Source organism: Abrus precatorius, unplaced genomic scaffold (assembly GCF_003935025.1).
Source record: "Abrus precatorius isolate BTA unplaced genomic scaffold, Abrus_2018 Scaffold10, whole genome shotgun sequence".
Classification (NCBI taxonomy): Eukaryota; Viridiplantae; Streptophyta; class Magnoliopsida; order Fabales; family Fabaceae; genus Abrus; species Abrus precatorius.
The window spans coordinates 6,360,798-6,422,949 of record NW_020874292.1 but is presented as its reverse complement, the minus strand read 5'-3'; the positions used below and the strand labels follow the sequence as shown (position 1 = coordinate 6,422,949).

The 62,152-nt window shown below is 31.0% G+C and overlaps 4 protein-coding genes across 12 annotated transcripts; 1 reads left to right on the top strand and 3 right to left on the bottom strand.

The window, feature by feature from the left end:
- Nucleotides 1-1,736: 1,736 nt before the first annotated feature.
- LOC113846151 (protein ACTIVITY OF BC1 COMPLEX KINASE 8, chloroplastic) lies at nucleotides 1,737-19,935 on the bottom strand. 9 transcript variants are annotated; one of them, XM_027474104.1, is made up of 21 exons: nucleotides 19,319-19,935; nucleotides 19,105-19,240; nucleotides 17,118-17,284; nucleotides 15,753-15,873; nucleotides 15,506-15,606; nucleotides 15,094-15,192; nucleotides 14,163-14,273; nucleotides 13,969-14,048; nucleotides 13,519-13,588; nucleotides 12,162-12,235; nucleotides 11,979-12,048; nucleotides 11,772-11,860; nucleotides 10,317-10,441; nucleotides 5,057-5,137; nucleotides 4,914-4,974; nucleotides 4,755-4,809; nucleotides 4,573-4,671; nucleotides 4,367-4,456; nucleotides 3,436-3,495; nucleotides 3,199-3,326; nucleotides 1,737-2,216 (listed from the first exon to the last, which is right to left on the bottom strand). In XM_027474104.1, the coding sequence occupies exons 1-20, from the start codon at nucleotides 19,787-19,789 to the stop codon at nucleotides 3,210-3,212; spliced, it is 2,277 nt and encodes a 758-aa protein (XP_027329905.1). In that variant the 5' UTR covers nucleotides 19,790-19,935; the 3' UTR covers nucleotides 1,737-2,216; nucleotides 3,199-3,209. The 9 variants fall into 9 exon arrangements, 5 of the variants coding, with proteins under 5 accessions (XP_027329905.1, XP_027329930.1, XP_027329914.1 ...); XR_003501644.1 differs by having other exon boundaries at nucleotides 1,814-2,216; nucleotides 3,436-4,049; nucleotides 19,319-19,903; XM_027474129.1 differs by having other exon boundaries at nucleotides 1,814-2,216; nucleotides 3,203-3,326; nucleotides 19,319-19,906.
- Nucleotides 19,936-32,199: 12,264 nt separating this feature from the next.
- On the bottom strand, nucleotides 32,200-32,694 carry LOC113850581 (uncharacterized mitochondrial protein AtMg00810-like). Its single transcript, XM_027481166.1, has one exon. It carries the CDS (start codon nucleotides 32,692-32,694, stop codon nucleotides 32,200-32,202), a length of 495 nt encoding a protein of 164 aa, XP_027336967.1.
- A 6,021-nt stretch (nucleotides 32,695-38,715) lies between these two features.
- Nucleotides 38,716-41,776, top strand: LOC113852573 (protein CPR-5). The gene is made up of 5 exons (XM_027482884.1): nucleotides 38,716-39,149; nucleotides 39,305-39,361; nucleotides 39,663-39,698; nucleotides 39,844-40,575; nucleotides 41,134-41,776. The coding sequence occupies exons 1-5, from the start codon at nucleotides 38,958-38,960 to the stop codon at nucleotides 41,668-41,670; spliced, it is 1,554 nt and encodes a 517-aa protein (XP_027338685.1). The 5' UTR covers nucleotides 38,716-38,957; the 3' UTR covers nucleotides 41,671-41,776.
- A 1,571-nt stretch (nucleotides 41,777-43,347) lies between these two features.
- Nucleotides 43,348-49,192, bottom strand: LOC113852728 (protein HEAT INTOLERANT 4-like). The gene is made up of 14 exons (XM_027483082.1): nucleotides 49,004-49,192; nucleotides 48,750-48,788; nucleotides 48,605-48,658; nucleotides 48,445-48,508; nucleotides 48,259-48,317; nucleotides 47,780-47,904; nucleotides 47,626-47,685; nucleotides 46,340-46,398; nucleotides 45,742-45,821; nucleotides 45,527-45,565; nucleotides 45,016-45,078; nucleotides 44,883-44,930; nucleotides 44,683-44,811; nucleotides 43,348-43,768 (listed from the first exon to the last, which is right to left on the bottom strand). Exons 1-14 carry the CDS (start codon nucleotides 49,124-49,126, stop codon nucleotides 43,721-43,723), a joined length of 990 nt encoding a protein of 329 aa, XP_027338883.1. The 5' UTR covers nucleotides 49,127-49,192; the 3' UTR covers nucleotides 43,348-43,720.
- Between the last annotated feature and the right edge of the window lie 12,960 nt (nucleotides 49,193-62,152).

The window sequence follows — 62,152 nt, the reverse complement described above, 5'->3', positions numbered from 1 at the left end:
AATGTTAAAACACAGAAGAGTGGCAAGAGGACAAATCTGTCGTTAATACTCAACGTTCTATCATGTTTTCTGATGTTCTATGCAAATTTTCCCCACGGAAGAAAATCCTGAAATTCGCCTTGGCCGTGCGGCTAAGAATTGCAATCTATATATTTTTAGAGTTTCAAACCATTAAAATTTATTATTCTGTGTAATATTATATATATATATATATATATATATTTTTTTTTTATTTCTCATATACTTTATATTGTTTTATAGACATGCATCTCAAAAATATATTTCAAATTTAAAAGAGAGAATTTTAGGTATTTATCTTTCATGGTACATAAAATACTTTTCTATTTTTTATTGGACAATCATTTCCATAACCAGAGAGGAATGGAAATAATTCCTATTGATTGTGTTCATATATTTTAAAGTTACAAAATTGTTTTTTCATATCGTATGACAAATATTTTAATTACATTTGAAAGACAAAATTAATTATATTTAATTTTAAGTTAAAAGAATGCTTGTAACACTTTTTTTAGCACATTTTTTATTATTGACTAAAATTTATTAAAAACGATAAAAATTATATACATCTCACTCTTAATTTACAATTTTTTCTTATATGTTAAATAATAATAAAGAATATATTAAAAAAATTATTAAAGAGTGTGTGAGAGTTTTTTAAAATTAAAGGGATAGAATTTAAGTTTCACGAATCCCAAATGAGTTATTCAAGAAACTCGCAAAGGTGGGAAATGACATAAGCAGATAAGGGCTTATCTTATCACATGCACAAGATTATTGACCAGATGATCGCTGCAAGGATTGTATTCCAGCTATTACAGAGTCCTGCGCAAATTTTATCCCCATACGAATATCTTTTATTTGCTGTTATATTTTTCCTTGGTTTCTTTTTTTTCCTCTGTTGGTCATCTTTAAAGTAATGAAATTTTCCCTTTGACTGCTTATTCTTGTCTTCTCGATCTATAGAAAGTACTCTACATTTTCAATGAATATGACAAGGATTTTTTTTTTTATCTTAATCAGTTACCGACGTACTTCATGAAGTTGAGATTTATTTTATTTATAATAATACAAAATGTGCCTCAACCTTCTCACCTGGGTTCTACTTACAGAAGCAAAACCACTGTCTTTGGAGAATCTTAATTTGAAAATGGTATTTGAGAATAATAGAACACCACCTTTAATACAACCCCTAGTTCCAGAGACCAAAGTCAAATGAGTTACTGCGACATAGAAGATTCCCATTTATAGAGACACATGGAGATAACACGACATGCCCATGTGGAAGGCCATAGTAAATTGCCGTCCTTCATGAAGATTGCGAGCCATCTACCATATGGGATTCCATTTACATATTCTGCTCCATCCTTATCACTTCTATAGCTATCGCTATTCTTGGCGTATTAGGTCCTCACATCATATGCAATGTTAACGAAGTATGCATTAACATATTGACATTATGGAGTATCGCGCAGATGAAAAGTACGAGTACAAACAAAGGAAAAAATTATTTTTTCATGAACAAGAGGGAGCGTGACAAAACAGCCAACAGCAGAAATTAAAGACAGACAGAGATATTGGAGGCGGTGAAACAGACAAGTGGATTCTATGGGACTCTCTGTGCCCACAATGATGAGCATGCAGTAAGGTGTTACAGGAAATGAAACTCGTAAATTACTTGTACAACCTAGAAAAACCTGTCGTTCGATACGAATTTAAATCCAACACACGCATCGATGGCACATACGGACATTTTATTTGAACAAATATATAAACAACGCTTCCTCTCCATGTGGTAAGTACAACTCATGATAAATAGAAAAAACTAGATAGATTTTTTACAGAATTTAGTTAAATACAAGCGTGGGACGTAATTGTGAATATATATACAAACCGTGCATCATCCTGTATAAGTTACTATGCCGCAATGACTTATAATTTTTAATTATTTTTGGGGCGGGGGTAATGACAAAAATGTGGCTAAGCCTATTGGCTACTGCAGAGCTCAATCTTTTTACCAACAAACAGGTGAATAGAAAAAACCTCCACCATTTGCTAATTGAAAGTTTTTGTACTTGAAGGTCTTCCCAAATGTTGGGTGTTACTTTTTATCAGCTCTTGAAGTCATAATTCTACTCATGTTCTGGAAGGTGATTCGTAATCATGACCTTAACATGTGCAATACATCAACCTTAAATCTGCAATAACCCAAGCAAAACCAATAAAAAAAGGACATGTGAAGGATCAACAGGTACAACTAAGTATTATTTTTAAATACCAAACCATCTACAGCATAGGTTTTTCAAATTGTAGGGTATATTAGGCAAATTATGTTTGGAAAATGTTAAACAGTGCCTTTAGGGCATTTAATTAAAATATCAAAAGTAGTTTTTCTTTAATCGAAAAAAATAACAATGCATTCACCCCAGTAATTTCCAATATATCTCAGCATGATTTTAATAAAAAAATTACTAGTTATTAATTCCTTAACCAGTGCCCTTAGCAAGACCCATTATGTTTATATATCATTCCAAACACAAGGTTTCTTAAACTAGCCTATGTTTGAGATGACCAGTATCTTACATAATACGTACCAACATACCAAAAGGCTACTAGTATACCATAATACGGACACAGAAATAGATGGAACCACATTAATACACATTGAAAAGAAATGAACAGTGATATATACATTAGAATTTTTATGTCAAAGACATTGATTTAATTATATCCAATATTGACTTAAATAAATAACATTTCATTTCCCTCCAGGGTGGCATAGAGAACCTCTATTCCATTACAACAATTATGCCAAGGGTTCTCATGGCACTATTATATATTGAGAGAGCGCGGGGCAATGGGTAAAAGAGAGTTATTACTCGATACTTTTTTTTCTTTGTTCTTTTCTTATTTGGATAAATACCAGAAGATTACCCACAAGAAATTTGACCACACTAACGAAAGACCCTACAGTACACTTATTCTCCGGTGATGCCATCATGTAACATTTTCTCAGCTCTAAGAGGTTACAACATGCATGCTTACTCTCAAAAGCCACATGGCAATTCATGGCAAAAGGAACCTTCATCACAGAACACTGATAAGATTCTTGCATGACATCACAACTTGAACATAGTAAGTATAAAATAATTTTATAAAACAAAATAAAGTAATATTCACCTACTAGCTGCTTATGCAGTTCCTGTTATCAATCGTTCCCGTTCATCTAGCTTCTTAACCTTTATAATGCCCAAGAGCACTTGAAAACCAAAAAATGCACAGAAGATGTATGCCACAATAGCAGGCATCTGGAAAAAGATAACATGTGACTTAGCAAGGAGATCATCACAGATAATCAATTAATTGACTTTATTATCACCGCCAGCATAAAAGGGACGCAGGATGGGAACAGCTTACACGAAGTGAATTGAGATAAAAAACTGTTGCTAGATTTATTAGGCTCCCCGCAGCTACTGCCTGTTAATTGACAAAAAGGTAAATGAATTTGTATCATCCCAGCAGGTTTTCCATGTCTCTCCTATAATAATTTATTCATTAACTGAACAAAGATTAAAAAAATTTGTGTTCGAATATCTCATGATATGAAAATATTAAATCTTAGAATACTGGCTATCTCAGAAATTATTACTCGAAATTAGATATTCTATGATTTGTTTCCTTATTCTATGTATTGTTTTAGGTTTTACCATTACAATACATATTATTGTAATACCTCACACTACAGGAATAACAACTATTATTTGAAGTCTTTTTTCTCTCTAATCACTCCCTCTTTACCTAAAACTCAATAATTCCAAGTTTCAACAATGTCGCTTATAATGGATGTGTGCATAAAAGCATGGAAATGTGTCCAGAGTTGACAACTATGCATACACATCCATCAGTCATTTAAAAGTTGTAGAAGAAATTAAAAAGAAAATGCGATTGTGATTATAAGTATGTTAAAAGGTGGGCCTCCAATGGTTAAACCATTGCAATATATGAACATATACACCTGGATGCATGGGCACCTAGAAATGCAAAAGGTGAAAAAAAAAGTTAGACAAAGAAAAGCTGATAAATGAAATAGTATACAAATTTATTTACTATAGTACTGTCCTGACCGTAAATGAAAAGAGCAAGACATCCATTTTCATGTCCATAATCAAAAGGGGAGTGACCATAATTTAGACAAGAACTACTTTCAGCAGATAATAAAGTTGAAGGCCAAGCATACCCCCAAAAAACTACAAACACGTGTTTTACTGGAAGTAGAACAAACTTGAACTAAATTTGAAGAAAGAAGCTAACTTTATAACTCAAAAAGTCAAATGTCAGCTTGACTTACATTCCCTATTGTCTTCTGGACTGCAGCAACACGTTGGAATGCCCTCTCAGATTCCAAAGTTCGAACTCGGAGCTTTAGATCACCTTGCTCCTGTGGAAGAAGTAAGTGCAATAATCAGTGATCTAGAATAGCAAAAATCCAGAACAAACAAAAGGTACAAATAAAATAAAGAACACAGATTATCTCTGTGGAAATCAGGGAGATACCAATCTTTGGATGATTTCAGCAAGCTTGTCAACCCTATCAGCCTGTCTGAATAAGTTGTAAAATGCTTTTGATTGCCTATCCCATCTCACCCTGAAGTCCTGTACATGATACGAAAGATATGAGAAGAAGAAATCATATAACTTATTGCATTCAAGAACCATTGAACATGTTTTGTAACTACCTTTAGGATAACTTCAACTCCTGCTTCACGAAATCTTAGCAACTCCAAGGCATAACTACAAGGCCAGGAAGGCTAGTTGTGTTAGATATGCAAAGTATATAATAGGCGTGAATAATTAAAAATAATTGAAAAGTAAAAAAATATTAAGACAATACTTACGGTTTGGCAATCTCAGTAATGTCAAAACGAGGGTCAAGGCCCTTTCCAATGCCATCCAACACTGCAGGACAAAATTGACTTGTTGCCTTAGAACAGCATGCATAGGATATGCAAACTGGTGCATGAAACTTATTTACATTTACCTGAGAAGGCTCTAACAACAAATGTAAATGTAGCAGGAAATCGGAAGGGCTGATCTGCTGCAATAGATAATAAATCTTCACCTGTTTAAAGCACAATAACTATGAGTATCATGTTAGGAGAGTTAATTGTATCCTATGATTCTTGTTAATTGTATCCCATGATTCTTTCAGTAAGTATGGTAACGGTCATATTCGAATAGCTTGATTGTAGGAATAGATTACTATGTTATAAGAACAAAATCATCAAATTAGAGATATGTGTTTGTGTATTACCTCTATATTTCTGAATGAAATCACAACCCAATTATCTCCATCTTCTCTTTTATTCTTTACATGGTGTCAAAGCGGTAACGATCTGTTCTCTCTATTTTTCTTTTTTTTACACTCTACACTCCTTTTTTTTTTTTTTCCAAACCATTATGAGTAACAATGGAAACAAACCAGATTCCAACAACACTAGCTCCTACTCTCTTTACCATTCCTATCATCCTAGAATGATTCTTGTTTCTAAACCTCTCGATGGCGACAATTATTCGACTTGATGTCGAGCCACTACCATCTTGTTAAATGCAAAATCCAAATTTGGTTTTGCTGATGGAACCCTTGAGGCACCATCTTCCAAAATCAAACCAGATGACTATGTAGCATGGAAAAATGCAACAATATGGTTTTATTATGGATTCTTAATTCACTGACCCCTCATATTGCAAACAGTGTTGTTTTTTATGACACTGCTCATGAAGTTTGGGAAGATCTTCAAAATCGTTTCTTTCAAAGCAACGCACCACGCATCTTCCAAATTGAGAGAGAGACAGCTTGCCTTACTCAAGATCAAATGACAGTTGCTGCTTACTATACAATGTTAAAAAAATTGTGGAACGAGTTAGGATCCTACATTGATGCTGTTTGCACATGTGGAGCAAACACCAAAAGACGCAAGTTGATGCAATTCCTCATGGGGTTGAATGAATATTATAATGCTGTTCGAGGTCAACTCCTTTTGATGCAACCTTTACCTAATATTTCACAGATTTATTCTTCCATCATTCAAGAAGAAAAACAACGAGATTTGGGTGCAAGACGAGAGACTATAGAAGCCTCTGCCATGGTTGTCCAAAAGGAGGAACCAATAGGCAATAGCCCTTGCTGTCCGACACAAATCTGGTCCATCTTTTCATCCTAATTCCAATTACCGCAAGCAGCTGCATTGTTCCCACTGTAACAGAGATCATCATACAAGAGAGACATGCTGGAAGTTAAATGTTTATCCACCAGGACACTCTAAGCATGCCACAACCAAAAAGTCTCATTTCAAGCCCAACAACAATCAATCTTCAGCAAATAATGTCAGAGAGGTCCTAGCAACACATGTTCAACCCCTTGTGAATGGATTGACTGAATTACAACAAAAAATATTTTTGTCTATTATGTAGGGCAATGGGGCATCGCAACTAGCTGCTCCTAAGGCAAATAATGTCAATCTTTCTTCAGGTTTGTCTGCACCCAATTGATCATTGATAGTTGCGCAACAAATCACATGACTTCTTCTCCATCTTTGCTTATCAATGGTAAAGAGAACACTTCTTTACCACCGGTTGTTATGCCAAATGAAGATCAGGCTCCAATTATTTCTACGGCAAATTTACCTTTGAGCACTATAATTTATTTGAAGAATGTACTTGGGGTGCCATCTTGTAAGGTGGATTTGATGTCTGTGAGTTGGATAACGAGATTTAAATTGTTCAGTAACATTTTTTTCTCAATTGTGTATTTTACAGGATTTGATGACGGGGATGATGATTGGCTTGGGTGAACAACGAGATGGACTCTATTACTTGGTTGCAGTGAATAAGTCAGCAAAGATTAATACCACTAGAGTTATCGTTACTTCACACACCTCAAGTATCTTGTGGCATAGACGTCTAGGACACTTACCCTCTTCTAGATTAGACTTTCTGGCCAAAAACTTCCTACATTTCCCTTTCGAGCAAAATAATAATTGCGCTGTTTGTGCTCTTGCAAGACAAACTAGGCTCACTTTTTCTACAAGTTCAATTTCTTTTGTTAAACCTTTTGAATTAATCCATTGTAATATTTGGGGACCTTTCAAAGTCCCTTCTCTTTCTCGTGCAAAATATTTTTTAACTATTGTGGATGATTTTTCTTATTATACTTAGGTTTTTCTCATGCATCATAAAAATGAGACGAAAAATTTTCCGACTAATTTTTTCTTTTTTGTGAAAACCCAATTCAACACTACTATAGCCAGTATTTAGGTTGACAGGGCACTAATTACCAACATTTTTGCATTTATACACCTCAATAAAATGAGGTGGTTGAGCACAAACATAGACATATCCTTGAGTCAACTCAAGCTCTTCATTTTCAATCTCATCTCCCTTTACATTTTTGGGGCAGAATGTGTCACCACTGCTGTTCATATAATTAATAGGTTGTCCACACCTATACTTTCTCGCCAAACTCCATTTGAAAAACTTCATAAAAAAATTCCCTCTTATTCCCACCTTAGAGTTTTTGGATGTCTTGCTTATGCTACAAATGTTTATGTGTCCCATAAGTTTGCTCCTTGTGCTAGCAAATGTGTTTTTATTGGTTATCTAGTTAGTCAGAAAGCTTATAAATTATATGATATTGACTCTAATAAAGTCTTCACTAGCTGTGATGTTATTTTCCACGAGGATATTTTTTCCTATGAATTCATTTCTACCTCTACACCTAAAACAGATTCAGTCATACATTTTGCTATCTCAGATTCCTCACACATGCAGCAACCACATGCAGAATTCATCCCTACCAACTCTACTTCTCCGACAGCCCCCTTGCGTCGTTCTCAAAGACATCGTGTTTCCCCCGTAGCCTTGAGTGACTGTTTGTAATCAAGTAAGTTCTCCTACATCATTGTCATTCTCATCATCTTTTCCAAGTAAAGGTACACGATATCCTCTCCACAATTTTATCTCATACGATTGTTACTCACCACAACATAGATCCTTTATTGCTACTATTACTAATGATGTTGCACCTACATGCTATGAACAAGCTGCCTCCCAATCTCATTGGCAAATAGCAATGCAATCTGAGTTGGCTGCTTTAGAGGCTAATAAAAATTGGTCTCTTACACCTCTCCCTCCTAGAAAGCAAGCTATCAGTTGTCATTGGGTGTACAAAATCAAACGCAAATCAGATGGTTCTCTTGAACGCTATAAAGCACGATTAGTAGCAAAAAGTTACATATAACTTGAAGGTATTGATTACCATGACACATTTTCACCTACTACTAAAATGGTTACAATACGTTGTTTATTAGCTTTAGCAGCCGCTCAAAATTGGTCACTTCATCAACTCAGTGTCCACAATGCATTTCTTCACGGATATCTTTCTCAAGAAATTTATATCTCTCTTTCTGCTAGTTTTCAGCGACAGGGGGAGAATCTTGTGTGTCGCCTCAACAAATCTTTGTATAGATTAAAACAAGCCTCTTGTCAATGATTTGCCAAGTTCTTTACAGCTATTCAGGGTGCTAAATTTATTCAATCAAAAACAGATTACTCATTGTTTACATGTATGTAAGAAAGGCAAATCATTTATTGTCTTATTGATCTATGTTGATGACATCCTCATAACTGGTAATGATTTGAATGCCATAATTGTTCTTAAATAGTTTTTACATAATCAATTCTGGATTAAAGATTTGAGTGACTTGAAATATTTTTTGGGCATGGAGGTTTCTCGGTCAAAGAAAGGTATATTCATTTCGCAGAGGAAATATGCTTTGTAAATTCTAAAAGATGGAGGATGTTTGGGAGCTACACCTATGGATTTTCCTATGGAGCAAAATGTTAAACTGTCAAATGAAGGAGAATTGTTGAAAGACCCATCCTCATATAGGCGGCTTGTAGGACGCCTAATTTATTTGACTATTACTCTTCCGAATATCACCTACTTAGTGCACATATTAAGTAGATTCATGCACGCTCCTCGCAAACCTCATATGGAAGCTGCCATGCGAATACTCTGGTATCTAAAGAACAATCCAAGTCAATGTTTATTTGTCTTTGCGTGCCTTTTGTGATTCAGATTGAGGAGGTTGCCCAATATCCAAAAAATCAACTACAGGTTATTGTGTTTTGTTGGGATCCTCTTTAATTTCGTGGCAAAAAAGAGACAAAAGACAGTTTCTCTATAACCAGCTGAAGCTGAATACAGAGCTATGACAGGTACATGCTATGAGTTGTCTTGGCTACAATCACTATTGAAGGATTTGGAGATATTACACTCAAAGGAAGCATTGTTGTATTGTGACAACAAAGCAACTCTTCACATTGCATTTAATATGGTATTTCATGAAAGAACACGACACATAGAGATAGATTGTCATTTTATTCGTGACAAAATTCAAGACAGTTTAATTGCAACTAAGTATATTCCTTCAGCAGAACAAATTGCATACGCCTTTCTTACAATGAAGTGCAAGTTGGGAGTTCTTGATATTCACTCTCCAACTTGAGGGGGAGTGTTAGGAAAGTTAATTATATCCTATGATTCTTGTTAATTGTATCCCATGATTCTTTCCATAAGTATGGTAACGGTCATATTAGAATAGCTTGATTGTAGGAATAGATTACTGAGTTGTAAGAACAAAATCATCAAATTAGAGATATGTGAGTGTATATATTACCTCTATATTTCTGAATGAAATCCTCTATATTTCTGAATAAAATCACAACCCAATTATCTCCATCTTCTCTTTTATTCTTTACATATCAAACATCCACTTTTAAAAGTAAACAAGCAATAATGTGATCAAAATATTCAATTAGTTTAAGTACTGTATGTTTGGATGTAGGGCATAATCCTTGTTGAGGCAGGTCATGCCAAATAAAGATCGTATGCATACATGCATTTTAACCAATCAGGGCAAACCAACAAAAGTAAAAACAAATAAAGATCGTACGCATACATGCATGCATAAAATCATAGAATAGCCATTCTACATATGACTTTTTACCAACTCTTTTGCTACTAAAAACATTTTTTAGTAATTCACTAGTATTATTGAGCCAATGGCCCTAAAATTGTGTGACAGATAAAATTTGTAACTAGGTAGGAGATGAACTGCATATTATATATTCTTTCCAAACACTCACTTATCTTTATCTTCACAATTGGCAGAGAATCAACAATAATTCTTGCATGCATACATTTATAAATAGGCATTCAGTTACACTAGGTGCATTACCGATAGCAGCCAGACGTTGTTTCTTCTTCCTTATTTTTTCCTCCTTGCTTAATGGTTTTTTGAATCCAAGTTCAGCTGTTGCTTCCTCTTTTTCCCTCCTTTGTGCAGCCAGGCGTTCTTCAAAACTGTAGAAGATAAAAAATCATTCAAGGTAAGAGATTTCAGTAGGTCTCAAACATAATCAGTACCCTAAGTAGTTCTTGTACTAAAACATTGTTAGGAACCCAGAAATGAGTTGAGTTTTGAGGTAGAAAAACAGAGAGAAAGGAAAAAGGACACTTCGACAGTGTTTATTGAAATACCAATGAAGAACCTAACTAATTAATTGACATGCTTCTACACTAATCTTCACCTAATCCTAAATTGCATGCCTATGAACAAACATGTGCATTTTTCTATTTTTGACATAACCATGTGCTATTTTTGTGTCAAACATAGAGGAAAATATTTCTAAAGAATCCATTAAATATGGACTCCTCACTATGCCTAACTAATTACGTTGACAGTCCCTAGCTTACTTTCCCTTCCTCCCCATTCTAACAGAAGTATTAATGAGCAAGGAAAAAAATAACCTAAAAAAATATAAATAAAATGAAATGAAGAAATGTCTAATATCTAAAGCAATATATAGAATTTGCGGAACCTCCCTTTTTCAAGATGATTTATTTAGATTCTCTTATTTAGGACACTTTAAAGTGACTTCTGAATTGTAATGGGTATTGCCCTTGCACTGCTCCCTCTAAAGCATGGGTATGACACTTTCCATGAAATACCGATACCAAGTACAGGTACGTCATGGGTACGCTATGGGTACGTACCCAAAAAAATTTGCAAAAAAAAAAAGTTAGGTACGGGAAATGAAGGCTTTTTTCTTTTTTTTGCGGTCATTATTATGGTAATTGGGTGGGCTTGGCCATCTGATTTTGCCTTGTGGAAACGATGATATTTCCTTTTATCCTTTCTTTCTTTCCTGTTTGTTTATTTTTGGATTGAGGTTCCTTTTGTATTTGTCTTTCGCAAAGTCTCTCTGTATTAGTATATTATTTCTATATCAATGCGTATTTATTTCTTTCGGATGTTGTTTTGTTTTCTGTTAAAATAGAGTTTAATAGATGTTTGAGCTAACACAAAAGATAAAATAAAAATAATCCTGTGCAACGGTGATAAAAAAACAACCGAACTTACTCTCATCCGTTTTTTCAATCTCCATTTCCATTTTTATATTTATTTTGTACAATTATATATATATTTATTTATTTATTATTTTTTTAATTGAAGTACCCATACCCTGTTTTTTAGAAAATGCCATATCCCGTACCCGTATCCGTACCGGTATCCATGCAACATAGACTACTCCATATAATAAACAATATTGACTTGTAGAAATATCACTTTTTGAGCACTGGAGGTGTTTTCTATTGATGGTATATTCCCACTAAGTCGGTTCATAAATACCTGTTAAGGAAGAATTGCGCTGTTCGTCTAACAGCAGTCATATCTCCAGTAGGGACAAGAACACCCATTTGAATCATTGATTGAAGAACCTAATACCCAAACACAAGCTTCATTTGGTTAGTATTTACAAGTTAAGACTTAAGAGTGTTATATTGTGGTAGTGTACATATAAAATTAGAAGGATGCTATTCATGAAAAGGAAACTACCTTATCTGGATTTTTCTCATAAACTCCATAAAATGCTTCAAGCAATCCTTCTCGGATGTTTGGACTGATACTGTAACATTCAATACCGAACATAATTGAAAAGGCAAGCCATCTCACAAAGCTTAAAGTATGTGCTACTGGTGAATATATATTAGAAACATCCATAAAAGACAGACAACATACCTCCCCATCATTCCAAAATCGTAAAAGATCAATCTTCCACCATTGACATCATCGACAGCAATATTTCCAGGATGCTGTAGGAACAATGTAACCATATATTACTTACATAAAAAAGCATCAAGCATCAAACTCCCTAAATTATACTCATGAGATATGAAAACTTCTTATTTCTCAACAAACCTTAAGCTTGATCACTATAAATAGGAAAAAAGATACGGCAAGGAAAAATTACAATGAGTTCCTTGGACAATAGTTTTGAGTGTTTCCACACTCACTATTCCTCAAACTCAATTATTTCCCTTGGGAAGCATCAAGTTTCAAGAGGAAAATAGAACCTTCAATGAAAGTTAGCATAGACAAACAAGAGTTGCTTTCAGGAACCAAATGGAATTATTTTTCAAAACCTTCATCATGTTCAGGATGCTGAAGAGCATGCAAATGAAGTTACTGAGAGTTGTTAATGCTATTGTGATAAAATCTAGCGAATCTAAAGTCCCAGGCTCCAGAGACTTCTAGAAAAGTATTTTTAACAAAGAATCTAAGATACAGTAACCTATAGTGTATGATTTCATAAAACTTTATAGAAACATCATTAAAAAAACAATGTAACAGTAGAGCATTTTTATTGGATATATATTTAGAAATTTTATATTACTAGTTAATTAAAGAGTGAAATTCTATATCCTGTATCTTTCCAAGAAAAATTCAATTAAAGAGTGAATTGATACATCATAAGTTGATGTATCAAAACATCTTTAGATACTTCTGTCAGGATAGATGAAAAAGGAGACCTGTAAATCATTCAGAAATATTCTCTTTCTGGCTCTGCCCCTGGGTGGCCTTTCCCTAGTTAGATACCACTCTAACAGAATGGTTCACTAATTAACCTTGTGACCACAGTACCTACAAGCCCAGGACATTTAGGCAGTTTGTACAAGGCATTGGCTTCCCAATAGGTAGCATAAGAATTAAAAGGCTTCCAAACACCAAACAGATATTGTCTCACCCAAGAATGCAAAGCCATAGAGGAGCTTGATGGCAATACCCACCCATAAATCAAAGGCAAAAGTCAGTATTAGTGATTTAAGGGTGCCATATGGGGGAGGGGCATTGCTTGACATATAAGAGTTACTCTTAAGAAAACAAGATAGCCGAGATTTGAAAAAGGAGAACTATTGTAAACATAAGTACTATATGTTTTGTAGCTCAGACAATGGATACTATCGTTGCAGCATAATCAACAGCAGTTAAAATAAAATTTTGGCTTTAGTATGCAATTTACTAGATAGCCAAATATAATATAACATAATATAATATATAAAGAGATGTCTTATATCAATTCTAAATGCAAACTCACAGGGTCAGCATGGAAGAAACCATGTGATAGAATTTGTTCCAAATATGATTCAACAGCATATCTCCCTAGCCTGTAGAATACAACACAAATATTATAGTAACTTGAATCAAGTTCGATGCCATCCTCAAAGAGATGCCCAAAATTAAAGGGTAAAAATTTAAGGGGCGGTCTGGTTTTAGAAAACATTTTCTGTTTTCAACTTTAATTACAAAGTCATCACCTTGATTTCATTCCGCTTCCTGTTTACAAAAGATTTGTACAAGAAATACTGAAAACATTTTTTTCACTGTTTCCTGTACAAATCTTTGAAAACAGAAAAAAAAATAATGTGCTAGTTTTATAATTAAAACTAAAAACAGAAAATGAAAATAGAAAACAATTTCTAAACTAAACAGCCCCTAACATGTCCATAGTAATCTTCCCAAGCAAATAAATAAAGATTCTACTAACCTTTTGCGGTCAACACCCAGCTGATCTAAAGCTTGTATTTTGTTTATTTTAATCCCTGGAACATACTCCATTGTCAGAATCTGCATTGGAAACAGTTAAATTATAGATAAATAAGTTATCAGACATAAAACTTAAAATGGGAAATATGTACACTGCTACAATTGGCATATTTCTAAGAGCAATGAAGGTTAGACCTGTGGCGTGGTATAATCCCAGTAGATTGTAGGAACTTTCACATAATCCATGTTCTTAAAATTACTAGCAAACAATTCTGCATTAGAAGCTTCCTTGGTGTAATCAATCTCCTGAAAATTAATAATTCATGTACCAGTAACACGACTTGAGAAAATTATTTACAGAGAACATATGCACACATCACACCAAAACAAGAATAAGATTCACAAGTGGGAATTGAAACTTGAATGGCCTCTCTTAAGCATTATCTAAGTTTATGACTTGTATTATTTGGAATGTTTTTGTTAAGATATCCCTGGCTAGGAATAAAGGCAAAATACACCTTATAAGGACTTGGACTACTCTTACAAGCTACCTTTTATGAATAAGTTAGGCCCAAGTTTCTTAATAGCTTTCTTGCATCTAGGTTTTCTATCAGTAAACATTCTGTGACCCACAAAACTATGATATTGCTACTAGTAATGCATGCACGCATAAAAATATCAGAGACTCAGTTTTCCCAAATTAACTTTACTGTTCACTTTTTAAAAAACATCAAATAGAATATGCAATCCGGCACACCCAACAAGCATGCTTCTTTTTGAAGCACAAGAGCTGCACAATATATAATAAAAGCTCTTTTGTCAATTTACTCCATTACTTAGCCTGGTCATAAAGAAGTACCATTGCAAGCCACCTTATCCCTTCTCTCCAAACAACTAACTATAGTTATCCCCTTCGTGTTTGAATAATAGACCCTCTCAATCAGCCACAGAAATCTTTACTAGGATCTTTGTTATAAAAAAGTCTCCCATGAACCAGAGCAGTTATTCTCTACAATCTTATTATTGGAATTCACTTTAGCAGAATTGGACTAAAAAGATGGTGAACTAGATAAATGACTTACTTCAGTTACCTCAAGTAACAATGAAGAGACTTCCCAGAAATTACCTGATATAAGACAGAGGCACATTCATCATAAATAGCAACCCAATCCCTCTTTGCACCATCAGATTTTGGATCAATTTTTTGAAGATATTCAGCAATAACCTGGAGTTAAAGAAAGGGCATTAGCATCAATGTTTCATGCATTGTTACAGAATCTTCAGAGGATGGAAGTCCTGCTACAATAAATCCATCATAAAAACACAAATAAATGTGTAGGCGCCAATCCATGTGGACAAAAAGTCATGTATGCAAGGAAAAGGGAAGCAATTCAATAATGTACAAATTTTAATGGTTAATAAAAGTTATGAGATAAATTTGAGAGAAAATAAAAGAATTATCACAAAGTAATATCACATTTGCTCACATCGCCATAAGTGTTGGCATTATATGAAAAGCCTTAAGTTATAAGACTCACCCTCAAGTTTTTAAGATCAATATCAAAAAGATCCTTGAGACCGGGCCTTTGTACTTTAACAACAACCTCCTGTTCCTTTAATCTTGCCCGATGAACCTGACCTGGATAAGGGAAAATAAGAGAGTTCACTATTCCATTCTTCTCATCAAATCACCTAGAACCATGGACCACTTGATCTCAGTTCCTACAATGATTGAGTTGAGCATAATTTCTATTACAAAGATATGCAAAGTAAAACATCAATTACCAAGACTTGCAGCAGCTATGGGTTCATAGTCAAACTGATCAAAGATATCACCTAAAGGAGCTCCAAGCTCTTCTTCAACAATAGCTATAGCAGTTGCCGAAGGAAATGGAGGAACTTGATCCTGAACCCAAAGTAAGGGGTTACTTAGGCACTGAATAATGCAATCTAAATAAATTTTTCTCTCGGCTTTACGTTTCTTTTATATATAGTTCAATCAAGATGATCTTGTCATCAAGTTTCTGAATTCAAAGGGAAACGTTCTGAATAGCTTTTTGGTCACTTGTTGCCAAAGTAGACAAGCAAGATGGACATCTAAAAACTCAAGAATACAAGGATTACAGATAGCCCTATTCAACCTTATAACAGGAAAGTTTGTTTCTCATAATAAATTATATTACAATGTGCCTATATCATTTGTCATTATGTTTATGCACATAGGTCAAGCAGGCGCAAATTGAGAAAAAGGGAAATGAAAATGTATTCTTGCATAATAAAGTGTAAAGGTAGCTTTCATCTAGGCTGGGAGCCTTAGTCATGACTAGATTGATAAGATCATTCAGAGAATAATAATTAAAAACTTTATGGGGTAATTACTCTGACCATTCTTGAGTTTAGCACTAATCATACTTACTCTGATAGGAAATGTGGGCTTGGACCGTGAAGAAAGGCCCAAGTTTGAAGAGTGTACGTAAGGAGAAACCAGGGTAAGGGGAGTAAAGATGAGGTGGCAAGGGTTGTAACAGAATTGCCAAACAGTGAGAAATGAAGATTTAGTGTATATAGGGAATGATTAGGAGAGAGAGAAGGAAGCTGATTTTTGAGAAATTCTACAATGGGCAAAGGGAAATAACCTCTCTGAAGGAGTTGTGCACTGTGGCAGTGGGATTGTATTTCCTTGTGTATCATTTTTTTTTACAGCAAATAATACAATCACTCCCAATTCTCTCAGTCATTTCTATTGACTATTTTGTGGTTTCTAACATACTCCCTTTTTGGTTGAAAAACTACACCCTCCTCCTTACTTTATTTAAATATTAGTCTTACATTGACACATTTTTAAAAAAAGTTTCACACATATCTTCCCTATTTTTATTTGCAAACCATAACATAGTACCCTTACAACAACATAGCTAGGTACATGCAAGAGAGATAGGTGTAATTTTCAAATTATCCCAAACTGTATGTATAATCTATATGCAATAATATAATTAGACACATAATGGAAAACAAATCTACATGCAAGACTTTGTTCTTTTCTAAAAAAAGAAAATAGGGAGAGATATGACAAGCAACAAAAGCAAGTTCAAAACATCTCAATGCATGGAAATAATCTCATAAATGATGATCAAAACTCTAATTTTTTACCTGAAGCTCAGACAACTGGTCAACATATTCTTGAGGAAGAATGTCCACCCTGGTGGAGAATTGCTGGCCAATTTTGATGAATGTAGGACCTAATCTTAGAATGCTTTCCTTCAGCCACTTTGCAAGGGCCTTCTGCCTTAAGGTTTTCTTTTCGTCAGTCATTCCTCCTACAAATATATCTTCCAATCAAATAAAAACTAAAAACCAAATTGGCATCCAACAAATTCTTCAAAATTAAATAAACACTGCATATATTAGCAGAATTTTTTTTTGTAGTTAGAAATAAATTTTAAAAAAGATGATGGACATAAATATCATTAAAGAGCATTGTAAAAGACCATTCAGGAAAAAGATGATAATGTAAATTTAAAACACTTGTTGAAAGCCCACATCCACTACAAATATGGTCAAAGCTGAGCTTATAAAAGCTTAAGTAATCCTCACCTTATGCGTTAACTTTTAAAGTTGAAGTAAGCCAAATCCAAATTCAAAATAATATCAAAGTCTATCATAGATCCAATATTGATCACTCTTGACTGTGGAAAAAAACAACCTAGCTCTATGAATTTTTTCAGTGCAATTAATCTAGTCTCATAGATTTGCTAGTACAGCCTACTTGGCCTCACAACTTTCCCAATGCAATCCACATGACCAGAAGTTTTCCTAGTGCAATATAAAACAAAAATAGGCCTATCATCCTAATGTTCTAGATGTTCAATCCTGATTCTCGGGTGTGAGGGAGAAAGGAGTGTCCTCACCTTAATAGCTAATTTTTGAGATTGTGGTAAGTCCAAATTCAAACAAACCAATGAGATTAATTTTTGAACCTAAGGCCATTGGACCTTAAGAGTTGATACTTGATACTTGATAATATAGTAACAACATTGTTAACAACACACAATAGATTAAATTCATTTCGGTTTTGGTAAACAATAAATGAGACTCATTAAATATGGGGTGAGACTCACATCAATCAGTTGGAGTCATATGGATTTAACCTAATATAGAAAAAGAGTGAGCTAGTGAATGTATTACTAGCAGTTTTCATGTAATAATAATCAACTCCAGCTAACACAACTATCCTACCATCAAGTTCACACCAATTTCTAGACTTTAAGTTCATAGTTTTGCATAGAAGGAAAAAAGTAGTTTCAAAGGTGTATAGTACCATGCCAATATTCAAAAACTCAAGCAAATAAATCAAAGTAAGCACATTATGATCATTATATATTTGCACTAAATGGCATGAAGAAGGACAAGAACAAAATGTGTTACCTTCCATGACATTAGAGAGTGGAACATAGTAAATCACACAAAATATGTTACCTAAACCCTAAACAAGAACACCACAGTAGCACAAAATGTGCTACCTTCCATGACGTTAGACAGTGGAACATAGTAAATCACAAAATGTGTTGCCTAAACCCTAAACAAGAACACCACAGTAGCACTGAAATGTGTTACCTTCCATGACGTTAGACAGTGGAACATAGTAAATCACAGATACCTCCCATATTCCCTGCTTAAGTGATTGATTCTAGGTTCCACATCGGACTGAAAATCACCCAACTATGACATAAGATAAGCATCCCAACAGATTGGTTTATGATTACAATTACTCAAAAGCTAACTCAGTTAGCATAATATCAGAAATTCAAATAAGGAATTCCGCCCGGTTGTATCTGTCTTTTGAATTATTTACTACAAGTGAACAAACAACGAGTCTGTTTATTGGTAAAGTCAACACGCCCCAAAATAATAAATCTAAATTATCGGGCACGACCTCAGCAGATTCTTGAGCACTTAATACCCCGACTACACATCATTGTATGAGGAAATTTGTTTACTGAAGAAACAATTCATCTTCAAGTCTAGTAACTCTAAATTACATAAAAAAATACAACAAGACCATAACCACACGCATGATTGATGACTCTAACAAATTCCAATGAATCGAAACAATTATTAAAATCTTCAGCGCACGAACCTTTGTAAGAGAACTTCTGGTTGTTCAGCCAGGACTTAAAAATGAATGTCACAACAAATCCCCAAATTTCCAAGGTCCTCTGGATTGTAGAGTAAGTCTTGAACCTGCTCCAACGACCTCCAGGTGCAACTGCTACCTGCCAAAAATCACACGTTCGTGCTTCATTTGAACATGTAAAACCTACTCAAACGCAATAAAAACGATGAAGCCATACCTCAACCTGTTCCTTCCCAGTTTGTTTAAACCACGCATCTTCTTTTCCAATCTCCTCCAACCTTTTCTTCCTCCCATCCTCTCTCAGCTTAAAGGCTTCAACCTCCAACACCTCTGCAGCTACACCATTTCCATTTCCGCTTTCGTAACCGTACTTCACCAAGCTTCCGTTAGCGGCGCCGTTAACGTATCCTTCTACCGTGCCATTGCCGTCGGTGCCGCCTCGATCATTTCCGCTAACGGCAGCAACTCCGTTTCCGCTCCATTCCACGTCGTTCACTCGCTCGGCCAACACGGATTCTTCTCTGGTGGCGCGGATTGGCGTGGTGCGAAGAATGATATTGGAGGTGACGTGGCGGGAGATGGAAGAAGCAGAGGAGGGAAGTTTGGAGAGTGAAAGACGGCGTTTGGGAGTGATTTGTGGAGAAAGAAAGTGGAGTTCTGGTAAGGGAAGAGGAGAAGACGTAGCCATGAATCGGAAGCTTCTAGAGCGAGAGAGAGAGATGAAGTATCAGAGTGCAAGCATGATTTTCATGGCGCGGAGAGGGAAGAGACAATGTGACACAGTGAAGAACAGAAATAGAAGAAGAAGAAGACAAATGAGGAGTGGAGGGGAACAAATAGAAAGGAGGGAAAGGGGTGGAGATGAATGGGACACGTGGCTTTAGCGAAGATGAGCCATAAAATTTTGTTTTTTTGTTTTTTATTTATTGTTTTTTTTTTCATGGGTGAACAAGTTTTTGTTCTCCGCTTTACGCTGACGTGTCAAGTGTCGATGAGTTGAGACTGGCGGTTACGGTTACGATTACGGTGGATTGTTGGAATGAGGCGTCACTTTTTTGTTTTAACACTCATACCCCCGAGTTATGGAGAAACAGTTTACTACTCTATTGCTTTTTTCTTTTTTTTATGCAGTGCTTTTTCATTTTTATTTTTTAAAAGTTAGATTATAGAAAGATATTTTAAATTTATAAAATAATTATTACTGTTAATTTTATATTAAATATATAAACAATAATAAAATTAATAGTATATTTTAAATAATATAAATATTCTTTAATTTATAGAATCATAAATGTTAATTTTAAGAAAATATAAAATAAAATTTTAAGTTATATTACCTGTAAATTTGAAAATGAAAATATTATCTACTCTAGGACTACTGAAAAAGAAAATTTTTAGGGTGAATATTTAAATTGTTAATTGACTTTTTAAAATATATATATATATATATATATATATATATATATATATATGTGTGTGTGAGAGAGAGAGCAATAGTGCATGATTTATTTTTTTTGGGATTGTTGGAACTAGTATGTTCATGAAAAGGGTTAGAGCAAGTTTATTTGTATCATTAGTCGTGTCAAAGTTTTGATAATTTTTTTATATTATAGACTTGATCAATATATATATATATATATATATATAGTTAAATTATGAAAATAATTAAAATTAAAATTACTTAATATTTCATAATGCATATTATAAAATAAAAAGATCAATATAAATATAATATTAGTGTATATGAAATATTATTTAATTAATATATAGTTATTTAAAGAATAAATAATATTTAAAATGATATATGATACTGAACTGAAACAAAAATATATAACTCAAACTTGTCTTAAAATTATATCAAATCTAATTTTTAAAAATTCAAACTTGTCCAAATTAATCTCAAATTGAAACAAGCACCACTAGTTAGAAGAATGCACGAAATATTTTACTAAATATTTAAATTAATATTTTTATGATCAAATAATTAAAGTTGTGTCAACATTTATTCGAGTAAAGTAAACTTTAAGATAAAATTTTTAAACTAAAAAAATTATTGATTTTTTTAAAATTAGGACATATAGTTATTTATTAAGTTAGTATACTCAAAACAAAATATATTTTTTTTATTAATTGATGATATATACTACTCTCTTTTTTTCCAGCTTTCACTTAAGGTCATTTTACCTGATTTTAAAAAATTGATGTATTAGTTTGTATAAAAAATATTTTAAAATTTTTGGTTCTATCTTTCTTTTGTCTAATTAATTAACTTTTTTTATTCATTAGCACATAAAGAGTGAGAGTTTGATAAAAAAAAAATAATAATAACTATTTTCTTGAACTTCTAAAGTGACAAATAAAAAGTTTTTTTAAATAGTGTGTACTGAATAAGACACGACTTAGTCATTTTCACTTAAATAGGAAACCGAATACCCTTTTAGCCTCATCTTGGGCCAAATGACACCTACACTCTTTTGGCTTCGTATTAGGCCGGAAGGTACTTAACCCTTTCAACCTCACCTTGGGCTGAACGGTATTCATACTCTCTTCAGTCACATCAAAATAGATTAACAGACTAATTAATATAATTAATCAAATAAAGCCATTGCAGGTACCTTCTCCCTACAGACAAGAAGAATCTGGAATATTTTACGAGAATGTCACAGCAATACGCGATGACAGAAGTTACAATGAACTAGTATATCCTTTGCAAGAACATTTTGGCGCTCACCGTGGAGCTCAAATTGCTTCAGCCCTCAATAAACATGGTACAAACCATGAGTCAACAAGAAGACCCCAGTCAACAATGGAGAATGTCTGGAGAACCCATAGGACCCATTCAAAATTAGCCTATACCGAAAGAAGTTCATGTGGAGAAGGGGAAAGATGAAGACTTGTCCTCGGTTGTTAGGCAGCTAAAAGCGGAGATAATAGAGATGCAGCGTCTCCGAAAAAAAGATGCTCATGAATTGTCTGCGGTACGGAGGGAGAACGCTAATCTCAGAAGTGGAATTAGAACCTACATTCATTCTCAATTTACACCCCTTATTCAAGAATAAGAATTATTCTCCCTGCAAGAGAAGCTGAGGACCATTCAACAATAGACAAGGGCTAGCTCCTCAGTTGTGAGGGATAGATTTCCAAGCCAAAGCCCCTTTACTTAACAGACTTTGGAAGGGAGATTACCAAACAAATGAAAAAGTTTGCTGGAACTTCTCATCCTGAGGAGCACGTGGATATATTCACTACCCAAGTTGGCCTTTACACTAACAATGATGTCCTACTATGCTGAATATTCCCGACATTGCTCCGTGGACCAGCTCTCAACTGCTTCACTAGATTATCACCCACTTCCATAGACTCGTATGCGACGCTTGTCACGCACTTCAATTTTCAATTTGCCATTAGTCTTCCTCATCAACTAACCTCGTTGGCTTTGGTTAATATTCGCCAAGAGAAGAAGGAAACACTTAAGGCGTTTATGAAACGTTTCGGGCAAATAGTCCTCTCTATTCGGAACTTGGATCCGGCAGTTGCGATACACCATCTCACAACAACCCTTAGGCCAGGTCTGTTTGTCAACAATATTTGCAAAAAAAAACCCTGTCAACCTAGATGAACTACGTTGCCGAGCAACCAAGTACATACAGATGAAAAATTGGTTGTTTCGCAACTAGGCCCAGATGGAGCAAGTGCTCAGTTAAAGAGAATCTGAAAGGAACGAACACGCAATAAACAAACACAGAAACAAGGACTAAAAGATCAGAACTTAACGTCTCCTGAGGGGACCTAGGCTTGCAAGTTACACAATGTTAAATACCAGTCAATCCAGGGTACTCAAGCAAGCTTTAGTAACAGAGATATTGATAATATCGAAGCGCGCGAGCACTCTCACTCGGGCTAGAAATTGTACTTTGTAAATTTAGTGCACTCTTTCCTCACTCATGTTTTGTCCTCTTAAGAGAACCTGAAAAGAAGTTTTCTGGATAAGGTCTTTAACGAGACACTTCATCGATAAAACGACAAAACTTTCTTTACAAGTCAACAGTCTCTTATTATTCCCTCTCGGGTATCTCATTTAGCTAAGGTTGAATCAAAATTTCCTCTCGAGTACCTCACTCGACTAAGGTCAAATTAAATATTTCATCCCAAGTACCTCACTCTGCTAAGGTTGAATTAAATATTCTCTCTCGAGTACCTCACTCGGTTAAGGTTGAATTATATATTTCCTCCCAAGTACCTCACTCAGCTAAAGTTGAATTAAATATTTCCTCCCAAATACCTCACTCGGCTAAGGTTAAATTAATATCTCTCAAATATCTTTGCTCAACTAAGATTCAATTACTTTTTTCAGATAACCTATCTTGGTTAGTATCTATATTCCTAAGTACCTCGCTTGGTTAAAAAGTTTGATTATTTTCTCCTAACAACCCTTCTCGGTTAAGGTAAAATTTACATTTATAAGTACCCATTATGTTCGAATGTTTGTTGACACATACATCACTCAGCTATTGTCTAATAATGAATGATTGATGTCGTGTAACGTATACGGTTTGAGGCGTTAAAATAACTACAAATATCGTGGATACTAATAATCTTTAACTTGTTCATTTTTAAACGTTGTTTTGAAAGTTACCATTAATACACAAGTAAACATGAAAATAAAACTTGTCTATTTCATCCTTTGATGAAAGACGTCTAACACCCCTTCGGCCTTATGCTTAGATGAAAGGCGCCTAACACCCCTTCGGCCTCATCTCTGGACGAAAGGTGCCTAACATCCCGTCGACCTTATCCCTGGACAAAAGGCGCCAAGGCGGCACAGCTCCAACACCTAATTTCTTTGAAACTCTACTTCTGATGATACATTAATTAAAGCCATTACATCATACATCATTGGGCTTGGGAGTAAGTGTACTGGATAAGACACGACTCGGTCATTTCCACTTAAACAGGAAACTGCACATCCTTTTAGCCTCATCTTGGCCCAAAGGACACCTACACCCTTTTGGCCTCGTATTGGGTTGGAAAGTACTTAACCATTTCGGCCTCACCTCAGATCAAATGGTACTCACACTCCCTTTGGTCACATCAAAATAGATTAACAGGCTAATTAAGATAATTAATCAAATAAAGAAGGATTAATTATCCAACTAATCAGAAGGTAGTTTAGGGCTGACTTATCAATCCTATTAGCCTAATATTATGCCTATAAAAAGAAAGTAAGAAGGACAGGTAAAGGAGATTGGAGAATATTTAATAATTTTTATTGTTCTAAACCGAATACTTACTTGACCGTCAGAGTACCATTGCAGGTACTCTCCCTCCTACGGACAAGGAGAATCTAAAATATTCTACGAGGACGTCACTGCAGTACGTGAGGACAAAAGTTATACTGAACTAGTATATTCTTTGCAAGAACACAGTGAAATGAAAAAAAAAAAAAAGTTAGTAGAGATGAATGTGTAATTAGTTGTTAATGTTAAAAAAAATATTGCTGCATTTGTTAAAAAATTAGAATCGATTTTGGATTATAAAATTAATTTTATTTAAAAGTGAATTCAAAGTGGGATAATTTATGTATTGTTTAAAAGTAATTTTGTAACAAAAATTAGTATATTTATTTTAACTACACCTAAAATATCTAATTTATCATATTAGTCCAAACATAAATTTAAACATAAAATTATTTATATGATAAGATTACTAAACATGTTACTATAAAATTCAAACTACGCATATTTTTTAAAAACTTTTATTCAAAAACTTTTTAACAATCATCCAAATAAACATAATCGTTGTTCTACACATTTCATGAATCGCGTTTGACATGCTTTTTAATTTTTTTATTGTTGATTACTAACTCCATTTTGTAAAGATGGTAAACTTCAATGTTTGTTATATAATAAATATAAGATTATGTGTTTTTTTTCAACCAATTAAAACTTATTAATGATTTTGATTATTTGCAATCAAACATAAACCTAAGACACTAAGACTGAGATAATCATTCACATACGTCAAAAACTACCATAGAGATGAAATTAATTAATCATGTCAAAATCTTAAATAAATTTTACTCTAATTCAAATTAAAATAATTCAAACATCATGCATATACATCACGTTCTAACATCTTTGATAAATAATATTTTTTTAGATACAATACAATTAGTTTATACTAATGACAAAATCAACTAAGGTTCGTACAATGAACAAATTTTTATAGTTTAGTTACGCATTTTACACACTATCATACATTAATCTTGATCAGATTTTCTTTAATTTAGGTGTCATAATATTTTTTACCGGAATACTTTCTCTTAGAACTAACTCATGACAAAAAATTACTCTCAAGCAACACCTGAAATCTTTAATATTGGAAGAGTCACCCATAATTATTTGGTACCATCAACTAAATATTTGATGAAATGTTATGATAAAGTTAATTTGCTATTATTAGATGAAATGATATTTATTTTTTATATTGTTTTTTAAAAATTTTAAAGAAATTTATCATGTATTTCTACTTTTATTTCTTGTCAATTCAATTCCTACCTAAAACAAAATTTATGTAATTATTTGTTCAGTAATCTTAATTTCAACTTTTAAATTAATTAATTGGGTAAATTATTGTCTTGAATTGCATTAAGTTCTTCTTCTCTTGAACCTACAACTGGCTATGAATGTTAAACAAAAAAAAAAAATCAATTTTTGCTGTGTATTGAATTTTTGTGAGAAAACTTGGTTCATGTATGAAATATTTTACGATAGAATATCATAAATATAAAACTGAATATTGAAGAAGATGAATAAAAAAAATCTGTTTGTTGAAGTTGTAAAATACTATTCGACTAGATCACTTAGAATTTTACCTAAAGTTAAAAGAGGTGAGTACAATTTTTGATGCTACACAAAAAGAATAAAATCTCAGTAATTCTACTACAAATATTACATACAAAGATAAATTTGAAATAAAACTTGACTTTCTATTTTTGTATCATTTACAAAACATTTTATTAAAATATAATCATTTGAAACAATTTATCTGAAGTACTTTTTAACACATCATCACTATACGAACAAAACTTTTTGAGTGACAACCATGCAGTATTGCCAAATGACAAAACTAATATTATTAACATCATGGCGAGACTTATTGTGCTGTTGTCACATTACACACATGATAAATACACTTAGAGGCACTCTTTTATTCTTTTATATATATATATATATATATATAAACAACGCATATTTGAGATAATAATCATAATAAAAAATCATAACCATAATTTTTTTATATTTAATTTAGAACTTTCAATGATTTATATTATAACAATAATAACAATGCAAATTATAATCCTAATAATTTATAATTTTCTAAATTAGACTACTAATCTTTAATTTTAAAAAGATTATACATCTAAGAAATTACAAATTTCTAAATGTAAATAAACTAGTAATTACTAATTAAGTAACAAATACAAAAAAATTAGTTCAAGTTTTCAATAATTTCTATTGTTATAATAATAATAAATATACTAATACAAATTATAATAATCATAATTTTCTAAATTAAACTACTGATCTTTAATTTAATAGTTAGTAACTATCTAATATATGACTGATTTATAAATTAAAATAAACTAATAATAATAATTAATTAACTAATTTCTATAATTAATTTAAAATTTTTAAAAAAATATTATTATTATTATACTCAGAATAAATATAATTATATTAATACTAATAATAATACAAATTATAATACTAATAACTGATAATTTTCTAAATAAAACTATTAATCTTTAATTTATAAATAACTATTCATATGAGAAATTACTAGTTTCTAAATAACAATAACATATTTATGTCACAATTTTCTATATCTAAAAATAAATAATATACCAAACTATATAAGAAATTTAATTAGAGTATAAAATTAAAATTTACTAAATGTTTCTTATGAATATCCAATTTTATCCAAGTCTCATTCAAATAAAGTGAATAATAAACAAAATAAATAAATAATAAAAATTAGATAGAATTTTAAATATGTAGATATTTTAGTTAGTGAAAAACAATTAGTGAGTAGATTTTAAGAGATGTGAAAAAGACAATTTAGTAAAATTTGAAAGGTGGCTAGGGATGGAAACAGGTCAGGTCAGGCCAGGCTTTACTCTAAACAGGCCTGGCCTGTTACATAATTATTAGGTCTGAGCCTAACCTGTTAAAGGCTTTATTTTAGGCTGGCCTGAAGCTTGTTAACAAAGCCTCTTACAAAAAAAAATAATATTAATAAAAATATAAATATTTTATTATCAAATTAGTTTATATTTTTTTTTAATTTCTATCTATGTTATTAATAATTATTAAATAATTATAATAATATTAATATAATTTTATAAATAATTTTTAAAATATTATTTAAGTATTAATTATAAATATTTTCTATTAATAAAATCTATATTTATATTTTTCTTGATTTATTTTTAAAAAATTATATAAATAGTAAATATTTTAGTTTTATTTTAGAAACATATTTTGTTTGTTTAAAGACATCTTATATTCAACAAATAAAGTTACACTAAACATATAAAATTGATTAAAAAAAATAACATTCACACAATTTCTTGAATCAATTAAAAGAAAATTACTATATTTTAAAAAATAAATAAATTTAAACTTAATGCAATATATATATATATAATGACAATAATAATAACTATTAAATTAAAAAAATAATTATAAAATATATAATTTTATTTGTTTCATTAATTTGTTATTTTAAATTAACAAATAAACATAAAATTAACTACACTATAACATTAATGTAATATAGAAAATATTAATGATACAATAAATTAAAACATATACTTATATATTACATATAAATTGATAAATTAACTAATAATTTAATTAAAACACGTGCAAGTTACAAAAATATATATTATTATATAATTTATTTATAATTATATTATTTATATTATTTGTTACATGGTTTGATTACAATAAAACAAAAAGTTTATTATAATATATATATATATATATATATATATATATAAGAACCCTGATGAGTCTATCACTCCTCATGACATCCAAGGCCTCATGGAACAGGCCAATTATACCAATAAATACCTTCAGGTTTTAGGAGAAAAAATCTCTGTTAATCCTGTCAAACCTAAAATTGAAGAAGCAGCTTCTTCATCCTCCCAACCACAATTAGAAAAACCCCTATTTAAACCTTTTAAGATTAGTGCCAAAGTTAAGCAGAAAATCTTAGAACTCAGGCAAAAAGAAAAAACCAAAGTGAACGAGGAAAACCAAAACGAGTTGCTTAGTAAAATCACTAGCCTCCTCACTACCATTCCAGACACTCCTCAACCCTCTGAAGAATCTAGTGCTAAACCCAGGACTAGGTCTCTTGCCAAAACTGTCAATGCCATTTCCAAGGCTGATTCAGAACATTGTTCTGAAACAGATTCTGTCTTAGCTATCAATCCAATCAATAATTGGAAAAATTCCTCCAAGCTTTATTATAATAGAGCTACTGCTCCTGATCTTATTTTAGAAGAAAAACAAGATTTTATTCAAAGTTTTAATTCTAATGATATTTATATTTGGAATATCGATGGATTATCTGAATATAATATCATTGCCAAACTTCAAAATATGTCGGTTGTCGCTATGGGCTATTTTACTAATCAAAATATGGCCGAAGACACCATTGTCTATATTCTCGTTGCCGGTTTTACTGGCCAACTCAAAGGTTGGTGGGATAATTATCTCACTGAAGCTGATAGAGATAACATCCTCTCTGCAGTTAAAATTGATGATAAAGGGAAAATCATTGTTAGTGACAATGAGCGTCTCCCTGATGCTGTGTATACATTATTATACACTATATCCCAACATTTCCTAGGTGATCCTTCTCTTTGGAGGAAGAGATCAGGTGAGTTACTTTTGAACCTCAAATGTGATTCCTTAGAACATTTCAAGTGGTATAAATATACCTTTATGTCTAGGGTCCCTAAAACCCAATTGCAAAGGTTTTTAGGATGTCTTAATTATGTAGGTGATTTTATCCCTCATCTAAATAACATTGTTAAGCCTTTACATGATAGGCTTAAGAAAAATCCTCCTCCTTGGACTGATGTTCATACCAATGTCGTCAAAGAAATCAAAAATAAGGTCAGGAAGATAAATTGCTTATATCTTCCTATTCCCCAAGCCTTAAAAATTGTCGAAACAGATGCCTCAGACATAGGTTATGGAGGTATCCTCAAGCAAAAAATTGAGTCACATGAGCATATTATTGCATATACTTCTAAACATTGGAATCCTGCACAACAGAATTATTCTACTGTTAAAAAAGAAGATTTGGCAATTGTTTTATGTGTTTCAAAATTTCAATCTGATTTACTAAATCAAAAGTTTCTTATCAGAGTAGACTGTAAGTCTGCCAAAGAAATTTTACAAAAGGATGTAAAAAACCTTGCCTCAAAACAAATTTTTGCAAGATGGCAAGCAATTTTAAGTGTTTTTTATTTTGATATTGAGTATATCAAAGGCACCTCAAACTCCCTTCCTGATTACCTTACCCGTGAATATTTACAGGATAAGTAAGATGCCTAGAAAGGCAACTACCCCATCCAGGGGAGGAACTACCAGAGGTGGCAGGGTCAGGCTAGCCCTGACATTAAATAAATCAAAACCACAATCTGCTTCGGCAGATTCGAAATCTTCTTCTTCAGGGTCATCTACCCCCATTGAGTCATCGACTCAAAAAGCAATCCAAATTGTTGAGTCATCAACACAACAATCTGGAATCCCAAAAGAATCTTCCAAAAAGACTGATTCTATTGTCAAAACCACAAAACAAACCAAAGCAGATTATGCTCTCCCAATAGGTACACTCTTAGCTGTCCAACAAGGAAGTCTAAGTAGCCTACCGAAAAAATCATGGGCTGACATTGCCTCTGAAGAAGACATGGAAATAGATTTAGCAAGCCTAAATACCATACTCCAGTCTTTTAATCAAACCCAGAAAACAATAACCAATCCTAGTAAAACAGAAGGGACCCTTGACCTTCAAAAGGGAAAACAAAAATCTACAAATCCGAACCATTATGTAGCCAAAGGAAAATTTTCCTCAATCATACAAATGGAACCTGAATTTTGGGACAAAAACCCATACAAGGCAATTACCAAAGTCTTCCCACCAGGATTTCATTTCAGACCATATCAGGCTAATAAAACCAGGCAATTTTATGAGTTTATCTTAGTGGATTCAGATTCTGTTTCCATTAAACACTACAAAGACCATAAAGATCCTTCAATTACAACCCATTCAACAATCCAGATCCTGAAAGTCTTAACTCCAAAGGCTTTTGGAAAAAATCTGAACTCTTATAAAAAGTTTTCCCAACCATTTGATCCAGTAGGTTATAATTATTGGGATTACATTGACGCGTGGACAAGAACTTTCTGGTTCCAAAATAAACTTAACCGACATTCTTGGTTAATATATTTTAAAAAGAATCAGAAATATGACTTTTCAAATTGGTTTCTCCAATGGTGGGATTATTTTGGACCAATTGAAGAAATCCTTCCCACACCTGTCAAAGAAGGATACAAAATTTACAAAGGCAGATATCTGCGAGAATCAAGAATTCCAGCAGATCTTAAATACTTCTCTGACTTTGCCTTAGCATGGGTATTCTCATGGCAATACAGATATGGCAAAACAGAAAATGAAGACACTCTCCCTTTATTACACAGGTATTCCTTTGTAAAATGGTGGAATCAATTCAATGCTGAACATGTTGGTCCAGAAGGAGTCGCTGAATATTTTGGGAAAAATCCCAAATTATTAAATCTAGCAGACCCAGCAACATTTCAATTCCTTAATCAAAAATCCAAAATTGCAGCATTTCTATCAGGATGCGATACCAAAGAAAAAATGAAGAAAAATCTACAAGATGTTCTTCTGCTATTGCAAAACCAAGAAGAAGGAGAATCTTCTACAAAACAAGATACCAATATTGAAGAAATATATCAAAATGAAGATGATTGTTTTGGCATCGACATCCAAGATCTTTAATTAACCGGTACTGTAGAAAATAGTTCCAGTCACCAACCGAAACTGTAGAAATAGTACTAAAAAAAATTTCTATATAAGGAGGCCTCGACTATATTGTGAGATACTCTTTCATTTAGTAAGACAAGAGAGATTTAAGAGAGAGAAGCTCTGAGAGATACTATCCTTTGTAAGCTTTCCTCTTTGAGATCTTTTCAATAAAATTTGCTTTTTCAAGTTATTTTTCTCTCTTCTCCCTCTTAGCCGGTCCTGTTCGGACTACCGTCGCTCCAGCTTTCTTCTCTTCTCCCTTCACTAGATCTGTGTTGGTTATACCACCGTTCTAGTTTCTTATGCATTAAATTTTCCATATACATACTGCACTTTTACTTTCTACATATCATTTAGTAGTCCTGCTACTGCCTACTTTCCTTTCAGTCTTTTAAATTGTTTATATATATATATATATATATATATTATAATAAACTTTTTGTTTTATTTTCTTCTCATTTTTTATAAATTTTTTCTTTCAAATAAAATATAATTTATATTTAAGCAATTTTTATTTATTATAAATATAAAAATTATAACATAATATATTAATATAATAATTAAATATTAATAATAATAAAATTAAAAATATAAAAAATTATTAAAAAAATATTAATATTTTATTTTTAAATTTTAATTCGTTTAGTTTTGATCGTTTCTTATTCTTCTTCAGTTTGTTTAAATATAACAAATATTAAAATTTGATTATTAAATAAATTTATTTTTTAAACACTTGTAATCATGTTTAAATATTTTTAGTTTTGAATATAATATAATTTTTATTTATTATAAATAAAAAATTATAACATAATATATTAATATAATAATTAAATGTTAATAATAATAAAATTAAGAATATAAAAAATAAATTCATATAATATTATTATTTTATTTTTAAATATTAGTTTCTTTAATTTTGATTGCGTTCTAATCTTATACGCGTGAGACAATATGTTGTTTCTTAGTTTTTCACGAAATAAGAGATTGGCCCAGTTGGACAAGCCAACCAGTCACGGAGCGACGGGTAAGAGGACAACTAGCCCAGTCAGAATCACACCACCCGTGAAGCTGGAGATCACAGCTACTTGAAAGTAATATACCTTGTCCTGGATTGCCTTTGAGAAAGTGAACCACCCGGAGAGCAGTGTCCCAGTGCACAGTATGAGGTTGCTGCATAAACTGAGATAAAGTGTGCACACTAAAACATAGCTCAGGACGGGTGAAGCAAAGATAGATCAGGCGCCCAACCAAGCGACGATAACGCTCCGGGTTATCAAGAAGTGGCCCAGAGTCTGAGGACAAATGGTGATTTTGCTCTAATGGAGTGCCAGTTGGTTTGGCGCCAAGAAGACCAGCCTTAGAGATAATATCAAGCGCATATTTGCGCTGACAAAGGAAAATTTCCGTAGGACTACGAGCAACCTCAATGCCCAGAAAATACTTCAATGTGCCAAGATCTTTCATGTGGAAGCAGTCACTAAGATATGTTTTAAATCTTTGGATGGCGGAAGAGTCATTTCACGCAATAATGAGATCATCAACATAAACTAAAATAGCAAGTTGAATGTCGTCGCGATGCAAAGCGAAGAGAGAATAATCAAGACATGATTGCTAAAAGCCATAGGAAACAAGAGCATGAGACAGCTTAGCGAACCAACAACGCGAAGCCTGCTTCAAGCCATATAAAGATTTGCATACCTTGTGAGGTGAAGAAACGGTAAAACCAGGAGGCATGCGGATGAACACCTCATCATGGAGATCCCCGTGGAGAAACGCATTATGTACATCCATTTGATGGAGTTTCCAAGACTTGGCTGCTGCTATGGCAAGAAGAGTGCGTACAGTTACCATTTTGGCAACTGGGGCAAAGGTCTCTGTATAATTTATGCCTTCCTTCTGATGATTTCCAAGAACTACTAAGCGAGCTTTAAAACGCTCAATAGTGCCATCAGAATTGTATTTGATACGATACACCCATTTGCATCCAAGATTTTGCTACTCTTTAGTTTGTTTAAACAAATATAATAATTTACCTTATATTTATATTTAAAGTAACTATAGATAATAATAAAACAATAATAAAAAGTAAGTACGATAGCAGCTTTGACTCAGAGACATATAGTTGTACTATATTTGTGATTTGTTATGATGTAGTGAATACAACTAATAAAACTTTTTATTATAAATTTTATACCAATAAAAATACTTAAGAAAAGATAAAAAAAAATAAAATAAAATTTGTATAATATTAAAATTTTATAATGATTGTTGTTATTGAATAATATTAATAAAAATATAATTATTTTATTATCAAATTAGTTTACATATATTCAAATTTTTATTTGTGTTATTGATAATTATTAAATAATTGTAATAATTTTTATACAATTTTATAAACAATTTTTAAAATATTATTTGAGCATTAATTATAAATATTTTCATATTATAAAATTTTTATATTTTTATTTTCTCAATTTAATTTCGTAAAATTGTTAAATATTTTAATTATTTTTTATGATAATTATATTTGATTTGTAAAAAGATATTTTATATTCAATAAATAAAATCACAGTAACCACATAAAATTGATAACAAAAAATAACACTTACAAAATTTATTAAATTAACTAAAAAAATATTATATTTTAAAAAATAATAAATATCATCATTATAAAAATTGCAGACAAAAAATATTTATAGTATAAAATTCATAGATGTAGAAAAATAACATATGAGCATAGGAAGAATTATTAAAATTTATATTTAAATGAAAATAACTTATATTTCTAAATTTTTATTTTAATTAAAAAATATGTGACAGAACTTAATATAAAAATTTAAACTTAATGTATATGTATATATATATAATGACAACAATAATAACTATTAAATTAAAAGAAATAATTATAAAATATTTAATTTTATTTTCTTCATTAATTTATTATTTTAAATTAACAAATAAACGTAAAATTAATTACACTATAACATTAATGTAATATAAAAATTATTAGTTTATAACTGATACAATAAATTAAAATACATACTTATATATTACATATCAATTGATAAATTAATTAATAATTTAATTAAAACACATGTAAGTTACCAAAAAATATGTTATTATATAATTTATTTATAATTATATTATTTATATTATTTACTACACGGTCTGATTATATATATATATTATAATAAGTTTTTTATTTTATTTTGTTATCATTTTTTTAATAAATTTTTTCTTTTAAATAAAAAATAATTTAAATTTAAGCAATTTCTATTTATTATAAATAAAAATAATTATAACATAATATATTAATATAATAATTAAATAATTAAATTAATAATAATAAAATTAAGAGTATAAAAAATATGTTAATATTATTTTATTAGTTTATTTATAAATTTTATTTCGTTTAGTTTTGATTACGTCTTATTTCTATTCAAAAACTTAACTATTTTTTAAATTATTTAAATATAACATATGTAATAATTTAATATTAAATAAATTTATTATTTAAAAAGTATAATCATGTATAAATATTTTTAATTTTTTATAAAATATAATTTCTGTTTATTATAATTATAAATAAATAAAATTATAACATAATATATTAATTTAATAATAAGAGAATTAAGAATATAAAAAATATATTATTAAATAACTTAATTATTTTAATATATTTTGACAGCTCTATTTTTAAATTATATAATATATATATATATATATATATATATATATATATATATTTTATACAGGTCGGCCTGTCAAGCTTAACAGGCTTTATAAACAGCTCAAGCCTGACTTATTTACTTAAACAGATATTAAAAAAAGTCTAAGCCTGGTTTGTTTATTAAAAAGGTCAGGTCAAGCCTAAATCAGGTCAGGCCACAGGCCCCTATCAGGTGGCCTAGCCTGTTTCCATTCCCAGAGGTGGCCATTGAAAAATAAAGAATTATGGGAAGATAGAACATTTTATTAAAATAAATAAATAAATAATCTTATTAAATAGGATCTAGAGTTTTAAAAAATACCTATAAATAGGAGTCTTAGGTTTTCAAAGGGAGCACTTTTTATTTTTAAGGAATCAATAGAGAAAAAATCAAACTTTCTTGAAGAACTCGCGAAACAAAGAAAAAGAAAAAAAAAGCAAGAATTGAAGAGAGCACGAGGAGAGAGGAGAAAAGGAACTGACGGAGTTGATAACATGTTAAAGATTGAAGGAGAAAGTTCCAATAAAGGAACTCTACACTGCCATGAGAGAATTGACAAAACAAATAAATACTTATTTTATCTTTTTTTTTAATTCTTCTTTTCTGTATGTTTTTTTTCTTTTTTTATCCTCTTTTTGCTTTCACAATTCTCACTCGTCCATGCAAAAACCTAAACCCTTAACTCTAAATTTGGTAAAATCATAAAAACTTTTCTCCTTTTATTCCTTTCTTTTTAATAAAAAATTTATTTTATTATACCCAAAAAAATTAATTCATAAATAATTTATGTCTTCTTTTTGTCCCAAAAGTCACAAAATATTTTTACGCTAAAAAGTAAAGTCATTCTTGTTGTAAACCCAAAAGAAGGCTTAATTTTTTATTTTTTTTTCAAATCCCTTTTTGCAATGGTAAACCCTACAAAATTTTAAACTAAAAAGAAAAGCCTAATTCTTCCCCTAAAATTCATCCCTTTTGGAAAAAACCCAAACAAAAACTCTAATTTTCTCCCAAAAATCATTTTCCTTTTTTTTTTCTCTCTTAAAAACCATTATGTTTGAAAACCCTAATTTGTTCCTAATATCCTTTCTTTTTTAAAATTTATCCTTTTTGCGAAACCATAAAAAAAACCCTAATTTCTTTTTCAAAATCATTTATTTTTTTCCTCAAAAATTTCTTTTAAATATCCCTTTTTTGCAAACCCTAGAAAATATTTTTTTTTTCTAAAAAATCCTTTTTTGCCTACCTAAAAAAAATCCTTTTGAAAAACCCTAAACCTTAAAATTTTTTTAAAACACTTAAAAATTATCCTTTTTCACAAATCTTTAAAAAATAATAATTTCTTTGTAAATCTTACAAAAAACAATTCCTAAACTAACAAAGAGTTATTTTTCCATTACTTTTGTTTGGGTTTTTTCCCTTTTTTTCATTTATTACATGTGTTATTCTTTATTTCCTCTTTACATGTAAAAAATTAAACCTTTGTTGTTAAAAAAAAAAAATTATTGATTCCATGTAACAGCCACATGATTTTAATAAAGATAGATTCACTTTTAACGTTGTTTTGGATTGTAAGGGTTTATTGAGTACTCTGTACTAATTTGAACCCTGTGCAATAATGAATTTACTTAAAAAAATAATAATAATAACAAAGTACAAATTAAGTTTTCAAAAAAAAAAAAACTTTGCAACTTACTTAAAATCCAATTTCAAAAAAAGCTTCAATAAATAATAATAATGATAAAAAATCAATTTTTTTAAAAACTCCTTACAACTTATCTTAAACCTAATTAAAAAAAAAAAGAACTACATGACTTTCATTACTCTATTACACATGGAAGATGCGTAGAAGTGATAACTTTATTTGTCAAGTATGACATCTTTTAATTTTTTTTCTCATATCTAAATTATTTTTAAAAAAATGAATTTGTTATGTTTATTTTAAAGAGGATAAATAACAAAGTACCAAGATAAAATGTTTTAAGATTGTTTTCTTTAATACCAAAAATAAAATATTAATATAAATTTTTTTAAAAACATAATTTCTTTTGTCAGATTTTTTTTTCACATCACAAGTTTTGCACCTAATACAGTAATACGTGTGAAACTATTTTTTTTTTAATTTTACTCCATTTGTAGATGAAATTTTGAGATGAAGACATGTGTTAAAATCTTAACAAATTTTATTTACAATAAAGATGAATTTTTTTTTTCAAATTCAAATTCAAATTTAAACAACTAAATAGAGATACGTGTACAATTTATTTGACTAAATTTCTTTTGACACATATGAAACTCACTCACATCGCATCGTATGTTAGATCATTGAAATTTTTTGATATGAAGTCATTTAAAATTATTTTTGTTTTTAATTTATATTATAATAAATAATTAATTACGGCAAAAAAATAATTAATTATAATTATCAAATAAACATGAATAAATTAATTTAATTATTATTATGACAATTAATTAATTAAGCATAAATTATTATTATTATTATTATTATTTATGTTTGTATTTATTATATATTTAATAAATTAATTAAAACCCTTTTAATGAATGAATGAATTTATATATATATATATATATATATATATAATAATAATAAATACATTAATAAATACTACTAAAAAGATAAAAATCTAAATTTTTTCAATCTATTTCAAACAAATTATAAAAATGTATTAATTATAATTTATCATTATAATAATATAAAATAAAAACAAAAATAAATTTAAAATACTTTTCAGAGATCAATGATTTGACACGATGCGATTTAAGTAAATTGACAAAATTTTATTCAAATCAGGCCACATATTTTTATTATTGATTTGTTTGTTTTAAGTTTTACCCTAATGAAAATAAAACTGATTAATATTTGAACACGTTACTGTTTTTAAATTTTATCCTTCTAGTATATGAAACTATTTATATATTTTTTTAAAAATGTAATGATGTGATAAAAATGCTTAAGAGAATTAATTTAAAAATAATATTACTTTAATTATATATATTTTTTTTAAAAACCTATATTTTGCTTAGAAGTTGTTGCAGTCGTGTTAAAAATTAGTAAACAAGTATGTTTACAAAAGACAAGTGCTTCTGACACATATTCTAAGTCTATCTAAATGTCAAAATCCATCTCCTTGAATGTAAATGTACAAATTGCTGTGTGTTTTATCCTTTTTCTACTTCTCTTTCCCCTTTTATTTACAAGACTCATTACAAGTATTTTCTTTTAAAAAAAACAAAAACTTAAAAGCATAACAAGAGGAAATATAAAGTGAATATTTCATATATCTTGCCTGTTTCAAAAATTAACTTTAATTTTTCAATATCAAATTGATACTTCACGATGTAAAATAATTACAGAGTATGAATCGAGTGATATATGTGTAATTCTCTTTAAATAAAGTTTTAGGTTTAAAATTTAAATATGAAAAAGACTCATAAAAAAATATATTAAAGAACATGTTTTAAATAATTTTGTAACTAATTTTCATTTTTCTACAAAAAGTAAAAAGATCAGTAAAAAACATAAAATTATTGTAAAACAGGTCCAAGTTACACGGAAGTATCAAGTGCACAAGAGTTATTCAAATTGACTGAGTAGCTATCATCGATCAACTTAAATTTTTTTATTATTTAAAAACATAAAATAAATATATTTATTCCGCATTCGAAAAAATGATAAAAAAAAACAGAAAAGTATAGTGTAAGCTTGGGTACCACGCGGCAAAGTACAATAATGAAGGTAGAGAGAAGAGAGATAGACAACGTTTCAAAACACAAAAACAGAGTAAGAAGCAACACTCTCTTCCCAGTAATAAAAAATCATATAGTAATTATTACAGTATAACGTTGGGAGTTTGAAATTTGAGGTATCTCCTCGTTTCGGCGTCGTTTCATATTCATTGAAATTGCGACGGAAGGGGACAACACGTGGCTGAGATTCAGAATTGTTCCTCGGAACCATAAACAGAACCAATCGTCTGGTGCAACAGTAATAAAGCTTTGATGAAGGACAAAAGGGAAAGTTCTGAAGCCTCCGAAACGGCATCGTCGTCTTCATCACCAAGGGGAAAAGGTAAAGGTAAGGGGGTAGCGTGTAAACGACGGAACCCTAGAGTTCTTGTTCGCCGCAATAGGGCTAGTGTAGACGCCATTGGGCTTCCTCTTGGGATGTCATTCGCCGCCGTTTTGGCTCAGGTAAATGCCCTTGATAAAAGCTCGTTTCCATTTAACAACTATTCTCTATCACTCTCTTTTAGTACAAGGCCTTGAATAATTATATTTCTTGTACTAAAACAATCGATTATAATTAGTGCTTACTTTTTACATTTATTGAATGATTTTGTTTGCAGGTGTTGTATAGAAGAAATGCAGCAGCCGAGAGTATGTCTCCCAGTGATCTTTCGATGGTAATTTTCTTCCCTTTTTCTAATGCAAACTTCCATAAAATTTGATTCTGATTTATGCGCTCAGATACCATTGTATGCCGTTTATAAAGCATTTTTAGAGACGTTTCATTGGATTTTTTGTGATAATTGTGATGTTTAGGAAAAATACAAAATATAATAAATCTATTACTGGTATTATCTACCATTTCCAGCCAATGTCACGTGGGAATTATTGTTCTAACCTTGTATGCCTATTTGATATGCGTTGATAGTTTGATTTGAATTTTAGCCGTGACTGTTTCTCTGTTTGTCTACCTTGTAGATGTGCACGTCAGCTATCAAAGAATCTTTAGCCAGTGTAAGCCAGATTCAATTATTGATTCGTCCCTTGTTTGCGGTTTTACTACATTTCTTTAGCAGTTCATATCAACATTAAGCAAAGTCCATTTTGCTGAAGTAACGTCTCTGTGCTACTTTCTTGACTTCTGCCTATCCGGCCACAGGTATTTGGAGACAAGCTAGACGGTCTAACAAAGAATTTTGAACAGTCTTTTGGCAGCACTTTGAGTACTCTTCAATTAATTTATGAATCATCTAAGGGAAATGTAGGAAATGAATTTAATAATACGAAGATGGAAATTCCAGGTTCTAAATTGACTCATGACAAGGGAGAATGCTCAGGTGATATTGTTATGGAGGATGGTCATTCAGAGCATCTATCTCATACTGAGATCCAAGATCAATCAATTAGCCGTGAAGAGGTCAGGGATAACTTTCATTTGGATCCAGTTAGTCGTGACATTACTTTGGATAGGCAATCAAACCAAATGGTTGGTTTTTCTCCAACCTCTTCTTTATTTGGAAGTAATAATCCTATGATTGGTACTTTTGAGAAGTCTATTGTAGAGCAATGTCGTTCTAATGACCTCAAGACAGTTGAACTCGGCCTTACAATGAGAAGATTGAAATTGAAAGAGACTGCATTGGCTCTCAACTTTGATTTGAATAATCTAGAGAGATCAAAGTTAGCCATGGGGCTATCAAAGGCATCTTTCAAAGCGGAAAAGTTTAAGACTCAGTTAGAAGATACAAGGCATGGTGAACTAAAAAAGAAGTGCATAGACTGTCTTATTGCTGGTTTGCTTATTATGTCATTCTCACTTTTGTATGGTGCTTATGTTTATTCCTATGAACGGATTGCTGAAGCTACTGAATCATGTACACCATCAACCCAGGCAAGTATAATCTTTTTTTCTTTTTCCTGGTCCCAATTTGTTTAGTGCATGTGACGGACACGACTGCATTGTGCTTTGGTCTGGCAATTATTATATAAGTTATTCAAATTTTTTGACTTGAATTAAGTTAGTTCTAACTCTTGTATGTTTGACAAAGTGCCAGTAATCTTTTCTTGAACATCGCAGAAACCTTTTTGTGTGAAATGAACTGGCTAGTAATCATTGCCTTAAGTAATATCTAGAGTGTAAGTTGCTTTGTTCTAAAATTGCTTTGTGAAAAATAACGAATCAGGAGCATATTGTTGATTTGGAGAAGAAATCAGCTTTCTGTTTAAGATTTTCATATTTAGTTTTTCTTTTATAGTCTGTCATGATCAAAGACTACTTATAATCTTTTCTTGGTTTGTTCTCTAATTCAAGAATTGAGATGTAAATTATAGCTAGATGTAATTATGACAGTACTTAAGTGATTTCATCTGCATATTACTCCAGCATTGCCGTTGCTCAATTGGGAGGTATTAACGATGTGTTTTTTTTTTTTTTTTTTTTGTATTTTAGGAATCTACATCCTGGTGGACTCCTAAGTATGTGATCTCGTTCAATTCGAGGTTCCATATTTTGTGGTGTCAAGTTCAAGTTATGAGCCGAATGGTGTTTGGTGTCTTAATGATTTTAGCTGTTGTATATTTGCTCATGCAGCGATCAACAACATCATCATCATCACAGACTATGCCGGTTACTTTCATCCTTTTAATGTTAGGACTTGTTTGTGGCTATTGTGGCAAGCTGTGTATAGACACACTGGGAGGAAGTGGTAATGTGTGGCTCTTATATTGGGAGATTCTGTGCTTGCTGCATTTCCTATCTGTTGGCTGGACATCCGTGTTGTACTCAATCCTTCACGGACCCGTCACTGAGTCGCAAACATCGAAGGATAATACAATTTTTCAGTATTGGATTCGCCGATTTTTGTTCTATGCTACTTTGCTTGTGTTTCTACCATTGTTTTGTGGTCTCATGCCTTTTGCTAGCATAGGTCAATGGAAAGACCATTTTATGCTGAAGGTGTCAGATTTCAACGAAGTTGATTTGTAAAACATTGTTTGGTCGTGGAAAGCCTTTTGTATAATACCCCTTGCTACCGACGGGCTGCTAAGCTTGTGGTTAGTCAACTAACCAAATGCTATCATCCACATTTTGTTTAGTTCATTTTTTGTCAATTATTTTCAATTATTTTCTCCTATGATCTGATATTTTAAGCAATGAGTATTCCATTGTGCGCACCCTCCTTGCGTCTACTGCTGGAATCTTCTTTCATGATATAAGACTTCGTCGCTAACACTTTGGATGCAATGGTGAAATAGAAAGAAATGAAATAGAGCTGAACAGAATTGAAATGGAAAAAAATTATTAGTAAAATAATGTAGTATTTGAATGGAAAGAAATAAGAATAAAATAAATGTGAAATTTTTATTTTGGATGGACTAAAATGTAAATGGAGGGAAATGTACTTGAAATTTGTTATGACCTTTTTACTCTTGCAGGAGAAGATGGGAACTTTTATAAATTAATTATAAGTTTCTATATCATTGGAAATTGTTAAATTTTTAATAACTTTTTAAAATAATACCAAGATGTTATCTTGATAGGTTGATAATATATTTTTCTTTACTAATAATATATCAAATTATTTTTGAAAAAGAACTTAGTAAAAAGTTCACATTAGGATGCTAAAAAACTCGTGCGATCTTGTGGTAAATTTTGTACTACATAGCAAAGTTGTATGTGCAATGCCCATAATCCATGTTATTTTCTAGTTGATTCACCTCTATTTTCTTTTTGTGCGACTTACGCAACTGCTTTCATTAACTTCTTTCCAATGACAAATGATCACCAAACCTTAATTATTCTTATTTTTATATAGATTAGTTTGAATCTGCTTTTCCTCATTCATAAGAGAAGAATTTAATTTATACTATCAATTATGCGACACATTTGAATGAAGTGGATTGCGTTGTTCATAACAAATGTCTCCACCCTTCTCACTCCAACAATTGTTTAAAGTTTTTTTTTATTACTTCTTTCAACAATAACTTGTTACGGCATTTTATGGAATGTCATCTCAATAGTTTGTGTGGAAACTGAGTTTAACAATGTTATAAGAAGCAGGGAAACCGAGAAGTGAATCAACTAGAGAATAACATGGAGTATGGTGAGGCGAAAGAGAAAAGACACATGATCATGTGATCTTTTTTGTGGGGTTCCCTTCTTTGTGGATTTTTTTTTTCCTAATATCATGTGAATTTTCTTCTTAACAATGTGAGAAATCTTTTTTTTATTATTATTTTTCTATTTCACATGATCATCATCTTGCTTTATTTTCTTGCCTTTGTCTTCTTATCTTCACCTCTTTTTCTATCACATTTCTCTTGATGACAAAGCCTTTTGAGTCCTTTGTAATTGCATCCTCATCATTGGAGCACTACCACATCAATGATTTGACATTGTCTTCAAGATATCTCTGGATTATTGTTGAGCACTCGACTAATTTGGAAAGAAAGAGAGAGAAGCAAAGCACATAAAAGCAAATATGATTTTTGTTATTTTTAACGTTTAAGGAGCGCACAAAGTAACGAGTAGAACCCATATAGTTATTCCTAATCTAATTTAGAAGAGTTTTTAATCTTTGTCCTTATTAGCTAGCATGAGGTAAAAAATCCCCGATTCAAAGTTACAGATGGGACAATTCCCGCAAGAACTCCAAAATAATGGGGAAAAAAATTGACTTCCCTAAACAGCGAAATCATTTCTTCATGTAGCTTCTAATCAAAATCCTGCCATACAACTTTTCAATGGACAAAGAATCCCCAAAGAGAATAAAAAACAAGAGCCCCGCAAATTTAAGATAGAATTTGGAAACATGTTTCATTCATATTCCTGCTATCTTAACATCTACTTCACTTATCTGTGATTTCTGAGCTACATTTTATTTTTACATTGTATGTGCCTTCAGACACCTTCACTGCTAAATAAAAAATTAATGAAGCACCAGCCTGCCTCCTAAACGACATCGATAAATAAATCTCTATGATGGCAGACAATAAGAACCTGCAAATTTTGAAGTTTAACGTCGTCTTGAATCCTATCATAGAACCTCGTGAGCCTTTCCGTAATACCTGTTTATAAATGGAGACTGCCAAATACAAAGAATAATGTTGTGTACATTAAATGTGAAATAAAATATATTTTGAATGTCTAGTAAACAACAAGAAATTCATGACATAAGTTATAATAATTACAGTAGCATACACCTTAATGCCAAAACAGGCCAACTTTGTGCCAAACCAGCTTAAAGTGGATATAAATTTGGGGAAAGAATATGGTCAACCCTTTTAAAATGATGATTGATAGAATAGAATCAATAGATCACTTATGTAGAGAGACTAACGGTTTACAGTTCTATGATTTTGCTCTAGCTAGTTGCATTTATTACACCAAAGTAAAGCCTTTTTCCACCCTCCTTACTTTGGTTTTACAATCCAGAGATGAAAGAAATCAAACATCCAGTGTTCTTTGGCACCTCCCATCAATATTAATCATGTCAATTTTTATATATAATTTGTAAATGAAAATACTTAAAATAAAATTATTTTTAGAAATTATTTTTCAAAGAAGAGTACTTCTAAAAAAATTGTTATCTATCTTATCATACCAAGTAGTTTTTTAGACTAAATATTTACTTTTTGATTTAATATTAATTTATATTTTAAATTTTTCATAATTTATTTTTTGTTAAAATTTATCTCTTTATTTAATTTTATTTAATATAATTAAATATTTATGATTAGTAATTATAATATTTATTTTTAAAAATTATTAAATTTTAAAATACTCATTTTTAATTTAATGATACCCATGCAATACACAACAAAATAATTTCTATATGAACGCATGTAAGGGTATGAACTTGTATTGCCTGCCACTCTTCCTAAAATGTTCCACGGGAGATTTACCATTTCTAGAAGCACAAATTGATGCCTTAATGTGAAATTAAGATGATATATTTGAAACTCCGAAAAAGCAGCCTTAGAATGCCCAAATACCTACCTTAACATTGGAAACATCAGGTGCATCTGGATTTTGCACAGGGTAGAATTTATAAAATTTCATATTCTCAAATGCAGCTTTAGTTTCCTCACTCATTTCTTCAATAGCTTTTCTTCGAGATTCCCTTGCCTACAGGAGACAAAATAGGTATAAATGCAGATACCAGCAACATAATTTGTCAACGCTTAAAAGCAAAGTACCTCTCTATTGGCTCTCTTTGCTTCCCGTACTTTTTCCTTGATAAATTCCTGAAACATCAAAATGATCAGTCTAACTGTCGCTTCAAAGAGTTGAAAAGCATGAATCGACTATTGATTTCCAATTACTTGGTACCTTAAAGGCATCTTTTTGATCTTCCAATAGCTCTTCCTCCTGAATGAACTTATCAGTGAATTCCTGTGGAAAGTAGAACAATTTTGTACATAAGGAATTTGTCTAATTGTAAATTATTTCCTGAAATCCTTTAGTTTATCCTCTCTATCAGGAGGTTCAATGTGGAGAAACAACACAGCACAGATAAAGCACCGACAAACAAAACTTTCTCTCATGTTTTTACAATTCCCATCTATCAATGGAAATAATGTCAAGATTTTTAAGAACTCAATAGCATAGTCACATGCTGCTTATTGTAGGAAGACTGAAGACATCAATAATTGAAAATTGAGAAGTCAAAGAAACAATGAAGTTTTGGCATAATAATGCCAAGAAGATAATTTGCTAATGTATGATTGCAAGTTCTGAAAAATAAATAAAATAAAGATAATTTGCTAATAGCATAGTCACATCTAGCAGGCTTAATCTGACATATTCTAAACTACAAACAACAGTAAAGTTAATCCATTACCTCAAGTTCATCTAATTCCCAATCAAATTCACAGAAGACCTGCAAAAAAGAGAAATAGATAGATAAGCAAGCATGTAAGAAAACCTAATTTGGCACTAACCTGCCAAAACTTGGCAATAGAAAGCTACTAAACAGATCAATTTATAAACATGTCATACAAAAATGGATCCAAACACTGTCAATCTCTTTGCAAGATTTTTCTCATTCACAATTACCGGCTTTGGCTCTGCTGGAAATATTATTTGAACCTCGGTGCTCTGTTCAAGTTCATCTTCCTTAAATGGTTGGTAGAAATCTGTATACAAGAATAGTGATTAAATAATGTAACAAATCAAATAATCACAGATAACATATCTTTCCCTCACTAACTATTCCATTCAAGAATGCAACTAATATACATATTCATGTCATGTGATCAATATTTATCTAAGGGGCATTTGTTTGAAGGTGTATTATTGTATTCCGTAGAATGACATTCCTTGGAACACTATAACCAGTAATGTTATTTCCAAGTAAATTCATCAAAATGTTTACTTAGCATTAATGATATTTCCAGGAAAGGAAGAAATAATAACAAGGTAGAATGAAGAGGAAGTAATAAGTTACAGATCAGTAAGAAACCAGTCTCTCATCGTGAGAATAAAATGCAAAGAAAACGTGGATATATAAATTTCTTGGGGATCAATAATACCTAGGACTATTTTCAAAAAAAGTTGTATCAAGCAATGGAATGGGAATGATGTTATCCAAAGTTCACTTGCAAATTATTCTAGTCTAGATACCCAGAAACACACTATAAAGCAAGAAACTCACAAGGCAAGCAGTACTCATATTTCTTTATACGATCCAGCTTCAAATGTTTTAATGCAGCCCTGTATGACATAGATCCATACCACAAGTAAGATAAAAGCTATTCATAAACATGCTGCTACATCAATGGTCAAGAGAATTTGGATAAAACATCTCAACAAGCAACAACAAATAGCTAATACGTTAAAGGGTCAACTCATCAAGTTGCATGAAGATAATTAGCTTCTAAACACTTAAAATGGCATTATATATCAAAGCACTGGACTTTCAGTTTTCCCATTAACATTTTATTTAATGGTCCAAAGAATTGATATCGGATAATCATCATATATTCATAATACTTACTCTAGAGATTAAGAGAGCTCAACAATGTAGGTATAACTGAATCTAGTAAGGTTCAATCCATTTTTATATAATAGGGTTGAAAACCATGGCAATGGAACCTATCAAGGACAAAATTTAAATAATGTTTTTGTTACACTAGTCTAATTGCAATCAGTGAGAAAGAGCATGCTTTCCATGTTAACTGTTTAAGACACACAACTCCTTTTTAAGCAGAAGCTCACCCCTCTTAAAGGCCCAGCTTTAAGGAGTGGTATCTGATCCTGGATTTACCACCTTCCAACGAGGATGGACCACTCTTTCCAACATCAGATGGCAGTGAGACTCTCGTTTAAGGTACAGATGCTCCTCCTGAGTTCTTAATAGCTTGACTTTTAAGAGTGGGCTCTGCTCTACGTCAGTCAGTTAAAGAAAGGATGTGCTAGAAGGTATAACATTGTAGACAGCAGGGAACCATGCAGGTTCCAAAGTACTTGTAGATTGAAAAAGTATTATATATCAAAACAATAATGAATTAAAATTGAAAAGCAGTGAAGTATGCAAAAAGGTTGAAAGTTGAAACATTATGATTATTCAAAAATATCTGTCTGTAACTTTTGCAAAACCAAGCTAAAAATAATATGATCGGTTATAGCTCATAAAAAATTACCTTGAAATGCAAAAACAACAGTGAAGAAAAAAAACAAGTAGAAAAGATGCAAAAGCAGAACCCGGGGGGGGGGGGGGGGGTCAAACACTCAAGAAAACAACATATCAAGTTGCAACTAGCAAGAGATATGTTCTCTCTAAGAAATATAACTTTTCAGAGTACATCTATTAAATCAGAACTTCGAGTAAATTAAAAATCCTCAATGGTGATGCATTACTCATTGAAACATAAACGTCTGAAGCAGGCTAATAATACAGAATGTAAGGGGAACTAGGGAAAGACAAAGAGAGAGCAATACCTTCTTTGGGTGCAACTTAAGATAAATATTTGAGACTTCAGTCTATCAACTTGGCTTTCTCTGTTCAAGACAACAAATTATATAAAGAAAATTCAGAGATGATCATGAAGCAATGTTTCAAAGCAACCACCAAGAATAGCCAAATTAATAATACCGGTCCTCCAGGGGAATATAAGGAACCCAGTCCATTTTCATTTGTTTCATGGGAATTATCTCTTCAGCCTCTCTCTGAACAGAATTGATCCCAATTTTTTCAGATGGTGGGAAAGGTGATACCACCTGTTCACAAAAGGAAGTCGAAATATTTCTTAATTTAAAGTTTAAAAAAAATTTATGGTTTTACAATCATCAAATGTTATATAATTACAATAATCATTCCCACGTTTACACCTGACAACCTTAGAACTGGAATTTCCACATAAAGGCTTGACACCCAACAGTCATATGCATTTTAATAAAAGCAGGGACATGCCTTACAAAGAGTGACGCACAACTCACAGCTAAAAAAACACAAACGACTATGGTTATTTACACGAACAACTGATCTAATTTTCTTCCAAAAAAATTCATAAGCACTAATCAATTTAGCCAACACATGTAAAAATGTTTAAAGAGCCAAGTTGAACAACTTACAGCTACAACAACAGGTATGCAAACAACTTTGCTTTCATCTCTGAACCAAACCAGTTGAGCTGAAAATGTCAAGAAGGATAAAAAAAAAATAAGACGAATAACCAAATAAAGGGAAATGCCCGCCCATCAAATTCAAGTCCCATCCTAACAAAATAACAAAAACACTGAAATTCGCAAACTACTTACGCTCCGTGCAACCAAAGAGGTAAACTTTTTTCCCATGCAGTACACCACCCTCTTCAAATGCATCCTGTACACAATTTATTGATCAAATTGAACAGTTAAGATAAAACACTACACACAGAACTTTACCATTGACCATCAAGTCGTTGACCACAATACTCACTTCCAGGTTAGAGAAATTCCACTTGTATTGATAGACAGAATCCAATTGATCCCACTGCCATCATAATAAGAAGCAATGGAAAAAAAAACACGAGACAGCAATCAAGTTACAACAGAAGAAAAATCTAGAAAACAACTAAGCGAACCTCTGTTCCAACAGGGAACGTTTCCCTCCACAAGTCTTCCTACAAATATTAACGAGGAAAAGCAAAAATCGTTAGTCACCCACAGTGCACCAATGAGTTGAGAATGTTGGTGGGTAGTTTTATACCACAAGTAAAGTCATCGGTGACAACCGCGACGAGTTATGCACAATTTGGATCGAGAACCACAAGCATTGGTAGAAGAGGAACACTAAAGTAAAAAAAGTTGAAATTGAAAAAAGGGTATATTGCAGTACCAAGTTGCGCTTATCCTCGAAATACTCGTCGGGTTTGGAGGGTTTGGGTGGTTTAGTGTATTGCTTCTTGTTTTGTTTTGGCTGTTCGTCGTTCCTCGCTTTCCTCTTAGTTCCTTTCTTCATTTTGAATGTAGAGAGAGAGAGAGAGGGAGGGAGAGCGGTGGATGGGATTGAATTCAAATGTATAGAGAGAGAGAGAGAGAGAGAGAGAGAGAGATAAATAAGAGTAATGCGTGAAATGAGCGCGGAGGGAAGGACAGGGCTTGAGGGTCCAAATTTGAAGAAGACAAACATACAAAGAGGCGTGGATTGTTTGGTGACTTTTTAAAATTACCGCCCACATCACAGCCCAGTTTCTTAAAGAAATATATATTTACTTAATTTATTATTCAGCATAATAACTTGATGAAGAGTTTGTATTATAATTTTATTTAAATGATTTTAATAAATTATTTTAATAAATTATATGAAAAAATTATTAAATTAAACCAAATATAACTCATAAATATGGTAAATTGTTCTTAGAAATTAGAAAAAACAAAAAAAACAAAATTCAGTGGGACACATTACCCTTTGTTTATTTAATTTGTTTATGTTCTTGTGTTACATGAGTTTCGTTCCATTTTTAGTGGGTCTCTCATATTTAAGTCAATAAATCTTATATTATTGTGATCTAATTTATTGACTAGGGAGGAGGGTAAGAACAATTAAAAATTTTGATAAACCCTTTTATGTTATCACAAACATTCAAAAAAATTTTAATTTATGTAAATATAGGATTATTCCTTCGTTTACTTAGGCGAATTTTAAAAAAATTATTTAAAGATGATAACTATTCATTGAAGCAAAATTTAAAATTTGCCTAAATAATAAGAGAATGGCATGATTATTGGTCGGTTATGCAAATTTACTATCTTATAGGTTGCTTAAGAGAATTTTAATAATCTTAAACAAAAATAAAACAAATAGTAAGGTTTGGAGACATATATCAATGCTTAAGCAAAGCTAAAATCATTTAAGCCATGACAAAGTAAATTTTAACATTTTAAGCAAAAATAGGACAAATAATAGGTTTTGGTAAGAAAGGTAAACACTAAAGTGAAGTGATAGTAATTTGAGCAAATAAAAACTCATTTAAGCAGTTATTCTTTAAGCTTGAGTGAATATTGGATAAATAACAAACTTTTGAAAAAAGAAAAAGTTTGCTTAAATGAGGTAAAATTTGCCTAAGCGAATCGTGACTCACTTAAGTGAATTTGATGTTGCTTAAGCGAATTATACAAAAAAAAATTTAAAAGTGTTCAAACAAATAATAGTAGAAGACGTTGTTAATGTTTACATTTTATCATTATATAATGTTAGGATATACATTTTATACCAAAATATAATGAAAGAAATACATCAAACATGAACAAGCAAAAGAAGGTTTGATGCGCAATAAGTTTGATCAGGGATCAAACATGTGGATTATGAAGGGGTAGCTATAAAATAAGAAAATAAAATACCAGAATGAATACAAAGAAAAAGAAGGAAATATAAGTAATGTATTTTTAAGTTAAACAATCTTACCATAAACAATGTAGTAAAATTGAATTGATTAACTAATGTTTAAGAAAGATCATAACATGAATGTATTGAACAATGTACTTCACATAATTTTTAATGTATTGATTGATAATCCTAAGATATTTGTCAAAAATAGACATATTATTATTTTATTTTATTACACATTTTTTAAGTTCAACAATTAAATCACGATAGTGTTAGTAATTAAAATAAATTTATGTAGAACAATATTCTAAGGCAAATTTATTTAAATAATGCTAATTTAAAAATAAATTCTCAAATTAGCGTTCTTTTTAAACATATTTTCTGTTTAGTGCTAATTTTTGCCGGATCGCAACTTATATCACATCTGCATGTACGATAGCCTATTTTATTTTTTAAAATTTTTTAATACACTATCGGCAACCCCCAACTGATACTCTCCAAAAATTTAACACGTAGACGCATAAATTTTTGAGTAATTTAAAAAAGAAAAAAATAAAAAAAGTTACTTGTATTGGACACTTGAGGGCGATAACTGCCACGTGTCTGATTGTCATTTGTATCGCACCAATCACAACGATAGCCTTTTTCAAAATCAATGGTCAGGGAGAAATGAATCGTGTTAAAATCGTACGCTGTATTGACTCTGCCTGTATGATTAGCCTATCGGTGCATAAGTGGCGATAATGCTTCTGATTGCGACACGTGGCGAGGAAGATACTGGTGCCGTTGAATCCTTCTTCTTCCCTCTCTGCACTTCATCTTCCATTTACGCCGGCTAGAAGAGCATTTCTCCATTATTGGTGTCGAATTTGGGGCAACAAGTTGTTGATTTTGCAGTGTTTTCTGAACAAAATTAAAAGGTAAAAATGAAATTTTGTAATAAATATGTTTATTTTATTTGTAAAAGAAAAAAAATATTTTATTATATTTTAAAAATTTGCAAGTGCTGGTATCGAACAATACAGAAATGGAACTCCATTTCAATCGGCAAACAGGTCACTGAAAGATAAAAATTTTATGTATAATTTTTTTGTAATTTATTTTAATGTTTATATATTTTTTTGGTAATTTAACGTAAAATTAGTTGAAAATGTAATATTTGAATTAATATTTTTTTTAAAAAAAATTAGATTTATAAGTTGAATAATTGTTATTTTAATTCTATAGTTTAGCATTAAACTAAAAAAATTGATAATATGTTTAAGTTTAAGTGCAGTTATGAAAAAATTGTAAATTTGTTGTAAAATATTTAGTAAAGTCAGTAAAAATAGATTAATATTTTTTTAATTGTGAATAAAAAATTTTTGGTTGAGTGTTTTTATAAAATAGTAAATTAAAATTAAAGCAATCTTTAATTACAACATAATAAATTATTAAGTTGGCTGAGAAGAAAAATAAATAATGAGTTAAATTAAGAAAGTAAAATTGCATAATAAAACCTGATAAATTAAATAAAATTTGTAAAAATTTTCATCACTGTTAAGATTAATTAAAAAAGTAAATTATAGGTGTAGAAAGTATAATTTTATGAAACATATTTAAAATGTAGAATAATTTTGAGTAGAGTAAGTCAAAATTTCACGGAAACAAATTTAAAAAATAATAAATAGTAATTTATAATTTGTTATCAATAGATTATAAATAATAGAATTTTAAAAGATTAAAATTATAAATAAATTCATTCTTAATGACAATATAAAGAAGAAATTTAAAATATAGTTCAAATGAAATATATGTATATTTAAAATAATAAAAATGTAAAATCGTTAAAAATAATAATTATGACAAATGATTTTTTTGAAGATAGAAAATCTATGTAACTTATCTTAATTATATTTATATAAAATTATTTTTTTAAAAAAAATTTAGATTATTATAGACTAATATAGATTTTATAATGGTAACATTTGTTTAAAAAATTATAATTACGTGATTTCATAATTATATGTAATTTGACCTCTATTATAAATATTAAACAAAATTATTTACATAACTTATTAAATATATTGCCATACACAAATACTAAACAGTACAGCGCAATAAAAATTATATGTAAAAAAATAAAGATTTTAATACGCATATTTTGATAGGAATTATTTGTATTATTATAAAATTAAACAAAAATGAATTCTGCATGTAGTAAAAGATTAAATCAGCCATTAATGTAAGTAAATATATAATAATATTAAAATATTAGGTATATAAAATTTAAAGTATATTATTAGAAGTGTAATAAATATTAGGCATAATTATTATATTTACTATTTATTAACACAAAAATTTCTATGTGTAATTAAACAAAAATGCTAATTTGCAGTAACTAGTTTTGTAATAATAAATTTATAATTTGTACAAAAATTAAATTAAAGTAATATTGAGTATGAATATGTAATTGTAATATTATTTTATATTTTTCATATGATTATTAAAATTTTCAATTATTATGTAACTTTGTTCACTAAATTTGTAGTTGTATATTTAGATTAGTAAATTATTAATTTTACCATTATGTTGTCATGTTTAATATGTTAATAATATTAACATTTTTTTTAAATTATCAGATGACATCATCTTCTTCACAAAATCTAGTGATTAATTCAAGGCCTAAAGATCCATCATTGTTACGTTTTCAAAGTATACATGCGTCTGAACACATTTGGGATGGTCAAGAGCATCCTATGATGAAGGTTAGGAAGTATCAGTTTATACTAGCTGGCCTAGACGGTGTTCCATTGGAGATTTTACCACATTTGGAGCTGGTTGGCTTTGCTGGAGTGGCATTGCTTGCCAACTTTCCATTGGATAGGCACTTGATTATCGCATTAGTTGAAAGATGGAGGCCTGAGACACACACCTTTCATATGCCACCAGGAGAATACACCATAATGCTTCAAGATATAGCTATATAAATAGGTCTTTGGGTTGATGGGCTTCCAGTATTTGCAGCTACTGGAGGTAACTAGTCACAGATAGTTGAGGATAGTCTAGGGGTTAAGCCACCACCAGAGGCATTTGTGGGTAGCAGCTTGAAGCTTACTTGGTTAGACCAACATTTCTCTGACGTGGCTATGCATAATCAGAACAAGCTTCAACTGACGAGATTTGCTAGAGCGTATATTATGAGATTGATTGGAGGATTTATGTTAGCAGATCATTCTAGTAGTAGAGTCACAGTCCGATATTTGCCTTTACTTGAGGACTTTGCTATCACAGGACAATATAGCTGGGGAGGAGCAATTCTTAATTTTTTATATAGAGAATTATGCATGGCGACAAACATTGACAGAGTTGCCATTGGGGGATTGACTCCATTATTAGTTATGTGGGCGTGGAATAGGTTTCCATGTTTGGCTCCTCCTTCACCTCCACGTTTGCGGCATGATCTTTCGTATGGTGTTAGGTATTCAATGATATAACTTTTGTAGTTTTATAAATTTCCATATATATTTTAATTTTTTTTATATTAACTTAGTTTACTTTGTTTATGTTTAGGTGGTTAATTAATTGGGTATCCAGAAAGGCGAAGAAGGATGTCGCATATTATAGATATAAACTTGATTGTCTTAAATGGGACGAGGTATTATTTAATTTATGACACTTAAATAAATATTATAAATATTCAAATGTTTGTATTTTACTGAATCTTATAAAATATTATGTAGATTGTTTGGTAGCCTTACAATCAGGATATACTTGAGTCATTGCCCCTTATATGCTTGCAAGGGATGAACATTTGGAGGTCAGTCGTGCCTTTGATTTGCATTCAAATCTGTGAGTGGCACCAATTGGACCGTGTTTGGAATGGTGCAATATATTTCTTGTGCTTCATACCAACCTGATGCATTACATAACATTACGCTTAGAGGGAAGACGGGAGAGAATTGGAATGATAAGTTTAGACAGGTTTTAGCATTATGGGAGAGGCACGCTGATTGGGTATTCAATAATGGCCCTCAAGAGGGATTATTAAGTTCTAATTCGGAGTACATGCGGTGGTATATGACAGTTATTAAACATTGGATGACGAGAGATGCAGCTATTTTTTCACTGTTGGTATGTATTTGCATTCCTCCTCGTGGTATGTATATACAATATGCGACAATGTGTTTTTAAAAACATTAAATTTAATGAAACATATACGACCTCCTTATGCAATGGAGGGAGATGCACATGAGAGGACATACTACTTGGCTACTGACGACCAACAATCATTCACATTCTATAAGCTGCGTACATTAAGTAAGACCATGTTGTCTTTACATAGAGAACAAGCATGCATATTGGAACCAGTCTCGTCATTTGACCAACCTGTTCAGAGTGGGCGCACAGAAGACCCTCATATTGATCTTGGACAGTATGAGGGACGTAAAGAACAGAGAGGTCTGCAACGACGTAGGACACGAGTGCAAGCGGCAACATGGTCTATTCCTTCCTACCAGTTAGACAAGATGGATTGTATTATGTTCCTTGACAAGTTCCATTCATCCCTTCTCAATCTACACAGAGTTTATATTTTCACTCATCACAACTTACCACACATGTTGGGTCTCCGTTCAACAGTGGACAAGAGTATGTTCCCGACTTCCATCATTTCCTGACTCTTCCTCCATATGATCCATCATTGTTCACACCATCCGCACCAGGTCCATTATATGAGACAAGTGGAGGGTCTTATGTAGAACCGTTAGGGGATACTGGCATTGATCTCAATTAGCAGTTTGGAGCGGTTGCAGATGCTCGGGAGCCACATGTTTGACGTAATCCTCATCGAGATGCCAGAGATCAATCTCATTAGTGCATCTTGACGCCACATGAAAATTATGATTAGCACGGAGCACAATAATGATATTACCGTTGAAATGTTATATATTTGACTGAGGATATCATTAACGTGTATGTATTTGACTTAATGTCTTTATCTTTTAAACAATTATCATCATCTGTTTTATGTCTTATCGCAGTATATGATACACTTTATTTTATGTCTTATCGCATTATCTTTTAAACTGCACCTGTTGACATGTAAAAACAACACTACATGCTGATTGGCTGATTGACAACAATGATATTAGCCTTTACATAATATACAAACTACAATTATTATTCATTAATACTTCTCTAAAAATTGACACTTTTCTATTTGATAATTTAAATATTTATCATTACGTTAATAATACAAAACCAAACAATTCTCATATCATTTTAAAATATTAACTCATGCCACTTATTTATAAACCGTTTACACTATTTAAAATGCATATAAACATAATCACCTTGATGTGTAATTTAATATGATTAAACAAATCTCTATATATATTCACTTTCTGTATTGTTTTTAGTATAAATTATAACTTTATTCATTTGTTTTTAATGTAAATTATAACCAATAACACTAAAAATTATAATTGCTTTGCAAGACAATCGTTCAAATACTCATAACCAGGATCATGAGAAAAAGATAAATCATAATATCATCACGCTGGGTTATATGTAATTTGGCCATGAAGGTATTACAGATATACCTTGCAGAACTGTGAAGGAACACATGCGTCTTTATATCAATGTGCATCTCTTGCCACGACAACAATGTTACCAATATTAAAATGTAAACCAATATAAAAACTTTAATAAGAAGTACCTCCAGCGTAAAAACTGGCATTGGTCTCAGCCTCGTCATAATAGATCAAATAGTCTAAATCAAAAAATTACACAACATAGTCAAATTATCACAAAGACTTAATACTAAAAATGATGAAATTGGTTCCATCACCACAATCATAATAACTAAACATTCTATTACGGATTATTCTCGGTTGTTCGACTTTGTGTTGGACAATGACGACGGTTGTGACCAATTTATTTACACAAAGAACATCGTTGACGTGGTTGAAAGTCCACCCATTTCATTCCTGATACGTGTGAACTTTGGTCAACCTTTTCCCCTGATTTTATGCACGTCAGGTAATAACTTCCACTCATTGGATGTTAATATGTTATTTTCATTTCCAAAAAGATACCATTGCGATGAGTATGCATTCACAACATACTGCATCGAATATACAGGATCAACCCATTGTCAATAATCTACACTGACTAATGCACAAGTAGCTATGACATGTGAGCATGGAAACCGATACGATTGAAACTTTCTGCATTGGCAATATTGATTGGATAATATCACAACAAACTTATTACCACCTCATTGCGTGACAGGGTTAAATGCCTTTTCTACTTCAAACCTTGTTCTTTCAATGTCATATCGTCGAATTTGATGTGAAGACGTTTCCTCTTGATTTTTTTGCCATTTGTTGCATTAATTTAGAACAAAATATTTTACCATTATTAAGTTCTCTGGTTGCTTCTTCACCACGCTTAACAAAATATTCAACTAAACGCGAATATGTACATTTTACTAGTGCTGCTATTGGAAAATTTCTTGCTCCTTTAAAAATTTTGTTCACTGCCCTTGATAAATTTGTTGTCGTATGTCCATAACGCCTTCCTTGATCGTCGTAGGCCAAACTCTACTTTTCTTTGGAGATACAGTCGATCCAGCTTTTTATGTCCTCTGACTGATTTCGAAATCGTTGCAATTTGTCTTCAAATCTGTCTTTGCATGCTATGTATGCTATTAAACCCAATGATATAATAGTAATCGTCAAAATAATATTCTTTCCACCTAAACCATGTAAATTAAAACAACACAGTACGTACCTAATTTTATCAGCTCTTTCTTCAAAATAAGATTCTTGAATCGGTGATTAAAATTGCCTGTTATATGACGAATGCAATACACATGATTTGCATTGGGAGGTTGTCATCCAATATGTGGATTAGAAACTGCATCTTTGATACTTTGATGTCTATCAGATATTAAAAAGATACATGTTTTATCTGTAACATGAAGACGAATGAGAGCCAAAAATCATTCCCATGCTGACAAAGTTTCTCCTTCCACAATTGCAAAAGCAATTGGAAGCACACAATTATTTCCATCTTGAGTGGTAACTATAAATAAAGTTTGTCAGTATTTACCATACAAGAATGTACCATCAACTTATATTAAAGGCTTGCAAAAATTGAAAGCACTTATGCATTGTCTGAATGACCAAAATAACCGATGAAATACTTTGTATCTATTGTCAACTTGGTGACCCCTCACATAGTCATTGGTTTCAATCTTATAAACAGACCCAGGAGCATGTAATTGTATGTATTCTAACCATCTAGGCAATGTCGCATATGATTCATCCTAATCACCAAAAACCCTTACTATATAGCTTTTTGTTTTGCCTTCCATGCTTTCTTATAAGAAACTTGATAACCAAATTGACCATTAATTCTTTCTTGAATTAATGTGATTGGCACCGATGGTTGTTCTTTTACCATACCTACAACATTTAAGAATATGAAATTTAGTAACGTTCTTTAATAAATTTAACAATCTTCAAATAAATATCTATAATTACTTTAGTAAAACTTACCAAGAACACAAGAGCTAATGAAGTTTGAATTAAGTTTTTTGTGGTCTAGAGACATCATTAGATTAACACATGTATGTGTTCCAGCACATCTTGTGATTTTTCATTTGTGGTAATTTTTACCCAATGTTGCTCTAACTGTCCAAGGGTATCCACTTGTATGATTTGGACACTTTACATATAATTTTGTTGGTTTTGATTCCACCACAAAATAACTTTGATGTGCCTTTATTGCAAAATGTTTAATAGCCATTTTTACATCATCTTTAGAGTCAAACACTTGGCCAACATACAATGCATCACCCTCCTTTCATGCTTCATCTACATGAATATCTAAATTTTTCATTTTTTGATCAGCATGTTCCCAATTAATATAAGTATAATTTCGACTTGAATTCCAAAAAGGAGTTTCGATCACGCCTGTATTAAAACGAAATGCAACAATTAATAAACTTTTTTCATGAAACATATAAATCAAAGCATTTTCATGACTATTCAATATGGAATTAAATTCACCCTCCACATTAGTATCAGATGAACTATCTGTTGAGAAATCCCATTCATTTTTGTTGTCATCACCTTCTTCATCCTCATGTTCACTTTCTATATAACCATAAAATTTGTTATAACATCAAGATAAGTTATAAGAAATTTATTATTATAAACCCTAAACCAAAAATATTGCTATACCTAATCCAAAATTAGGTTCATCATCATCACTTGTAATGTCACGTAAAAATGAAACGTTCAAGTCCACACCTTCTGACCGAATTCAAGAACTTTCACCAGATGCAATATCTACATATACTTCAATTGCACTCCTCTAATTTTGTTGTGAAAAGACACTTAACATACAATCAATATCTTCATCATTACATATATCCATCATCGTGTATTGTCTACCAATTGGATCTACTAAAAATCGTGAAATCAATCTAGATAAAACCTGATTAGTAGACAACTTCAATTTTTTATGAATCTTTCCTTTCAATGTCTCAAATCAAATTTCACGTTTAATTTTAATCATTTTATTATCTCCTTCTTCGGAAACACTCTCGTTACTTGAGAATATTTGACCATTCCAATATACTATTATCACAAAATCATTCATCCTGCATTAACAAATTAAATCCACAAACAATAATCTTGATCAGTTAAAATTAACAATTTATTCTAAATCATTTACATTTTGCATCATACATATAATCACAAATATTTGCCTATTTACGTAACCAAACTTATTTTATTAAAAATTCACATATGCAACACCAAACTTATTATAATGTTAATAATATTGCATTAATATATAAAATTTTTCCTACAAATTTTTTACACAATAAAATTAGTATAATTATATTTAAATATCAACATAAAATAAACATTTAATTGTTTAAATTTATTACATAAAAACAACGTTACCTATCACAATAGTTTATAATGAATTTTATTAAACATAACTTTATATGCCTAATTTTATTTTATAAAGATTATAAATTAATACTCAAACAGGCATATTTTTTAATATCAATTTAATTTGAAAATAATTTTATTACCTCTGTTAAATTATTTTACATCATTTTTACATTTCTTCTCACAGTTTTTTTTTTCAATAATTTATACAAATATTTAAATTATTAATACATAATAAAATACTACAATCATATTAAAATCAATTCATAATAGTTTATATACATTATTTTATTTGATAATAATATTTCTATCACACTATTCAATTTTATTTTAACTACTAAATAAAAAAATTATTTCCATAACAAATAAAAAAATTAAATTTTATCTAAACAAAAATAATCAAAACTCAATAAATAAATTACATCATCACTGAAAAAACTCAACTAACTTGGGCTCTCTATAATTTTTTCTTCAAGGCTTTAAGAACAGATAGCTTTTTCTTCTTTTAGCAATGTAAGCCAAATGCGAAGAGTGCAAAACGTAAAGCTTTTTCTTCCTTCAACAATAATGTTAGGGAAATATGAAGAGTGCAGTATATATACCATCGCTACATAGATTTTTTGTCAATGCATCACTCATGTAACCAGTGGATGTGAACACGTGGCGGGTGCCTACTTGTATCGCACTCTGCAGGGCGATTGTTCTGACGTAGTTGGACCAGCGCATTGGCTATCGCTCAAGACCAACCGATATAGCTATCTCAGTTGACACGTGTCAAGCATCCACCTGTATTGCCTCTTGATAAAAGATAGAGTTTACGCGTTTTGACTAACGACTTATCTATCATTGAAAAATAAATGATACACCTCTAATTACGACACGTGTATAAATCTGAGCAAGTATACATCACCGACAGTGTATTAAAAAATTAAATAAATAGGCTATTGTACATGCAGATGCCATAAAGGTTGTGATCTGGCAAAAATTAGCACCAGACAGGGAATATGTTTAAAATAAACGCTAATTTGAGAATTTATTTTTAAATTAGCATTATTTAAATAAATTTGCCATATTCTAACAACTTTATTTAAAAATAATTTTTATTATATTTTGACAGATACACTTACCCACAAACATAATATATGTGTCACTTCAATATGAAATTATAAAGTAATAATGTATTAATGGTATACACCTCACCAAATACAAGTCCACTTATTATATTTTTTTCTTTCTCTAAACGACTGTATTTAATAAAGGGTAAGTGACCATACATATTTAGCCAACTTCAATTTTTTGTTAGATATTGTGACCATGACGTAAATCTTAACTCTTTCTAGGATATTGATTATGGATTTACTTCTTGTATTCACAATTTTGGTATTGAATACATCACAATTTTTATTACATATGTTGTTAATTTTTTGCCATCACTAAAGTATGCTTTTGTCCAAACTTATTAAGGTAACATGATGAAAATCAAAGAAGACTTATTGAAGACAAAACCTTGAAGGCATTGGAATGACTTCAAGGGTTAATGACAAGGACAAGGGCAAAAAGAATAAATAGAGGCTTAAAAAAGATGGTTGTTGTCCTATTTGAAAGAGAGCTTAATTTAGAGTTAGAAGAGCTCAAGATGATCAATTACACATGCTTAGAAAACTTAGACTCCAATGAGTTTCATTAGGATTTAATTACTATATTTAGTTTATTTATTTTAATATTAGTCATTACTTATTTTGAGTTTTTAGTTAGGATAAAGTTTATTATTTTATTTAGTTTACTTGAATTTGGGCTTGTTGCCACAAGAAGTCCGTTAGAGTTGTGTTTGTGTTGGTTTATGAGCGTTAGACATATATATACTCTTATATACACATTTTTAATTAATTTTGAATACAATTTGAGATTGAACACTCTTGTGAGAGCGTGTGACTTTAGGTTCTTGAGTGAGTTATATTTCTTTGATCTTATCAAGAGGTTAAGACTCTTGTGGCTATCGTTCCTTGGCTTATCAATATTGCAATTGTGGTTCCATTCTTCATCTCTATCCTATTTCCACATTTATTAATTTTGTTCTTATTTCAATTCCTATTTGTGCCCTAATAATTTTATTTTTATTGTGTGAAATCTAATTTAAGATCGTTTAAATTTAGCAGTATGGATTGTGATTGTCATCAATTAGTATCAAGAGCTTTGGTTATAATTGTATTGAAAGGAACTGTTCATGATTATTGTTCATCTAGTATTGTTTATTGTGCACTATTTATATAGTGCACATTGAAAAAAAAAAAGAAAAAAAAAACTATAAAGAAAGAAAAAATTTTGTAACACACAAAAGTGAGTTTTTGACATATTTCTTACAAATTTTAGTTTGTCTTTACTTGGTTTATGATTGATTCCATATAAAAAAAATTATCGTTATTTCACGTTACATAATCTTCCTTAAATTCTTCATTTTTGTCTTATTTGCATTCTATTTTTTAGTGTACTTATTTCTTGATTAGTTTTTTTTTCTATTGTCTTGTTGGCTTCCTTAGTTTTATTTTAGAGTTTTCTTTTGTTGGATTAACTTGTTTTCCGTTGATTGAATCGTCTTTTGATTTTTGTTGATTGTGTGAATTGAAAGTTGCTTGCTTAAGAACACTTGAGGGGAAAAAGGCAAGAGAGAAATTCTTACACAAGAGTCAATTTAGAGTGAAACACGAGT

Excerpts from the sequence above, each read along its gene's own strand:
- LOC113850581 (XM_027481166.1), bottom strand. The coding sequence starts at position 32,694 with ATGAAAGATCTTGGCACATTGAAGTATTTTCTGGGCATTGAGGTTGCT.
- LOC113852728 (XM_027483082.1), bottom strand. The coding sequence starts at position 49,126 with ATGAAGAAAGGAACTAAGAGGAAAGCGAGGAACGACGAACAGCCAAAA. Across the intron at positions 46,399-47,625 it reads TTAAGTTGCACCCAAAGAAG|GGCTGCATTAAAACATTTGA; the intron begins GTATTGCTCTCT and ends TATGTCATACAG. Across the intron at positions 44,812-44,882 it reads CAAAGAGAGCCAATAGAGAG|GCAAGGGAATCTCGAAGAAA; the intron begins GTACTTTGCTTT and ends TGTCTCCTGTAG.
- LOC113852573 (XM_027482884.1), top strand. The coding sequence starts at position 38,958 with ATGAAGGACAAAAGGGAAAGTTCTGAAGCCTCCGAAACGGCATCGTCG. Across the intron at positions 39,362-39,662 it reads CTCCCAGTGATCTTTCGATG|ATGTGCACGTCAGCTATCAA; the intron begins GTAATTTTCTTC and ends TCTACCTTGTAG. Across the intron at positions 39,699-39,843 it reads TCAAAGAATCTTTAGCCAGT|GTATTTGGAGACAAGCTAGA; the intron begins GTAAGCCAGATT and ends ATCCGGCCACAG.
- LOC113846151 (XM_027474104.1), bottom strand. The coding sequence starts at position 19,789 with ATGGCTACGTCTTCTCCTCTTCCCTTACCAGAACTCCACTTTCTTTCT. Across the intron at positions 13,589-13,968 it reads CTGGGTGTTGACCGCAAAAG|GCTAGGGAGATATGCTGTTG; the intron begins GTTAGTAGAATC and ends TGTATTCTACAG. Across the intron at positions 4,457-4,572 it reads CTGAAATCATCCAAAGATTG|GAGCAAGGTGATCTAAAGCT; the intron begins GTATCTCCCTGA and ends CTTCTTCCACAG.